Below are 72,089 nucleotides of genomic sequence, written 5' to 3'. Positions count from 1 at the left end.
GACAAGTTTATAATCCAATGGGAAATAAAAAGAGAAAAATTTAATTTTAATGTTAGGGCAATGACCTTGGTGCTAGAGTCCTATAAAGGAAGCCAATCCACAGAACTTTGTGTATGTGTGGGGGTAAGGTTGCCATAAAAAAAATCAATTTTTTTTTAAAATTTTTGAGCCATTTTACCTTGCAGTATACAAAGAAACTTCTAGCATTCCAACTTCTTTTAATGCAGACCACCATTGGGCATGGTTTTCAGTCACACAACAGAGCAATAGAGACACTTCCAGTTTAGCTGCTTCATAAGTACTAAATTCAGAATCTCTGGGCCATTCCTCCATATCAGTAATTTGACTCAATCCACCAGGATTTTCCATTTTCCCTGGTAAAATAGCTTTCCAATCCATTCTTAACATAGTCTTCTGGTTTCTACAGAAATTAAATAAATAATAATTATAAAAAATTGGATATCTTTTGTTGAGTATAGTACTTCATGCCAGTTCATACTGTAGTGTGTACTCATCCCACTGTGGTGAGTATTTGCTCTCCTGTGGCCTGTTGGTATTTAAGCCTAATTAATGGATCTAGGAACAACGAAAGGTGGTAAATGTGGGTCGTAGGGAGAGTCAGTATTCACCTAAATGCAATTAACTCATACTTCAGTGATTATGTTTTTCAACAAGGGAACACAGGGTTGCTGCTGCTGGCAAGGGAGGTTTGCATCTATGAAGACTGAGTGGAATTTAGGTAATACAAGTGAGAGAAGGAATTTTATGAGGAGCCAAGACAAAGCAAGAGATCAAGAGCATGAAAGAGCATGTTCAGTGTGAGGGTACCCACCCCCTATAAAGTTCAGTGTACAATAATACAGCAAAGCTTGAGACATGGATTGTCAGTAGTTAAAGGAAGGCCAGACCTCAAGTGTTTGTGCACACATGTAGGGTTCATATTTTGGACAGAGAGGTATCAAATACTTTTGAGTAGAAGAGACACATAGTCATATTAGAAATTTAAATGTAACAATGGCTGCAATGTGAAGGATAGATTTGAGACAGAAAAAAAAAATGTATCAGATAGCAATATTATCTCAGGTCAAAACTTAATATTTCTGAAGCTAATATTTGGAAATTAATTTTTCCCAAAAAAGAGCATATATAACTGATTTAATATAAGAAGAAGATATTCCTTGCCAGCAGAAGCTTAAAATTAAATGGCATAGTTAAAAAAAAAAAAAAAAAAAGAATCCTGAAGTAGATGTTAGAACACCTTTTGTTAGGAACTATTTTTTAACTATGTGATCTTGAACACTGACTTAAAAAAAAGAAAAAAGCAGTTATTTGGTGACTACTGTATGCCAAACTCTAGGCAAGAGAGCAGATGAAGGAAGCAAGTAAACTCATGTGAAATAAAGAAATCAGGAATATGGCTGTTTCATTTAACAAGGGAGTTTGTAGCACAGATTTTCTGATTGAACACTGATTTGCTTGAAGAAGTGGGGAAAGTTTTGTGTAACTTGTTAAAAACAATAGAGAAGGAACCCAAATGTCCATCAACAGATAAATCGAAAAATCAAATGTGGTATACATATACAATAAAGTATTAAGCAGCCGTTAAAAAGAAGAAAAAATATCCAATGCTACAACATCCCTGAAACTCAAGGACAAATGACAAATGCTGTATGATTTCACTCACAAAGTATCTAAATAGTCAAAGTCAAGAAACAAATTAGAGAAGTGGTTGCCAAGGACTGGTGGGGAGGGCCAATTATTGTTGCATGGATATAAAACATTTTATCCAATGTTTATTCAAAACAGTTTCAGTTTTGCAAGATCAAAAACTCTGGAGATCTGTTGCACAACAATGTAAATATACTTAATATTTCTGAGCTGTACACTTAAAATGGTTAAGAAGATAAATTTAATGCTGCATGTTTTTTATCACAATTTTTTTAATGGAGAACACAGTGTAGAATTTGTGCCATGCTCAGCATGACAGATTGATTTTGATACCTTTTACAGAAAGAGTTCATCCATAGGAGCTGTATTAATTATTTTCCTGAAAGATATTTGAGGCTCTGGATAAAACAAAACTCTCAAAACCATGGGGAAAATAAGGAACAGCAGCACTTGTGGAACTCGGCAACATGGTAGGGGAGGGAGAACTCACAGCGGACAAAGCTGCCTTTGCAATGGTGTATTACCTCCTACAAACAAAAACTATGAGGCCGGAGAGAAAGAAAATAAGTAGACTCTGAGATACACCTTAGGACCTCCTGGGAACACTCAGAGAGGGGAGGTAAAACCTGTGTATTTTAGGCATTACTCCTTGGAAGGAAAGTTATGATCAACCTAGACAGCATATTAAAAAGCAGAGACATTGCTTTGTCAACGAAGGTCTGTCTAGTCAAAACTATGGTTTTTCCAGTGGTCATGTATGGATGTGAGAGTTGGGCTATAAAGAAACCTGAGCACCGAAGAATTGATGCTTTTGAACTGTGGTGTTGGAGAAGACTCTTGAGAGTCCCTTGGACTGCAAGGAGATCCAACAAGTCCATCCTAAAGGAGATCAGTCCTGGGTGTTCATTGGAAGGACTGATGTTGAAGCTGAAACTCCAATACTTTGGCCACCTGATGCAGAGAGCTGACTCATTTGAAAAGACCCTGATGCTGGGAAAGATTGAGGGCAGGAGGAGAAGGGGACGACAGAGGATGAGATGGTTGGATGGCATCACTGACTCAATGGATATGGGCTTGGGTGGACTCCATGAGTTGGTGATGGACAAGGAGGCCTGGAATGCTGCAGTTCATGGGGTCTCAAGGAGTCAAACACGACTGAGTGACTGAACTGAACTGAACTGAATTGTAGTAATGGTAAAGAGCTTGGACTCTGGACCCAGACTGCCTGGGTTTGAATCTTGGCTTTCTTAAACTCCATATCTTCATCTATTAAACATGGATCATTACAGTATCTATGCCATAAAATTACTGTAAACATATATTCAAAGAGGAAATTTTGCAGAAACCAGTAACAGAAACCAAGCACCACACTTGGAGAGTTGGAGAAATCAGGTTTATTATGCCGGTAGGCCCAGAGGAGTTAACACTCCAAGCTCTGAGCCCCAGACAAAGGGGTTACAGAGTTTTTATAGACAGACTATAATGGGCAACACTAGCTGTTAATAGATTGTTTTAAACTAAAGAGTTTTGCGCAGACAGGAACAGCAGTCAAGATGGGGAAGGGGAAGCCTGACCTTTACATGGACAGGCATGACTAAGCATGTTTTCAGGGGCTGGGCAAACTGCAAAGAACAGGACAAGGGTGAGCATGATAAGCTCCAATTCCTAGTATCGTAAGTCCCCACTTTCTGAGACTACGTGACCTATGTGATCCAGACTTTGCAAGGAGCAAGTTGAGTTACAGAGGCAGAAAAAGCAGGAGGTTATGTAAAATTTTAACATTTCCTCTTCAATACCTTGTATGATGCACTTAGATAAAAGATTATCCTGGATCATATATGCATATCAGCTATTACAATTTTCATTTATCATCTTATTCAGGGAGTCTTGAATTTATATGGGTAATAGTAAGCTAAAAAGTCCATGTTTTTAGGGTACCCAGGCTAATTGAAGAGAAAGACACTTAACAATCCAGCCTAAGACAATGAGATAAAAGATATAACAAATGGTAAGTGCAATGAGAGGACATGTGACAGGATTGTATTTTAAATCTTTTTGGGATATTGCCACATCTAGGATGGGACAGATGAATAATGATTGGCAGGGGACCAGTTGTTTAGTGTTATAGTGACTTCAGATTGCATGGATACTAGGGGACGTTGTGGAGTTAAGTGTGTTGTAACTGGAGTTTAAAATGTGGGGATGAGGGGAAGGGAGGCAGAAATATCAGGATACAAGACTAAAGAGGCCAGAGGCCATAAAATGTAAAAATTGTAGTTCACAACAAACAAACTTTAGAAATTTGACCATATTAGTTGTTCCATATTAGTGTTCTCAAACTTTAACAGGGATTAGATTCACTGGCAGAAATTTCAATATATCATTTGGAAAGATCTTTCCCTCTTTATGAGGTGCTAATCTGGTGGGCTTGAAAGAAGCCCAGGAACTAAAACAGGTGTTCTGATCCCCACAAAATTTTGAGAACCAGGTCTGTAGAGGTGGTTCTCAAACTGCAGCATGTGTCAGTCTCCTGCAGAGCTTCTTAAAATACAGATTACTACACAGCCTCAGGCTTTCCAGTTCCATGCAATTGGATGGAGCATAGAGATTTGCATTTCCAATAAATCCCATCCTGTAAAGTGAGACTGATATAGGGAGCTCATTTTGAGATCTACTACTGTGGGTTATATGCAGAGTACCTCATGCAAAATGCTGAGATGGATGAACCACAAGCTGGACTCAAGATGGTGGGGAGAAATATCAACAACCTCAGATACACAGCTGATACAACTCTAATGGCAGAAAGCAAAGAGGAAGTAAAGAGCCTCTTGATTAGGGTGAAAGAGGACAGTGATAAAGCGGGCTTAAAACTCAACATTCAAAAAACGAAGATCATGACATCCAGTCACATCACTTCATGACAGATAGATGGGGAAAAAGTGGAAACAGTGGTAGATTCTATTTTCTTGGGCTCCAGAACCACTGTGGACAGTGACTGCCTCCACAAAATTAAAAGATGCTTGTTCCTTGGAAGAAAAGTTATGACAAATCTATGTATTAAAAAGCAGAGACATCATTTTGCTGACAGAAGTCCATACAGTCAAAGCTGTGGTTTTCCCAGTAGTCATGTACAGATGTGAGAATTGGATCATAAAGAAGTCTGAGCTCTGAAGAACTGATGCTTTCAAACTGTGGTGCAGGAGCAGACTCTTGAGAGTCCCTTGGATGACAAGGAGATCAAACCAGTCAATTCTAAAGGAAATGAACCTTGAATATTCATTGGAAGGAATGAGGCTGAATTTGAAGCTCCAATATTTTGGCTACCTGATGAGAAGAGCTGATTCACTGGAAAAACACTGATGCTGGGAAAAACTGAGGACAGGAGACGAGCGAGACAGAGGATGAAATGGTTGGATGGCGTCACTGACTCAATAGACATTTGAGCAAACTCTGGGAGACAGTGAAGGACAGGGAAGCCTGGTATGCTGCAGTCCTTGGGTTCACAGATTTGGACATGACTTAGTGACTGAACAATATTTTGGGTTATTGATGTAGACCTCATTCAGATATCTATTGGAGAAGGAAATGGCAACCCACTCCAGTATTCTTGTCTGGACAAAGGAGCCTGGTGGGCTACAATTCATGGGGTTGCAAAAAGTCTGACATGACAGAGCGACTGAGCACTAAGCACAAATATTTATGATAGAAGCACTGCAGCTGCTGCTGCTGCTAAGTCACTTCAGTCGTGTCAGACTCTGTGCGACCCCATAGACGGCAGCCCACCAGGCTTCCCCGTCCCTGGGATTCTCCAGGCAAGAACACTGGAGTGGGTTGCCATTTCCTTCTCCAATGCATGAAAGTGAAAAAAGAAAGTGAAGTCACTCAGTCGTGTCCGACCCTCAGCGACCCCATGGACTGCAGCCTTCCAGGCTCCTCCGTCCATGGGATTTTCCAGGCAAGAGTACTGGAGTGGGGTGCCATTGCCTTCTCTGGATAGAAGCACTAAAGAATCTTAATGAAAATATCTTCATAAAAGACCCTGTATTTCTTATACTTCCAACTTTATCCTAATCCCTTCTGCCCCTACCTCACCCTTACCTCTACCTATGATATGCCCAAGAATCGAACATGTGTTGTTTAAAGCACTTTCTAAGTTGAGTTGTTACAGAATCAAGTGTGACTTCATAACTAAAAGTACCTTGCAACTGCAAAGGTCAAGAAGTATGAAAGGGAATAATTTTGTTTCTAGCTCAGTACACCAATACTACTCAATACAATCTTATATTCAGAACAATTCCCATGTGGCCCATGTTACCAAACTGTATATTTAGAATGAGAAGGAAAATCTAGAGAGGAACAATAGAAATTTAATACATTTTAGAAACAGTTATTGAGGAGCTATTCTCATGCCCATTCCTGTAAATGTTAGTTTCTTCCTTACACTGTGGGCTAGGCAGACGACAGCAGTACTTGATAACTCTATGCCCCATATGCCTTGTTGCCTGATATTTAGAAATACTTTAGTCTAAAACATATCAGACCTCAGACCCTGAGTGTTTGTAGAGTGGGAATTGTTTTCACAGGCACTAAATAATAAAAGGTTGATAGAAAAACAGAACTAGCTCACATACTGCAATCATCATGGAGAGAGCTCAATGGAAAAAAAAGGGGGGGCAAAGACTAGCCTCATTCAAATATTACCTACTGAATAAAAGCAATCTCTCTGTGATAAACTGAAGAAGATAATTGTGGGGTAGAATAAGTTCTTTATTCAGAAAATCCCTCCCTATACAATGAGAATGCAGAGAATGCATGGCGAGCTCATAAAAGGTGTCAGCTGGAGATGGTCATAGTATAAGGTTATTGTTATAATTTCTCAAGTTCTAGTAAAAAATTAAAATAAATAAAAACAACTACTTTTAACTTACTTTGATTACACTGTAATGGGAGAGTAAAGAAATAAACCACCACCAAAACAGAACAACTTATTTAGGTCAATTTCTCATTACAATAGTTTTACCAAACAACAAATGCATTTTCCTTTAAAATGCTTTGGATAAAAAATAAATTTCTCAGTATTGCTTTTGTTTTTTATTTTGGAAATTTTCAGATCTGTCTTTAAAAGCTAAGATTGGCAGAAAAGAGTCAGGTAAGAGAGAAAAATAGGCAACTACCCAAAGAAACCAAGGAAGGCACAGGAAATAGGGAGCCTTTATATTTATTCACTGACAAATGTGCCCTCAGTGATACACACATAAATTTTGTATTTTATTTACTTTTTTTGGTTATTGTTTTAAGCCCTAGAAAGCTAAGGTTGTAATGCTCAGTCCTGTACAACTCAGTGACCTCATGTACTGTAGCCCACCAGTCTCCTCTGTTCATGGAATTCTTCAGGCAAGAATGCTAGAGTGGGTTGCCATTCCCTTCTCCAGGGGATTTTCCCAACCCAGTGATCAAACCCTCGTCTCCTATGTTACAAGCAGATTCTTTACCATCTGAGCTACCAGGGAAGCCCAGTGTTTTTTAATGAATATTTATTAAACTTCATTTGATGTCGAGCGGATATACAGACACTAGGATGATTAAAACTAGACGGTAAATGGATGTTATAATCTTACTTTCAATATTACTTCCAGTTGCAATCAGGCCCTACCAGAAGTCAACACCTTTCCAGACTTAAACTCACTTTGAGATAGATAAAATAGTATAATTAAGTGAATGGTTTGATTCCCATATCTTAGCATGGCAAAGAGCAGGTGAGCTGTCGGGAAACAAGGGAGCCGGAGCCAGCAAGAGCATAAACCATTTTAGAAGACTACAGATGTAAAAGTAAGGGTGAGTGCAACTAGATTAAATCAGTCTAGGTTAAGATGGGTAACTATTGGCAACTGTCTCTAGGAGAAATGAGTTAAACATAATCATGACAGATTAAAATGTCTGGCAAGATACATTCATTATAATCTTTCTTTAAAACTATCACTTTACTCTTTCTAAAGTGAACAGATTATTCCCATTTCTGTTATATACAAAATGACTTCATGAAAGTAACCTCTTGTTCATTTCTGTCAGAAAAAGGTAAATATATTTATCAAAAAAGTGCATCATATAGTGGAACTTTGGCCTCATTTCCAATTTCTGTTTTATAAAAAGTATGAATAAGTCTTCATTCAACAACACAGAATACAACACTTGGAAAACTCACAATATAATCTTGAATGAACTGTCCTGTTATATACTAAAGTGTATCTGAGACTGTGATCTTTAAAGAAGATATTGAAAAAGACTTCAGCAATTCAACTCAAGTTCTTCCCTTTAGGTAGAAGTAGACTAGCAGAATATTGTGTATTTAGAACAAAGTGGTTAGTTCCACACAGTATCACCTTCTCTGAGGTGCTTTCTAATGTTACGTTCTCCGCTTTAGCTAAAGGCTATTTTAAGAAATAGCCATGTGGAAATGAGTTTGTCATTCACCACAAAACTGTTGTAAGGAACATGGAGAACTAAAGTGCTTATATAAGATCGTAAAAGTGATGGCAGGTGAAAGGTTTCTTTTGGGATTTAACTCTAGCAAGAACTTTTATTTCAACTAAGTTTTCTAAAGAAAAGCCAATGTAACCTTTCCTCAAGGACAAATAACTAAATGGTTAAGAAAATAGACTGTAAAGACTAGCTCTATGAGCACATATCCTAGATATGATTTAGGTAAGTTTTTCTGTGTTTTATTTCCCATTTGCGCTTGCTTTTGAAGATGACATTCACCTTCTGTTTGTAAAGGAACGTGGCTTCTGGCAGTTTCTTGACTCCTCTTATTAATTAGTCAAGACCAATTCATATTATACTTCTCAAGTAAATTATCTTTATTTCTATATTATATCCTCTTCCTTTTTCCTCTAACCCACAATAGTATTCCTCAATTCAATTTCAGGGCTTTCTGACTAAGAAAGTTTGTTTCAGATATTGTCAAATCAATATGGCAGTGATGACAATAATTCATAGCATGATATAACATAAGACTGTGTGTTTAGAAGAAGACATAAAAGTTATTTAGATCCAATCACTTGATAGAATCCTATCCAGAATCTATATTCTATATAGATATAGAATCTATATCTATCTATCTATCTATCTATCTATATATATCTCATATAGCTGTTTACCTATGGATTTTGACATCTCCCAAGACTGCCCAATTCACTTTGTTATCTTTGTATAATCTACCCACCACTACAGTCATTTCACTTTAGAATATTTATTTAAAAGGATTAACTCTTAGCTATTAACATCTAGTTATTTTCAACCCAAGGAAGCAGATTGGTAATTTTTATATATGCATGTATATATTTTATGTACTATATATTTATAATACAAAACATTATTAAATTATATATATTTGATAAAGGCTTTTATAATTAAAAAAAGAAAAGATGATGAGTCTGACGACAAAACAAAAATAAAATACCTCAGTAGGACAGCAAGATTTTCTGACCTGGTCCCTGTTGACTTTTCTAGTAAAATCTCCCACTGCTTTCTCCACAATTGTTCTTCTTTTCAGTAATGCCTATTTGATATTTCAATGTGCACAATCCTTTCTCAAGCCTAGCTGCTTTTGTATATGTTAGGAAATATAACGGGCATATAATGAGTTTTCAATTCTTTTTTCCAGCTTCCTCTCTCTAATTATTTCCTATGGAAGTATCTAAATATAGATTTGGTCATGTTACTTCACAACTTAAAAGTCTCCATTAAACATTCACCTTAACAGGTATGTTCTAAACTTCTTAGCATGACACGAGAGATTCTTCAAAATTTGGATCCAGTACCATCTCCTCTTACTCTCAGCACATCTGACACAGTTTCTCAGACACCCTGCCTGCTATCTAAAACTCATATTTCTATCCACGCCATTTGCTTTGTCTCATTCATGTTTGTATTATGAAAGTTGCTTAGAAAACAGGGATGGTAAATAAGTATTTGCTAAAAAATAAAAATAAATGTAAGATTGAATATATTAACTTGTTTCAGACTATATATATGATAGCAATGAATAGCTATAACAATATATTTCCACATTAAAACTGACAAGTCACCACATCTACAGAATTGAAATTTTGACAACACAGGCAATTCTACCATAGAATCCTAAAGTAATGAGAGAAACAGGGATACATCATGGGCTGAGAAATGCTTCTCTCCTTTGAAACACCTGTGAGTTTTCCAGGTGATTCAGGGATACCTGGCATAGATTCAAGAGTTAAATCATCTTTTAGCCTAAAAGTAGTACTTTTTTGTCAGCGTTTTTCCTGACAGGTTATAGACTGAAGAAATGAATACATGGCTTGTTTACTGAGATAACAATGAAGCAAACTTTCGTAAGTACAAAATGTAATGTTATTTTCCTGTGTAACAGCATTAACAATAGTATTGGATCATTATTTTATTATTATGTAATGCCACATAGTTCTAAGTCATATGCCTAATACATACAAATTCACCACAGTGGACATCTGCTCTTTGCTGCCCAGAATGCATTCCCCTTCCATACTTGCCAAAACATCCCTTCTCCATTCATCATGCCCTCACTGCATGAACAAGTTCATGATTTTTTAAGGAATGAGACCATTAGATTTCCTTGGTGGCATGGGTAGCTCAGGTTTAGGCACTTTGCTTCAGACAGCATAACTGGTATTTCAGAATTTTCACTATCATACAGAGTTATTTTTTCTATGTCTTAGTGATATTTTCTAAACATGATTCCCAATTTTAATGAGCATATTTGTCAGAGATACAGTGTCAGAGAAGGAGAAGGAATATATTACCAAATGTTTTATATAATATCAGAATGTTTGTTCACATTAATATTTCAACAATCTGAAAATTGTCACTCTGAATTTGCTGATTTAAGAGGATCATCCAAATTTCAGAAAAACAAATTTGTCTACCTATAATAGATAATGAAAAACTAATGTACACACTAAAAGTTCTTTCCATAAGTGTATGGATGATGTAATAAACAAAGCACTATAAAGCTTAAAGCAGAATTAATTTAGAGTATATTTAACTGATATAGTTAAGTACACTTTAAATTAGAAATACATATCATGTTTACATATACAAGCATATCTATAGTATTCAAAGAATGAATTATAAACGTTCATGATTTTTTTTTGTTATCAGGAAAATTTAAATTTTCACGGCATGTGAACTTTTAATTTCTAAAACCACTGGTTAGAGGATTACATGCATGTGTTTTAACATATCTTTACATAGAATGCTGGATATATTAAAATATCACTAATGAAGTATAAGAATATAGTCATTTTCCTTTCACAAATCAACAGTATAGAATTTAAAATTTTCAAGGAATATCCCAACCCTTATTTCAAATATAAATGAACTCCAGTATTGTTCACATCGGAAGAACAGCCAATACTAAATTGTGGAAAGTTATTCTAATCTTATTTTTTTTATCTTGCAACTCAAACAGTTTCTATTAATCCCTTTCTTATGTTTGAATTCTGTTTCTCTTTTCTGACTCCTAACAGCTAGAATGATACCTCAATTAGGTGATTTTATGGTGAAGGATTTACTGTGTCAGTATCCTACCACACTATTGTTTCCATAATTCCTAGATCATATTTTATCCTCATTCCTTGCAGCAGGTGCTCTTTGGATATTAACTCCCAACCCTTTCCAGTGTTTGAAACTGCTGCTTGCATTTTTCTTTTTCATCAGCCCTTTCAGGGAACAATTCCAACTCTATCATCTTTTCTACCACCATATTTATTCCTAAATAATCTGATACTTGAGTATTTTATAATATAATAAGAATTTATCGTGGTATGGATGAAATATGCTTGAAGTACACTTGAAGTAAAACATGCAGTGTGAGAAGAGAAGTAAACTGAGAAATAAACACTACAAGGAATACAGAGATGAAGAGGAGTCATTAGCAAAGTCTCAGGAAAGCAGGAGTGAAAATCAGCATAAGGACATGTGAATTAAACTAGTAAAAAGTTGTAAGAGTAAAACAAATTAGACCATGTCAGTCAATTCATAAAGGTAAATAAATAAAGAGTAAATGAAAAACTTGGAAACTTGAATTTTGGGAACAAGGAGGACCTTGGCAACCTCTGAGATAATGATACCAAGAGGTAGTATAGCATGATGTTAAGTGGTAGATTCTAGAGTCAGACTGCTTGAATACTCAAGATTTACCACTCTGTGATCTTGGGCAAGTAACTTAAATTCCATGATCCCCAATTTCTGTATAATCTAAAGGAGTATCCTGCTAGTGATTTTCTCATATGATTATGGTTTTGTATGAGTTAATATATGTAAAGAATTCAGAACAATATTTGGTGCATATCTATATAAATGGGGGTGTATTTGGATATGGGTTTCCCAGATGGCACAGTGATAAGGAATATGCCTGCTAATACAGGAGACATAAGAGATGCAGGTTAGATCTTAGGTATTTGGATATGCACTACTTGGTTTCTCCTTCAAGGGAGGACTTGACACCCTAGCTTCTAGGAGAGCTGTTAAGGGGCACTTTCAGCTGTCATCTCCTCCAGAAATTGCTTCAGTAATAGAAATTCACCATACATCAAGTCATGCTCTTCCAAGGACAGCCTATGTTAGATGACTGATCAACACAAAGTATAAAATCCCAATCAGTCCAGCACAGAAGGTCTCTGACAGCTATGTTAGCTTAAAGTTTCCCATGGGGCAGGCTGAAGAGGTTGGTCTGCTCCCATTTCCTTCTTTTCTTTTCCATGGTGGTGATTCAAAGGGCCACCTCTCTGTAGTGAACATCTTGAATACTGAAATTTGCCTCCGAGTCTGCTTCTCAGTGGAACGCAAACTGTGGCATGGATGCAGTTTTTGCTTTTACAGTAAGTCCCCTATATGCAAACAAGTTCTGTTCCTAGAGCACATTCATAAGTCTGATGATATTAACCTTGGTACCCAACTAGCCAACACAACTGGCTATATAGTACTGTACTATAATAGGTTTATAATACTTTATACACAAATAATACTTTAAAAACAAACACAAAAAAGAAAACATTTTTAATCGTATAGTACAGTACCTTGAAAATTATAATAGTACAATATAACAACTGGTATAAATTGGTTGCCATTGAGTGAAATGGCAAGAAGAGTTAGAGGAGGGAGAGGAGATGGGAGATGCTAGAACTGAAGAATGGAAATGGAAGTGAAGTGAAGTGAAATTCGCTCTGTCAAATTCAACTATTTGCAATCCCATGGACTATACAGTCCATGCAATTCTCTAGGCCAGAATACTGCAGTGGGTAGCCTTTTCTCTTCTCCATGGGCGCTTCCCAACCCAGGGATAGAACCCAGGTCTCCCTCATTGCAGGTGGATTCTTTATCAGCTGAGCCACAAGGGAAGCCCATGGACATGGAAGGTAAGCTTCAATTTCACTCATGCCCGACGTTGATGGCACAGGTTCTGGTTCCTTGCTGAATTCAATTATATCTACCCTCCTGAAAAAACGATCCAGTAATGTCTGGGGAGTCTATCTTTTTTTTTTTTTTTTTTTCATGTCATAGATGACTTTGGATTGTATTCTGAATAGCTGCTGCAACCTTCGTGTACCATTCTACATTCAGGTCCTGTGGGTCAAAAACTAATAGTGCCTCCTCAAATAAAGAAAATCTCCCTGCCATTTCCTCATCATGAATCTCTTCCTAGCAGTACAAGTCTACATCACCGCTGCTTTTACACTTGCTTCCTGACATCCTGGGCTTGAAATAAAAATACTGTATTTCTGTACTCCATACAGTGCTGTGCAGTAAAGTACATAAAAACACAGCTACTTGTAGAGGATGTATGCATGGAACAAGGTACATCAGACATGTGAACTAACTTATGTAATTGGACATGTGAAAGCACATTCACATCTTTGAAAGGTTCCTATGTAGGGGGCTTATTGTATATTTTTAGTTGTAGGGACAGAGTCAGAAGATAGACGTAGCACTAGATTTCTTTTCATGCTTTTTATTTAATGAGAATGTGTTATTAAATTATATTACTCTGAACCCTAAAGTTTTGAAAATGAATTTATTTTCATAAGCATAGTACTTCCCAGAGAGTTTGCATAATAAATAAAACCTACTTATCCTGGCAAACTGAATCCTTAAAAGATAATCTATAAAAAGAAAATAGCTTAAAAAAGTCCTGTTGACTGATACGTAGAGAAAGTAATTTATACGTAATCTATCTAATCACTTTCATTAAGCAACATCCAGTATATCACCTACCCATGTGTATGATAAAAACATTATTTATTTTTGGTAAATTAATATAACAGATTAAAATGTTGGGTGTAAACTAATGTTATGCTCATTAAAAGAGGCACATCATTAAAAAAAAAAAGCAGAATCCATAGGAATAGAAACATGCTGAACAATGTGAGGTTTCTATAATGAATGCAAAAAGTGTAATTTTGGTACAAGTGGTTTCCAAAATAAAGAAAAAGCATTACAAACCCATAGAGACTGAGTTTTTATTTTTAGCTTCTGAATGATAATGCCTCTTTTATTTATAATTTTATTTTATAAAATTATACCTCTTTTATTCTAAACCCCTATCTAGGATCTCAGGTTTTATTATTATTTCCTTTTTAATTTCTAACTTCTTTTAGTAAATGCCTGAGTTCAGAGCAGGAGGAACAGGAGGAGAAGGGGACGACAGAGGATGAGAAGGTTGGATGGCATCACTGACTCGATGGACATGAGTCTGTGTAGGCTCCAGGGGTTGGTTATGGACAGGGAAGCCTGGTGTGCTGCAGTCCATGGGGTCGCAAAGAGTCCAACATGACTGAGCGACTGAACTGAACTGAACTGAGTTCAGATGGTGAGAACTTCATGCTAGTAAGTCATAAACAAAGGGAAACAAGCAACAGAAGGTGCATGAGGGATAATTTAGTGATCATCTTCTCATCAGTTCTCCTTCTGAGGAGCACTGAGGACGAAACTGTAAATGGCTCTAGATTACAGCATGAGTGATTTACGTTAACCATAAGGAAGATTTCCCTGAAGGGCAATGGCTGTTAAACACTGGAATAGGTTTCCAAAAAGAGGTTGTAGAACAGAGAAGAAAGGGCATACCTTTAAATACAACCTACATTATACTGCTAAATGTTGGATGAATAATAAATAGTTCTGCCTAATGAGAAATATGTATGCGTGTGTGTCTGAGTGTGTGTGTGTGACAGTGACAAGAGTAGGGAGACAGAGCGAGAGAGTGAGTGTCAGGGAATGCATCTCAAAACTCTTCCAATCCTTATTGTATTTATAATATGACTTCTGATATTCTGTTTCTTAAAAAAAAAATCAGCACCACAATAAACATTAAGACCACTTAATATTGGTCTTAATAATAATATTATATAAAAATATTTTAAGTATACTTAATGTATCTTATTTTAAATATTGGGGGCTAAATGTCAATTTTGCTATTAAATAAATGAAATCCAAGCTTTTTAAAATAACACTTATTTATTAAAATATTATTTTTTAAACAAATTTGGGGTGCAGTTGGTTTTTAATGTTATGTTAATTTATGATGCACAGCAAAGTGAATCTGTTGTGCACATATACCTACTTTTTATCAGATTCTTTTCCCATATAGGTCATTATAATATGCTGAGTTGAGTTCCCTGTACTACACAGCAGGTCCTTATTAGTTATCTATTTTATATATAGTCCTGTTTATATGTCAATCCCAATTTCCTGATTTATTCCTCTCACCTTTTCTCACTGGTAACCATAAGTTTGTTTTACATCTGTGACTGTCTTTCTGTTTTGTAAATAAGTTCATTTGTATAATTTCTCTTTTTTTGTTAGATTTTGTTAGATTTTGCATATAAGTTATATATGACATCTGCTGTTCTCTGTCTGATTTGCTTCATTCAGTAAGACAGTCTCTAAGTCTATTCTTTTTGATGCAAATGGAATTATTTTCTTCTTTTTTATAGCTGAGTGATATTCCATTGTACGTATGCACCACATCTTCTTTATTTATTCCTCTGTTGATGGACATTTAGGCTTCATCTATGCCCTTGCTATTGTAAACAGTGCTGCAGTCAACACTGAGGTGCATGTATCTTTTTGAATTATGGTTTTCTCTGGGTATATGTCCAGAAGTGGGATTCCTGGATCCTATAATAGCTCTATTTTAAGGTTTTTTTTAAGGAACCTCCATACTATTCTCCATAATGGTTGCATCAATTTGCATTCCCATCAATAGTATAGGATGGTTCCCTTTTCTCTGTACCCTCTCCAGCACTTGTTGTTCATAAATTTTTTTTTGGGTGGGGATGATGGCCATTCTGAGAAGCAAGGGGGATACCTCATTGCCATTTAGATTTGCATTTCTCTAATAATAAGTCCAGAGGTAAACTCATACACACCTATGGTTACCTAATTATGACAAAGGAGGCAAGAATATACAATGGGGAAAAGAAAGTTTCTTTTATAAGTGGTGCTGGGAAAACTGGACAGCTACATGTAAAAGAATGAAATTAGAACATTCCCTAACATCATACACAAAAATAAACACAAAATGGATTAAAACCTAAATGTAAGACCAGCTACTATAAAACTTTTGGAGGAAACAGGCAGACCACTCTCTGACATAAATTGCAGGAAAATCTTTTATGATCTGCCTCCCTGAGTAATGAAGATAAAAACAAAAATAAACAAATGGGACATAACTAAACTTAAAAGCTTTTGAACAGCAAGTTCAGTTCAGTTCAGTTGCTCAGTTGTGTCCAACTCTTTGCGACCCCATGAACCACAGCACGCCAGGCCACCCTGTCCATCACCAACTCCCAGAGTCCATACAAACCCATGTCCATTGAGTCGATGAGGCCATCCAACCATCTCATCTTCTGTCATCCCCTTCTCCTCATGCCCTCAATCTTTCCCAGCATCAGGGTCTTTTCAAATGAGTCAGCTCTTCATATCAGGTGGCCAAAGTATTGGAGTTTCAGCTTCAACATCAGTCCTTCAAATGAACACCCAGGATTGATCTTTAGGATGGACTGGTTGGATCTCCTTGCAGTCCAAGAGACTCTCAAGGCTCTTCTTCAACACCACAGTTCAAAAGCATCAATTCTTCAGTGCTCAGCTTTCTTTATAGTCCAACTCTCACATCCATACATGACCACTGGAAAAACCATAGCCTTGACTAGATGGGCCTTTGTTGGCAAAGTAATGTCTCTGCTTTATAATATGCTGTCTAGGTTGGTCATAATTTTCCTTCTAAGGAGTAAGTGTCTTTTAATTTCATGGCTGCAATCACCATCTGCAGTGATTTTGGAGCCCAGAAAAATAAAGTCAGCCACAGTTTCCACTGTTTCCCATAAACAAAATGAAAAGACCATCACAGAGTGGGAGAAAACTGCAAAGGAAGAAATTGACAAGGGATTAATCCTCAGAATATACAAACAGCTCCCCTACTTCAATGCCAAAAACCAAACAGCTGAACCAGGAAATGGATAGAAGATTCAAGTAGAAATTTCTCCAAAGAACACCCACAGATGATCAAGAGGCACATGAAAAGATATTAAACATAACTAAAATACTATTTTTTAATGGAGTTTTAAAAGATGTATTTTCTCCCTATATCCATATTTTGATGGATTACTGCTCTAGATATATTCTGTTTTACTTAGAGCAGTTCAGTTCAGTTCAGTCGCTCAGTCATGTCCGACTCTGCAACCCCATGAATCGCAGCACACCAGGCCTCCCTGTCCATCACCAATTCCCGGAGTTCACTCAAACTCATATCCATCGAGTCAGTGATGCCATCCAGCCATCTCATCCTCTGTCGTCCCCTTTTTCTCCTTCCCCCAATCCCTCCCAGCATCAGAGTCTTTTCGAATGAGTCAGCTCTTCACATGAGATGGCCGAAGTATTGGAGTTTCAGCTTTCGCATCATTCCTTCCAAAGAAATCCTAGAGCTGATCTTCAGAATGGACTGGTTGGATCTCCTTGCAGTCCAAGGGACTCTCAAGAGTCTTTTCCAACACCACAGTTCAAAAGCATCAATTCTTCAGTGCTCAGCTTTCTTTATAGTCCAACTCTCACATCCATACATGACCACTGGAAAAACCATAGCCTTGACTAGACAGACCTTTGTTGGCAAAGTAATGTCCCTGCTTTTCAATATGCTATCTGGGTTGGTCATAACTTTCCTTCCAAGGAGTAAGTGCCTTTTAATGTCATGGCTGCAAACACCATCTGCAGTGATTTTGGAGCCCCAAAAAATAAAGTCTGACACTGTTTCCCCATCTATTTCCCATGAAGTGATGGGACCATATGCCATAATCTTCGTTTTCTGAATGTTGATACTTAGAGCAGAAATGGCATTAAAAGTGAGCCAAAATATTAATGATAAAAATAATAAATTATATGGGTCAAATTTTCCTTTAAGACTGAGTTCTCCAGGATCCACAGAGAGAATAGTGGAAATGGTTTTTCAATCAGGCTCAAGAATGCAATCAATCCTTTTGCCTAAGAACTGATGTTCTAAGTGGTTGGGTGGAATACAATTTGAGAATATAAAATTAGTTTTCCCTCAGAAACACTAACTATGGTTTATTCTCATCAAAAAATATTTCTCTTTTTCAGGGTTCTTTAGTTTCTTATAAGCTTATCAACCTTCACATGAATGAATCCCAGCAATCACAACAACCCTGTAACATGATGTCATTATTAGCTTGCATAAGTATAAATATATTTTAAGTATATTATAATGAGAAATTTTGAAAACAACAATTGGATTTTAGATGAAAAACTTCATTTTTAATGCCAATGCAAGAAGATACAGTTGAAAAAGTTCTTTTTTTCATAATTCTCACAAGGGGAATCAAGAATGAAATGTCAGTTGAACTAATTTTCTAGGGGCGAGGAGTACACACAGAAACCATTATTATTCCTTATATACTTCTAAATCAGCTAACTGCTACTGCTAAGTCACTTCAGGCGTGTTCGACTCTGTGCGACCCCATAGACGGCAGCCCACCAGGCTCCCCTGTCCATGGGATTCTCCAGCCAAGAACACCGGAGTGGGTTGCTATTTCCTTCTCCAATGCATGAAAGTGAAAGTGAATTCACTCAGTCGTGTCTGACTCTTAGCGACCCCATGGACTGCAGCCCACCAGGCTCCCCTGTCCATGGGATTCTCCAGCCAAGAACACCGGAGTGGGTTGCTATTTCCTTCTCCAATGCATGAAAGTGAAAGTGAATTCACTCAGTCGTGTCTGACTCTTAGCGACCCCATGGACTGCAGCCCACCAGGCTCCTCTGCCCATGGGATTTTCCAGGCACGAGTACTGGAGTGGGATGCCATTGCCTTCTCCGAATAAAGAAAATATTCAAGGGTGAATATTTTCTGCTGCAATTTTCAAATGCATTGGGCAAACACAAAGTCCAGTAATCCACAGGTTAAAAAAAAAATGTTTCTTCTAAGATAAAGGAGGTAATTAAAAACAAAAACATAAAAGAGAGCTCTCTTCATTAAAAAAAAAATCATTGGAATATGGTTGATCTTTTAATTGACTTTAAGCAATAAATTCCATATTATAAAAGAGGATTTACTAAGATATTTTGTTTATGTCATTGTGAACTAACTTATCAAGATACATTTGGTTAAATACACATCATTCGTCTCTTGTTTCTCCATCTACTTTTCTCTCCCTGACCCCCATTTCATTGATCCAATTCATTTGTTTTATCAAATTTTAGACAGTGTCTATGAAGTATCAAGTAATGTGTGTTTTAGAGCTAAAACACAGTTTTCTTGTGAAAAAGAAATGATGTCTGTATGGCAGACATCAATAGACAACCACAAGGTAAGATACAAGCACAAAGGGCTAAGGAAACAATCAGGAGGAATCTGACCAAGGTCAAGTCCTAGAAAGACTCCCAGTGGAAATAAAGCCTGGTTTGAATTCTGAAGGATATAAGGAATTGTGAGCAATACAAGTCTGTTGGGTTGGAAGGGAGGTAAGCTCTATCTCTCAAGAAAGGCATGAAGATGTGCCAAAGCTAGGAGTAAACAGGAATTGGAGTTTCCTCCCACCCCCCACCCTCTGGGACCCACAGATAATTAACTACTGATGCAACACAGGGCAGAGTGCACAAAGTTGATGGATGACACTGGGAAATGGGTAAAAAAAAAAAAAAATGAACCTTGCTTCAGATGTTATGATTTAGCAATAGGTAACAATAGAAAGATTTTAGGTAGAGATATGATATGATCACATGACCTGATTAGAAGTGATTTAGAAGGGGCAAAAATGGTGAAGAGATTACCTCACTTAACAATTGTAGAAGTGTGTTAAATTGCATAACTTTTCTGAGCCTCAGCTTTCTCATTAAAAAAAATATATATATATATTGGCTATACCCTGAAGTTGTGAAGGTTAGAAAATATGTATATAAAGCAGCTAGTGTAGTGACAGAAATCTATTAGTCACTTTACTAGTAGATTCCCTTCATTAGTTCTTAGCCTCTAGTAAGTTAGTTTCCAATTTTATAAGGAAGATGATTTTTCTCTATAACATAATTCCTCTCTCTCTCATGACAATCCCTCTTTCGGTGAGCAAAGAATGAGGAGGAAGCTCTGCTGCTGGAAACTGATTAACATGTACATTTATGTGCTTAGAAAAAGAAACATGCCATCTTTAAATAGGTATCTCAAAAGAAGTTCATATATTGCATGCGTTATGCAGTTTGGACTAAAAATCCAGGCAGAAATAGGGATTAAAAAAAAAAAAAAAAACACTCTAATACTGCTATTTTGCCATGCAATCACAAAAGCGATGTGTCTGCTAGAGCCATCCTAGTGAAGAATGCTAGCTAGCACTGAGCAGCTCTAAATATATTTTTTGCAGGTGGATAGATAGTTAGTTTCCAAGTTGGCTTGTCATGGTGAATGATATTTAAGTGTGAAGATCAGCTGCGAAGTTGTTCACATTACCCCTTTCTCTTTCTTGGCTATCATTTCACAAGACAAAGTCAGTGAATCAGATAAGGGAAAACGTGGATATGTATGTTTGCATATGTTTGTCTTTTTTACCCTTTCCTTCTGTATCCTGTTCTCCAGTTGGTTTATTTCCTCTAAATCAGTGCTACTTATTACAAAGATATAAAAATGCTTCTGCACAAACACTTTCAAATTAGGCTTTGAAGGAGGAAAAAAATATTTTCTAATATTTTCAGAAAAGTAAGATTCTTATGTTGAAGCTTTAATATGTTTTTCAAAGCTATGCCTAAGGAAATTTTTGGAAAATTAGCAACTGGACTGACTGGTTGAAACTGTCTCCCTTGTGGAATACAGTGTTAATTTCAGGCAAATTTAACTGTGTGATTGAGTGGCAATTAAGCAGTGTAGAGACTGCTAGTTGTGGGTTAAAATAATTTATAAGGCTTAATTAATTGTTAGAACAACTGATAGCCCTGTCAAATTGGCAAGCAAGTTCATTGATCTTAAAATTCAGCTGAGCTCAAGAGAAAGACTGACGAAATAATTTGTAGACTATGACAGAGATTGCTAGAGAGAAGTTAACATGTGAAGGTAGAGGATATACCACCAGAAAAGATAAAATAGAGACAGTATTTTCCAAAAAATATTATGCCCAAAAATATTATTTCCAGAGGCAAGACTCCAGGAGCCCAATATCTATCTTTCTCATATATTGCACATTTTTTAAATTACTTTTAATGACTTCCTACTTTTTCGTTTGTACTGAGCACATGATAAATAGGTCAAATCCTGTGCCATGTCCACTTAATCTCAAGTCTTGAAAGAATAGCCACAAGTCCAGCTAAGTGTCTTCTTTCCTATTAACCGGCAACATTTAGGCTTTCATGTAATCCTCTCAAGGCTGAAATAATGCTACCCTGTTCCTCTTTTTTTCGGAGAAGGCAATAGCACCCCACTCCAGTACTCTTGCCTAGAAAATCCCATGGACGGAGGAGCCTGGAAGGCTGCAGTCTATGGGGTCACTGAGGGTCGGACACGACTGAGCGACTTCACTTTCACTTTTCACTTTCATGCATTGGAGAAGGAAATGGCAACCACTCCAGTGTTCTTGCCTGGAGAATCCCAGGGACAGGGGAGCCTGGTGGGCTGCTGTCTATGGGGTCGCACAGAGTTGGACATGACTAAAGTGACTTAGCAGCAGCAGCAGCAGTTCCTCTTTTTTATATTAAGGATGAATGAGTATTTTTTCCACCCAGTAGATTGGACAACTTTTAAAAACTCAAGACATCCTGAAATCTAAAATAACAGGCCACCCCTCCGTGGGGTTCACTCATCTTTAATTGATGAAATGAGAGACAAAGGAAAAAATAGGCAATATCCTTACTTCTTTCAAAGTTTTATAAACAAGAAAAGCCAATCCTTGAAAGAAGGGACTGAGCCGTGGTACAGAAGTTCTAATCAACTTCAGCTATTCCTAAAAATAGAAGTAATCTTCTAATTTGTCAGGGGACACACTACATCATCCATAGAGAGGGCTACAGTAATCACATAAGCTATGTTACATTTTATAATTTTGCAGTCATAGAGTATGTAAGTGGTAATGAACATGAAAGCAGTAATTAGAAAGAAGGAGTCGAATACTGACTATAGCAAAGCCGTTCCAGAAAAAAGAATTGGATAAAACTGAGATACTTTACATCAGATATCTCTTAAGTACCACATTAAATTATCTCAGCATCATGTGTCTCCTGTCTTGGGGACCTCTTTCACTTCCTACATCCAGTCATGACTACTGTGCTCAACTCTGAATATGTCCTTCTCCAAATTTTAATATCTGTCTAAAGGGAAAGTCATGTCTGTGGCCTTTTAGACGATGATCATGCAAGACTGAACAACCAGTCACAAATGAATTGATACCAGTACCTGGTCCTTGATTTGACATTTCTTCTTCCCTGTTTCAATCCCTTTTGCCCTAGTGTCTGCTCCATAAAATTGCCTTCCATTATGTTAGTAGCCTATAAACCTTTTCCTTGAACTTGCTTTCCAGTAATAAAACATAGTGAAACATAATTTCTTTTAAAATTAACCAAAGAAAAATAAATACAGAATAGCATGTTGTCAATAGATGTGAAAACTAAAATACTATGACTTCTCTGTATTGAAACTTACAACTCTAAGTGTTCCAAGGCAATAATGAGATATCCAGGAGTTTGACATTACTCATAGATTTAACTGGGGTAAACTATTTGGACAACAAGGATGTTCATACTATTGTGAATTTCAAAAGGAAGAGTATAAGATGTGTGAATGCCACACTCTGTCATAGCTAGGTCATTTTGTCTTTGTGTATTGATGCCTCCTTGCTTTAGGATTAAGGACTGTCAGTTCCAGTGAATATGTTCGTATCCAAAAACTATAGCTATTAACAGCCTCAATAGTTGTAGCAAAAATCATGTTTTAGAAACTAAAGGTTATACTGTCATCTCTTCTATCCACTTCTCACACTCTTAGGCAAGAGCCATCTTGCCTAAAGGGCTTCTTTCCACTGGTGTGAAACAAAATTTTTTATTTCTCATTCAAACTTACAGTATACTACTTTTAGTCATGACTATCTTTCCATTAGAGTGTTTTTAAATCTCCAAGGAGGTGTCAAACCTAGGAGAATTAATGAACTGGAGCTTTTTGAGTTTTTGTTTAAATATATATAATTTTAACAGGAAATCTAATTTTTAAAAGGCAAGATCAAGGAACTAGGGAAAATATAAGACATTGGCAAACATTGGGATGAATGATCTTTCTCAGTCCTTGACAAAGCTTTGAAGATGTAGCTTAGCTATCTCTCGATACAAACTTGGAAAAGTGAACAATCAATAAAATGTGTTGTTACATTTTCATACCACTTATTTGTTTTATTTTCTGTAAATTATTGGGTTTAACTTGTGTGTGTATAGTCATTTCAACTGGAAAAAAGGGGGAAAGGTGATACCACACATGCCATATTAATGTTTAACTTTTAAAGTTTTGTTTAACAATTTGATTATTATTTTAATTACATAAATATTTATTAGGTAATTTTGAAATGCTGGAGTCATCCTTGACATTAAGATTCTAAGAACTTCTTGAACATAGTTTGAATCCACAACAACTGAACATGTAGTATCTGGAGTCAAAAAATAAATGTTATGAATTTATTATAATTCAGGTAATGGCAGATTTATATGTGGAAGATAATTAGATTATGGGGTGGAAGCACTTGTATTAGGAACCTTGGAAATGGCAACCCACTCCAGTATTCTTGCCTGGAAAATCCCAGGGATGGAGAAGCCTGGTAGGCTACAGTTTGTAGGGTTGCAAAGAGTTGGACATGACTGAGCGACTTCACTTCCTTCCTTCCTTTGGGGATAAAAGTTTAGGGTCAAGAGATATTCCTCTGAGTAAATAAAATTTCAGTCTTTAAAGATAAATTGGAGTTGTTTGGGCACATATTGGGTATTGAGTTTGCCGAAAGACTGTATACCACATTATGCTAAGAGTCATGCTGTTGTTAAATGGTATCGGATTCATTTTGATATTTGGCAAAACTAATACAGTTATGTAAAGTTTAAAAATAAAATAAAATTAAAAAAAAAATAAAGAATCTGTAAGTTTTTGTTTATGGCTTGATCAAATGCTGAGGGGTAAGGCATGAGACAAAGCATGTGAGATGGGAGTATAAAGCTAAACTGTGGTAGTGGTTAAGTCTCCCAGTCATGTCTGACTCTTGCAATTCCACGGACTGTTGCCTGTCATGCTCCTCTGTCCATGGCGTTTTCCATACTGGAGTGGATTGCCATTTCCTTTCCAGGGGATCTTCCTGACCCAAAGATCGAACTTAGGTCTCTTATGTCTCCTGCACTGCAGGAGGATTCTTTACCAACTGAACCAGGAGGGAAGCCCAAACTAGCAGTTCTGAAATCTGTGGGAAGCACTGGAAGCCTTTTTAAAATAACTGTTTATTGTAATTAGGTTTGTGTTAGAACACATCCCTTGATTGGTGTCAGGGAGGTAGAAATTTTCCTATATGCTTAAATTAACATGAGATAGATTAATAAGAAAAATAATCAAACACAAATTTAATAACATGTAAACATGGGAGAGACCCAGGAAAACTCACCAAAATGGCTGAAATAATCACCTTAAATACCACTGATATTTAATGATGAGAAACTAGGACTCAGAGTGCTTTTTAATTAACGTAGATGTCACAGCTAATATGGGGTACACTGAGGCAGACTGTATTTTTCAGAATATCAACAGTTACAAAAATATTATTTCTTCCAAATGCTCTCCTAGTACCATGTCACCTCTCCATCAAAAGAAAGCTATGTCTCATACCTTTCAATATAGGCTTTCTTTGACATTTGCTTCCACCAAGAGCTTAAGCTGAAAGGATACAATGTGATTTTGGAGATGAGATGATCAAAATGTTATGCAATTCCTCCTTGTTCTTCTGAAATGGTCATTTTTAGTAACAGTCTGCATGGTGTGAGGAAACCCAAGCAGCAGGTATAGCGGTCCACATGAAGAATTAGAACCACAGGTCCACAGTCCAGCTTTCATTGTTAGCAGCACCAATTTGTTAGTAATTTAAGTGAAGCATGATTTCCGTTGTTTTAAGCCACTAAGTTTTGGGTTGGATTTTTATGCAACAATCAGATCAGATCAGATCAGTCACTCAGTCATGTCCAACTCTTTGCGACCCCATGAATTGCAGCAGTCAGGCCTCCCTGTCCATCACCAACTCCCGGAGCTCACTCAGACTCACATCCATCCAGTCAGTGATGCCATCCAGCCATCACATCCCTTGTTGTCCCCTTCTCCTCTTGCCCCGAATCCCTCCCAGAATCAGAGTGACTCAATTCTTCACATGAGGTGAAGAATGACTCAACTCTTCACATGAGGTGGCCAAAGTACTGGAGTTTCAGCTTCAACATCATTCCCTCCAAAGAAATCCCAGGGCTGATCTCCTTCAGAATGGACTGGTTGGATCTCCTTGCAGTCCAAGGGACTCTCAAGAGTCTTCTCCAACACCACAGTTCAAAAGCATCAATTCTTCGGTGCTCAGACTTCTTCACAGTCCAACTCTCACATCCATACATGACCACAGGAAAAACCATAGCCTTGACTAGACGAACCTTTGTTGGCAAAGTAATGTCTCTGCTTTTGAATATGCTCTCTAGGTTGGTCATAACTTTCCTTCCAAGGAGTAAGCATCTTTTAATTTCATGGCTGCAGTCACCATGGGTAGTGATTTTGGAGCCCACAAAAATAAAGTCTGACACTGTTTCCACTGTTTACCCATCTATTTCCCATGAAGTGGTGGGACCGGATGCCATGATCTTCGTTTTCTGAATGTTGAGCTTTAAGCCAGCTTTTTCACTCTCCACTTTCACTTTCATCAAGAGGCTTTTTAGTTCCTCTTCACTTTCTGCCATAAGGGTGGTGTCATCTGCATATCTGAGGTTATTGATATTTCTCCCGGCAATCTTGATTCCAGCTTGTGTTTCTTCCAGTCCAGTGTTTCTCATGATGTACTCTGCATAAAAGTTCAATAAACAGGGTAACAATATACAGCCTTGATGAAATCCTTTTCCTATTTGGAACCAGTCTGTTGTTCCATGTCCAGTTCTAACTGTTGCTTCCTGACCTGCATACAAATTTCTCAAGAGGCAGATCAGGTGGTCTGGTACTCCCACCTCTTGAAGAATTTTCCACAGTTTTGTGATCCACACAGTCAAAGGCTTTGGCATAGTCAATAAAGCAGAAATAGATGCCTTTCTGGAACTCTCTTGCTTTTTCCATGATCCAGCGGATGTTGGCAATTTGATCTCTGGTTCCTCTGCCTTTTCTAAAACCAGCTTGAACATCAGGAAGTTCACGGTTCATGTATTGCTGAAGCCTGGCTTGGAGAATTTTGAGCATTACTTTATTAGCCTGTTACATGAGTCCAATTGTGTGGTAGTTTGAGCATTCTTTGGCATTGCCTTTTTTTGGGATTGGAATGAAAACTGACCTTTTCCAGTCCTGTGGCCACTGCTGAGTTTTCCAAATTTGCTGGTATATTGAGTGCAGCACTTTCACAGAATCATCTTTCAGGATTTGAAATAGCTCAACTGGAATTCCATCACCTCCACTAGCTTTGTTCGTAGTGATGCTTTCTAAGGCCCACTTGACTTCACATTCCAGGATATCTGGCTCTAGGTCAGTGATCACACCATAGTGATTATCTGGGTCGTGAAGATCTTTTTGGTACAGTTCTTCTGTGTATTCTTGCCATCTCTTCTTAATATCTTCTGTTTCTGTTAGGTCCATACCATTTCTGTCCTTAATCAAGCCCATCTTTGCATGAAATGTTCCCTTGGTATCTCTACTTTTCTTGAAGAGATCTCTAGTCTTTCCCATTCTGTTGTTTTCCTCTATTTCTTTGCATTGATCACTGAAGAAGGCTTTCTTATCTCTTCTTGCTATTCTTTGGAACTCTGCATTCAGATGTTTATATCATTCCTTTTTTCCTTTGCTTTTCACTTCTCTTCTTTTCACAGCTATGTGTAAGGCCTCCCCAGACAGCCATTTTGGTTTTTTGCATTTCTTTTCCATGGGGATGGTCTTGATCCCTGTCTCCTGTACAATGTCATGAACCTCATTCCATAGTTCATCAGGCACTCTGTCTATCAGATCTAGTCCCTTAAATCTATTTCTCACTTCCACTGTATAATCATAAGGGATTTGATTTAGGTCATACCTGAATGGTCTAGTGTTTTTCCCTACTTTCTTCAATTTAAGTCTGAATTTGGCAATAAGGAGTTCATGGTCTGAGCCACAGTCAGCTCCTGGTCTTGTTTTTGCTGACTGTGTAGAGCTTCTCCATCTTTGGCTGCAAAGAATATAATCAATCTGATTTCGGTGTTGACCATCAGGTGATGTCCATGTATAGAGTCTTCTCTTGTGTTGTTGGAAGAGGGTGTTTGTTATGACCAGTGCATTTTCTTGGCAAAACTCTATTAGTCTTTGCCCTGCTTCATTCCATATTCCAAGGCCAAATTTGCCTGTTACTCCAGGTGTCTCTTGACTTCCTACTTTTGCATTCCAGTCCCCTATAATGAAAAGGACATTCTTTTTGGGTGTTAGTTCTAAAAGGTCTTGTAGGTCTTCATAGAACCATTCAACTTCAGCTTCTTCAGCATTACTGGTTGGGGCATGGACTTGGATTACTGTGGTATTGAATGGTTTGCCTTGGAAACAAACAGAGATCATTCTGTCATTTTTGAGATTGCATCCAAGTACTGCATTTCGGACTCTTTTGTTGACCATGATGGCCACTCCATTTCTTCTGAGGGATTCCTGCCTGCCGTAGTAGATATAATTGTCACCTGAGTTAAATTCACCCATTCCAGTCCATTTTAGTTCGCTGATTCCTAGAATGTCGACATTCACTCTTGCCATCTCTTGTTTGACAAACTATATAAATGTGTGTACCTAGAAGTAGGGAGTTGACATGACAACACTTAAGACTGTGACACTGGTGTTGAAACTGGAAAAAGAGTGGAAACTGAAAATGCCTTAAGGAGATTCTCAGAAAAAGGTCTAAAGGACCTCAAGAAGCTATGAGTGATGGCAGAAAAGTAATGAAAATATGATCAGAAGTTAGATGAAAGGAAATAATTGTTATGTACTTGTTGAGTTTTAGAGTCCTTTATACATCCAGGATACATTAAGTTCTTTGTTAGGTGATTTGCAAATATTTTCCCCTAGTCTGTGACTTTAATTTTCAATCACTGTTTGTGTTTTAGTGGAACAGTGTCTTTCAAACATAAGTTCCTAATCTTGAGGAAGTACAATTTATGGACTTTTTCTTTTAATTTTAGAATGTATATTTAGTGTTATATGCAGGAAACTGTATTTTTTTTTCAATATCACAAAATTTTCACCTATGTTTTCTTATAGACATGTTTTGCATCTATGTCTTATATGTCTATATAATACATTTTGAGTTATTTTCTGCATATGATGTAAGTTCAGGAACTGGATTAAGGTTCTTTTTGTTTTTGTTTTTGTTTTTTTTTTTTTGTATATGTGTACCCAATTGTACCACCACCACTTGTTTAAAAAAAAAAATCCTTTTTTTTTCAATTGTCTTTGCACATTTGTTAAAATCAACTGACCGTGTATAAGTGGTCCATTTCTAAACTCTATTTTGTTGCATTTATCCATTTTCTACCTTTTACCAATACTACACTCTCTTGGTGGCTATAACTTTATAATAAGCTTTGAAATAAAGTTGTGAGAGAGAGTTGTCCAACTTTATTCTTCTGTTTAAGGATTCATTTTGGCTTCTAGTTCTTTATCCCTACATATATATTTTCATATTAATTTGACTTCTAAAAAAAAATCCTGCTAGGTCTTGAATGGAATTTTGTTGAATCCGTCACTTTGATAAGAAGGTATGTCTTGACAATAAAGGGTGAGTTGTCCAACCTACAAAATATTATATCTCTGCATTTATTTTGGTCATATTTGATTTTATCAGAGTTTTATAGTTTTGAGCCTACAGACCTTGTACATATTTTGTGTCTTATATTTTTGCTATTATATAAATGTTAGTTTAAAAAACAATTTTAAATTGTTTATTGCTATTATATAAACATATATTTCTTTTACGTTGTTTGTATTCTCTAATCCTGCTAAAATCACTTATTACTTATCATACTTTCTATAGATTCTTTGAATTATTCTATAATCATGTTGATGCAGAGAGAGACAGTTTTAGTTCTTCCTTCTCCATCTGTATATCATTGCTTTCTTCTACTTGTTATATTGCTTCAGATCAGTTATAAGAGAATGGTGAAGAGCAGCAGTGAGACTGAACATCTTGCCATTTTCTTGATGATAGAAAGAAAACATTGAATCTTTCAACTTTATGTTAGCTGTAGGTATATGGTAGATGCCCTTACACACACTTGGCAAAGTTATTTTCTATTTCTTGTCGACTGAGATTTTCTATCGTTAATGGATATTGAATTTCGAATATTTTTTCTGCATCTGTTGGAATGCTTATATAGTTTTTCATCTTTATTCTGTTGATATGATACATTAATCTGATTGATTTTCAAATATGGAAGTAATCTTGCATTCCCACAATAAACCCACATTGCTATACACTGCTATCCTTTATATACATTGTTGGATTTAACGTACTAAAATTGCATCAGATATAGAAAGATAAACAGATATTTTTCTCTTTCAAAGTCTTCCTCTGGTTTTGGTATAAGGGTAATGATAACTTCACTGAAAAAGCAGGAATGTGTTTCTCTTCTAGAATTGCTGTTTTTGTTGTTGTTGTTTCCTTTATGTTTGATAGAAGCCATCAGTGAAGACATCTGTGCTTGACATTTTGTTTTGGGGAGTTTTAAACTATAAATTCAATTCCTTTAGTAGATTTAAAGTTATTCAGGTTGTTTATTTCTCATTGAGTGTCAGTATTTTTCATCTTCCATGAAAGTTTAAAATTTAATCTAAGTTTCAAATTAATTAGCATAGAGTTTTTTTTTCACTTATCTATTGCTGTGTAAGTAATTACCTCAATATTTAAAACAGCAAACATTTATTATATCTAGTTCTTCTGGTTCAGGAATTCAGAAGCAGCTTATCTGGATATTTCAGGCTCAAGATCTCTTATTTGGCTGCAGTCAGCTGAAGGCTTGATGACTCCGAGTATCCAGTTTCAAGATGAATCATTCACATGTCTGTTGGAAGAAGACCTCAGTTCCTTGATGACTCTTGGCAAATGGTCTTAGTTCTTTACCACATGGCCTCTCCATAAGCTGCTTAAGTACTTAAGCTTTTGCACAACATGAAAATTTCTCCCAGAGCAAGGAATTTAAGAGAGAGTGAGAGAGGAAGAAGTCACAGTGCCTTTAATGACCCAGCCTCCACATTTGCACAGCATAATTCTCACTTATGCTATTCGTTAGAAACAAATTATAAAATCCTGCTTACAACTGAAGGACAGGGCAATAAGACTCAACTTTTAAAAAGAGAATTAATGAGGAATAATGGATATAGTTCTAAACTACCAAAAAGTTATTCAAATTCCTTTCTTATATTTTATCTGATTTTAAGGGATATTCACTCTCTTAATAATGATATTTTTTGTTTGTTTGTTTGTTTGTTTGTTTTTGTCTTATCACTTTAGCTAGAAGTGAGTTAAATTTGCTGATCTCCACAAATAACTTGTTTTTATTTCACTGATTTGGTTTTCAAATTGTTTTTGTTTTGTATATCATTACTTGTGATTTTATCGTTACTATTTCCTTTCTCCTAGGAAAATTTTCTTTCCTCTAAAATTGGGCTTGATTCCTGTTTTTGTTATTGTTGTTGCTTGCTCTGCTAAACATAAGATTAGGTCATTAGTTTGAGACCTTTATAGGCATTTAATGCTATAAATTTCCCTCAAAGCCCTATTTTAGCTGCCTCTCATTAATTTTGATATGTTGTGTATTCATTCTATTAAAAATTTTTTTTGTTAGCTTTCTTACTTATTTGGCTTTGGTTCGCTTTGAAATATCTCATTTCATTTTCATATTTCGAAACATCTTCTGTTATTAATTTTGAATTAAATTCTATTGCAATCAGAGAACATACTTGATATGGCTTGAGTACTTTTAAATGTATGGGGAGTAGCTTTCTCAGAACATGGTGTATTTGGATGAAAGTTCTTTGTGACCTTATAAATAACATGCATTCTGCATTGTTGTATATCAATTAGATCAAATTTGTTGATAGACTGTTCAAGTCTTCTATAGTCTCACCAATTTTGTGTCATTGTTTTGTCTCAGTTATCAAAAGGACTGTGTTGAAGTCTCCAATCATAATGGTGAATTTGTCTACTTCTTTTTGCTGTTCTATCAATTTTTGCTTGCTGTATTTTTAATCTCTGTTATTGGATTCATAAATCTTTAAGGTCCATGTCTTTTTGATGAAGTTATGATGGTCTTATCCATATTAGAATCTTTTGCTCTCAAATCTAGTTCATATGATATTACTATAACTACTTCAATTTTCCCTTTTTTTTTAGCTTTTTTCCCTTTTTTTTTTCCCCCTTTTTTTTTTAGCTTGGAAAATAATATATATTTTCCAACTTTTTACTTTATACCTTTAAATTTAATTAGGCATATCATATTTAATACATAATCAGCTACATATTTTTTCCAATGTGACAATGTCTATTGGAGTATTTAGCATTTAAATCTAATGTGGTTATTGTTATGGTTGGATTTAAATCTACTAGCTTTCTACTAACTTACTACTGTTCTCTTTTCTCCAAATGTCCCTTTGCCCTCCCCTCCTCCGTTTTTCTGTCTTCTAAAGAACAAATTATTATTTATTTATTTAAATATTTATTTTATTTATTTGTTTGACTGCACTGGGTCTTCATTACAGCATACAGGATCTCTAGATGCAGTATGTGGAATCTTTTTTAGTTTCAGCAAGTGGAATCTAGTTCCCTGACCAGAGATGGAACTCAGGCCCCTACATAGGGAGTTTGGAGTCTTAGCCACTAGACCACCAGCGAAGTCCCCCTGCCACTTTCTTGTTGACTCTCCACACCCCTTCAAGTCAGTGCCCCTTTCTTTCTGATGCCTTCTGTTGTCATTGGATGCCAGGATGGTCCTCCCAACCTCCTTTTGAAAGGAGGTTGTCATCCTGGGACCTAATTGTTTTTCTTTCCCACTGTCAGGTCAAACCATGAGCAGAAATTCATTGAGAATGTAGGGCTTGAGGTCAGAATAGGGAAGATCAAGGTTGGGGGTCAGAATACAAAGACCATGGTTTTAGCAGGGTTTCCTAGGTGTTAGTGATAAAGAATCTGCCTGTCAATACAGGACATGCAAGAGACGTGGGTCTGATCCCTGGGCCAGGGAGATTCCCCTAGAGTGGGAAATGGCAACCCAGTCCAGTATTCTTGCCAGGGAAATCCCATGGACAAAGGAGCCTGGCAGGCTACAGTCCATGGGGTCTCCAAGACTTGGACATGACTAAGCACAAGAGATGGGAATACCAGACCACCTGATCTGCCTCTTGAGAAATTTGTATGCAGGTTAGAAAGCAACAGTTAGAACTGGACATGGAACAACAGACTGGTTCCAAAGAGGAAAAGGAGTTCGTCAAGGCTGTATATTGCCACCCTATTTATTTAACTTATATGCAGAGTACATCATGAGAAATGCTGGACTGGAAGAAACACAAGCTGGAATCAAGATTTCCGGGAGAAATATCAATAACCTCAGATATGCAGATGACACCACCCTTATGGCAGAAAGGGAAGAGGAACTCAAAAGCCTCTTGATGAAAGTGAAAGAGGAGAGTGAAAAAGTTGGCTTAAAGCTCAACATTCAGAAAACAAAGATCATGGCATCTGGTCCCATCACTTCATGGGAAATAGATGGGTAAACAGTGGAAACAGTGTCAGACTTTATTTTTGTGGGCTCCAAAATCACTACCCATGGTGACTGCAGCCATGAAATTAAAAGATGCTTACTCCTTGGAAGGAAAGTTATGACCAACCTAGATAGCATATTCAAAAGTAGAGACATGACTTTGCCAACAAAGGTTCGTCTAGTCAAGGCTATGGTTTTTCCTGTGGTCATGTATGGATGTGAGAGTTGGACTGTGAAGAAGGCTGAGCACCGAAGAATTGATGCTTTTGAACTGTGGTGTTGGAGAAGACTCTTAAGAGTCCCTTGGACTGCAAGGAGATCCAACCAGTCCATTCTGAAGGAGATCAGCCCTGGGATTTCTTTGGAGGGAATGATGTTGAAGCTGAAACTCCAGTACTTTGGCCACCTCATGTGAAGAGTTGACTCATTGGAAAAGACTATGATGCTAGGAGGGATTGGGGGCAGGAGGAGAAGGGGACGACAGAGGATGAGATGGCTGGATGGCATCACTGACTCGATGGACGTGAGTCTCAGTGAACTCTGGGAGTTGGTGATGGACAGGGAGGCCTGGCGTGCTGCAATTCATGGGGTTGCAAAGAGTCGGACACCACTGAGCGACTGATCTGATCTGAAAGAACAAATGAGTAATAAATGAGAAATACAGCAAAATGGCAAATGTACCTCTAAAGTGATTTGAAAATTCAAACTGAAGGTGGGTTCTCTTTCTAAGATGACTGCAAAAAAAAAAAAAAATGTTATTTAGAATCATAGGAAGAATTCAGCCAGCCCTATTATTTAGTGTGAGCAGGATGAAATAATCTTTCAACAGATATTTATGAAGCTGCTTTTAGGTAACTACCATTTAATAATGCATTTTCCTCTACTCACATACAAAAACATATAATTTTACTTTCTCAATCAAGCAGAAAACCATATATTTCTTGATATCCATTTGTCAAAGATAAAACCAAAGCAGTAAAAATTCGGAATGATGAAATTCACAAAAGTTATGAAGCCAGTCCAGGTTCGATGCATGATACTGGATGCTTGGGGCTGGTGCACTGGGACGACCCAGAGGGATGGAATGGGGAGGGAGGAGGGAGGAGGGTTCAGGATGGGGAACACATGTATACCTGTGGTGGATTCATTTTGATATTTGGCAAAACTAATACAATTATGTAAAGTTTAAAAAATAAAATAAAATTAAAAAAAAAATGAAGCACTTTTCAGACCAGTTATTATGTTTAGAGTTAATTCTATTGTCCAGTCATATATTTTCTAGTCAATATATTTTTGGAAACATTCAAGCTATAGCTCTATTTCTCAATCTTAATTATTATTATTATCATTATTATCAGTAGGTGTAATAAACAAGTTTTACAACAACACACAATATAAAAATTCTAAATCAATCTATAAATAAGCAATGCTTTAAGTTATACTTTCAGTATCACAGCAAACAAACTACTTTCTCAGCTCTTTCAACTACTATTTGGTAATTCCAAAATGGCTTGCTGTTTATTTATTTATTTATTTTTTAAATTTACTTATCTAGATCAGAAGAAGTTCTAAAATGCAATCAAGGACATGAGTTGTCTGGGCAAGGACTGTAGTTTCATTGGTACAATAATGAATATATCTGATATATCTTTTTCTTAACTCTCATTTTGGGCTATACTCAGCAAGATTAAAGGATTTCAATCTTGATTAAAGGATTAGGTATCTCATAAACTAGTGTTTAACTGTAGAAAAGAAGGAAGCATATTCATTTAGATTCTTTATGTCAAGGGATGAATGACTATTCTTTGCAAGTTTGCTTTTTTCCATTTAAGCTACGGTAACAAAATGTACATTTTTTTTTTCAGTCTTTCACTGTGTTGATCCCCTGCTCATCATTCACACTAAATGCTTTGATATGCCTTTACAGGCTACAAAAAGTACACTGCAATTAAGTTAAGTATCACTGCCTCTGATGATAATGTTCTTAGGTAATCATTGCTGTAAGTCATAAGAAATATGATAAAAACCAGAAATAAAAACTGAATAGAAGTATAAAAATACTCCCTAAATATTTGGATTCCTAGGCAAAAAAATAATAAAGCAGAATCGTTTTTCAGACACTTGTATATGGTTAAGGACTTTGCTAAAGCTTAAAACTCCAAAGACTATTTCCATAAGTGATATATCAAATAACCTCCCTTAACAGTGTTCACTCCTCCTTTTGTTCTTAATGCACAGGGCTTTGACAATGGGGATTTCCTGGTGGCTCAGACGGTAGAGAGTCTGCCTGCAATGCAGAAGACCCCAGTTTGATACCTGGGTCGGGAATATCCCCTGGAGAAGGAAATGGCAACCCACTCCAGTATTCTTGCCTGGAAAATCCTGTGGATGGAGGAGGCTGGCAGCCTACAGTCCATGGGGTCACAAATAGGCAAACACGCCTGACCGACTTCACTTTCACCTTGACAACTGGCAAGGACAACCTGGGTTAGTTAGCTACTTGATTGGACCATGGTGTTGTCAAGTATTCCTAGTCAAAGAGATCCTGCAAAGTAAATCTTGCTTGTGCCATCATATTCATATCAGAAACTCTCCAACAATTTAACAATTCCCTTGTTTGTAAAGTAAGGGACAATATCATGTTTAGAACAACAGCTGGCTTGTATTAAATGACATAGAAGTGCTAGTATTCTATTTAAAAGAAAGCAAAATATAACCATTAAGGCTTATACTCAGAGACATCATCTCCATTGAGTTATTTCTAGTTCTCAGGTAATATCTGATAGATTAAGAAGACTCCTGGTATTATAACCTTTATGAAAAACAATTTATATATACATATATAAATAGTCAATATATATGGACTTACTTGGTAGCTCAGCTGGTAAAGAATCTGCCTGCAGTGCAGGAGACCCTGGTTTGATTCCTGGGTTGGGAAGATTCTCTGGTGGAGGGCATGACAACCCACAACAGTATTTTTGTCTGGAGAATGACCATGGACAGAAGACCATGGACCAACAAAATATAGTTTTGTTCATTTCTACTGTACCACTCAGAGAAATGAGTTTGAAAATTACTGAATAATCATTTACTGTACTAGTTTCTGTTTAGATAATGTTTCCTATTTCATATATTTTGTAATATAAATAAAAATCATGAAACTTCTTGGTATTTTTCTACCATAAGCATTTTTGACCTTTAAATTTTAGACACTGCCATTTATTTAACTGCCAGATACAACTATTTACTGAATATGTATTATATGTTCAGCACTTTCCTAAATACTACAGGTCATTTTTAAAACAACACCATCAAGAAAATGTTCCTAGAAAACATGTATTACATTTTAGATCCATCAGATTAAACAGAATGTTAGAATGTAATAAAATGTATTTTCATTAAGATTGTTCCATGTCTAGTTTCATTAATCTTTGAAAAAACATGATTTGATACATTTCCAATTCTGTTAATTCAAACTATTCTCCCATCTTTTGCCCTTCACAGTTTTTGGCTGTTTATTTCCCCATTATGTTGACCAACTTGACTGATTTATGACAAAAATTACAGCAAGTTACTAATAAATATGGTGCATGTGTGTTCAGTTCAGCCGCTCAGTCGTCTCTGACTGTTTGCGACCTCATGGACTGCAGCACACCATGCTTCTCTGTTCATCACCAATCCCAGAGTTTATTGAAACTCATGTCCATGAGTTGCCAATACCATCCAACCATCTCATTTTCTGTTGTCCCCTTCTCCTGCCTTTAATCTTTCCCAGCATCAGGGTCTTTTCCAATGAGTCAGTTCTTTGCATCAGGTGGCCAAAGTATTGGAGTTTCAGCTTCAACATCAGTCCTTCCAATGAACACCCAGGACTGATCTCCTTTAGGATGGACTGGTTAGATCTCTTTGCAGTCCAAGGGACTCTCAAGAATCTTCTCCAACACCACAGTTCAAAAGCATCAATTCTTTGGCGCTCACATCCATACATGACTACTGGAAAAACCATACCTTTGATTAGATGATAAGAGATATCCTTACCTTTTCCATGCACATTGGCTCTGGATGACACATCATCCCCTTCAGCTAATACTAGCATTTCTGTCAGAGAACTGTTTCTAGGCCACCCAGATATCTGCGTATGCCAGAGAGCAGCTGGTGGCCTGTGTCTGATGACCGACAGAGTCTACATACACCAACTTACTTGCCTCCTGCTTAGACCAGCTCTGGGTCTCCTGAGCTCCCATGTGGGATTGAATTAACCAGTTGTCTGGGGCACTCTGCTTGATACAGCATCCTTGCTCCACCTTCTTCCCTTTAGATACTAAGAGTTGGAAATCTTCTACTGAAAAAATGCAGATTGACATTTAAACACCATGAGGTGACCTACTCTGTCAAGGAAATCCACTCACTCTTGAATAGAGAGGGAGAGTTAGGGCTCCCCAGCAATGTAGAAAAAACCTCCACCAAAAAAAGAGAAGAGTTCAAAACAAACAGATAAAAGTACCTAGAAAACAAACTAAAGAAGACTTCATAAAAACTAATTTATTTCAAAGATAAGCAAAATGTTGCGTGTAAACATAAAGACTGATGTGTTTTAAATACCAAATTTAGAGAAGAAGGAAGTCCTTGGAAATTAAAAAAGCAGGTTTGTTTTTTTTTTTTTCCCTAGACTTTGTCCTCCAGAATGGTGAGAAGATAAATTCAAGGAAAACTTTTCACTTGTAGGAAAAGGTTAAAACAATGGGTTAGAAAAAAACAGACACAAGTATCAATTTGGAGTATCTATTCATAATCTTCAACACCTAAAATCCTAATAGGATTTCCAAAGTGAGACAGGGAGAAAGCACAGATGAAATAGACAACAAAGGAGTAGAAAATAGCTCACCCCACAAACCAAGAATCCCAGTCTCTAGAAAGAAAGGACCCACCAAATTTCCTGTATAATGAAAGGAAAGAAGATCATATTAAGATACATTGCTTTGCAATTTAAAAAAAAATAGATAAATGATTTTAAGAGTGTCCATAAATAAGGAGAGGAAAAAAAGTCACATTAACATAAAAAGGGAAACAAAGTGACATTTTTTTTTCAAAAATGTCACTAACAGCAAACTGAATTTTATGAAATAGTGCCTTCATTATTATTCCAAGGGTGGGTGGGTGATTGATTCAAGATATTTTCTTACATACAAGCCTTCAAATAACACTTCTTACAGTCTCCTTTTTAGAAATTTACTGGAAAATAAACTTTAACAAAACAGGTGACAAACTAAAAATGAGAAGGTGGTAGGGTCCATAAAGGAATGAAATCTGTCTTCATTGAGTTTATAGTCTAATAAAAAAGAGAGGAAATAAATAAGTAGAAAATAGATTGTGATAAATGTTATATAAAAAGGAATGCAGGGTAAAGAGACATAATGGTTAAGTTACTTTGGTTAAGGTGCAAGAGAAACTTCTCTGGGGCCAGAGTGAAATGCAGAAGAGCCAATGGACACATGGATAAGAGTGCTGTAGGCAGAGGGTGCAGCATACGTCCCTGGGAAGGGGCATATTAGGCTCATGCAAGAACAGCAATAAAGATCGAGTAGCTGTAACATGATGAACTGGGCACAGATGGAGTGATAAAGAGAAAGATGTAGTAAGAGTCTAGGTCATGTGGGGCTGTTCAGACTTGGAAAGGACTTCAAATTTTATTCTAAACATGACTACCCAAGAAAATCTGCTAGTAAATTTTGATTAAGGGAATAATCAGTCCATTCTGAAGGAGATCAGCCCTGGGTTTTCTTTGGAAGGAATTGATGCCAAAGCTGAAACTCCAGTACTTTGGCCACCTCATGCGAAGAGTTGACTCATTGGAAAAGACTCTGATGCTGGAAGGGATTGGGGGCAGGAGGAGAAGGGGATGACAGAGGATGAGATGGCTGGATGGCATCACCGACTAGATGGATGTGAGTCTGAGTGAACTCCGGGAGTTGGCGATGGACAGGGAGGCCTGGCGTGCTGTGATTCATTGGGTCGGAAAGAGTCGGAGACGACTGAGCGACTGAACTGATGACTCAATTTACATTTTAAAACTTTGCTATATGGAGAATAGGTGGATAGGAAATCATGCATAAAGGCAGAAACACCGGGTAGGCTACTATACTTGTCTTTGTACCTCCTTATCTTTCAGTACTTAATATGACTCTTGTTCTCAGAATGATATTTATGCCAGTACCATTATCTTATCATTTCCACTTATATCTGGGACATTTCAGCACATACATCTGCTAGTGTAACAAGAACAATAAAACAACCAGAATTTCCAGAGATGATTTCCTTAGAAGTCTATTCTAATGCAATGTGATAATTTTCTCATTTGTAACTATCCATTACAACTTCTGTCAATCAAGAATACATGGAAACATAAAATGGACTAAAAAGTGCTTATAAATTGTTGAACCAGTTATAAAATTCCTGAATATTTTAATAGCATGTGGTCAGATATGACATTTTGAAACTCTGAAGCTAAATAATTGAGTAAGATGGAAAAGAAAAATACTGAGTGATTTGTTTGCACACTTCAGATTTTTAACTGTTGTGGGAACAAACTTGACTAATAGATTATAATCACCTTAGTATATCATCAACTTCAGCACATAAAGTTAACCTGATTGTCAAATTAAATACAAGAATAGACAATTGCCTACTTGATACACATTTCATTTTTTTTTCTTTTTTTCTTATTTTCCTGTCTGCCATTTGATTTTCTTTTCTCACTGGAGAAGACAGAATATTTTTAATTAAAAGAAGTATGTATTTCTTAAGTGGAAGAAATGTCTTTTTTAAACCATTTCATTACTATGTTAAATTTACCCTGAGACATATGTTAAAAATGGAAACTGGTGTCATAACATACCGTACCTCTTGTCCCTTGGGAAACTTTTTTTTTTTTTTTAAACTCAACAGGCTATGAAGATCATCATAAATTCTTAGGACAGTAATTCAGAAACTGCTACTGACTGCATTCTTACATGTTAAAGAACATGTGCAGGGTCAGCAAAGAACTGCTAATGACAAGCATGAAGATGGAAATCATGGCCTGCCTACACAAGGGAATCTTTACATACAGACTATGGTTTTCAAGCTTAAAAGTTGTCAAGAAGCTCCACTGCCACATATTCCAAATGATGCACTGATTAAGAAAGGTCAGTATGTCTTTTGGGAAGTTGACAGTCATGATATAGTAACTATGCAAAGCTGCAAGTCTCAGGAGTAGTATTTGTGTCTAATCTATATGGTCACAGGAAATATAACTGCCAAGGATGCCATATTCATCATCTTGAGTAGTTTTATCAGCACTACCAGATGTCACACTCTAAAGACAAATTACCAAAAATTTGCTTGGCCATTCAATCACACATTCTTTGTGAGAAGAGCTTGGGGCAAACTCTGCTTGGCTATCAGGATATAAAGATGAAAGTAAGATAATGTCCCTGTCTTCACAGTCCTAGAGAAAATAAGAGATAAAGCAACTAAGGAAAATATTTCAATATACTTTGATAATTGCTATAGTAGAATTAAAATAAAAATATTAGGGGAAATGCTAAGTTTGTTTTTGGGAAAAGTATATCCATACTTATCCATGAAAAGCATATCCATAACTTGTGAATCAAGGAGAATTTATAGAACATATAATTAAAGATGATTGTTTATGCATGAAAAAAATTGGTTTTCACACTCTCTAAATTCTTTATACTAAGCTCTAATACTTTTTTTAAATTTTAAATTTATTTATTTTAATTGGAGGTTAATTGCTTTGCAATATTGTATTGGTTTTGCCATACATCAACATGAAGCATGGGTGTATACGTGCTCCCCATGCTGAACCCCGCTCCCACCTCCCTCCCCGTACCATCCCTCCGGGTCATCCCAGTGCACCAGCCCCAAGCATCCTGTATCTTGCATTGAACCTGGACTGGCGATTCGTATCTTATATGATATTATACATGTTTCAATGCCATTCTCTCAAATCATCCCACCTGCTCCCTCTCCCACAGAGTCCAAAAGACTGTTCTATACATCTGTGTCTCTTTTGCTGTCTCGCATACAGGGTTATCGTTACCAACTTTCTAAATTCCATATATATGCGTTAGTATACAGTATTGGTGTTTTTCTTCCTGCTTACTTCACTCTGTATAATGGGCTCCAGTTTCATCCATCTCATTAGACTATCAGTTTGTTCCTTTTTTTAATAAACTACACAAGCAAACATCATTTCTTCATTAATTTAAACATCATACACATATTTATTATATATGATTACATTTTCTAGAAGCTGGCAATAACACTGCAAGCAAAAATAGACATGTTTATGATACAGTGTTTATTTTGTAAGAGGAGGCTAGAAACTTATTTTCTTAGAAATTGACAAGTTGTATGTGTATATACACACATATGTGTTATAAGTGGTATACGTGCTATGTGTATGTGTGTGTGTGTGTGTGTGTGTATGATATAGCCACCAAGGAAACTATTTCAGACAATAACAATCTGCCTGCAATGGAGGAGTCCCAGGTTTGATCCCTGGATCAAGAAGATCCCCTAGAGAAAGGAATGGGTACCCTCTACAGTGTTCTTGCCAGGAGTATTCCATATACATATATTACATACACACACACACACACACACACACATACACAAACACACACATGTGATAAGCCAGCAAACTAAGAATAACCAAAGCAATAACTGGAGGAAAAGAAAACTGTAGCACTCATACCATGTGAATTCAAGACTTATCAGGCATCTGTTTTTATTCACTACTGTTATACTTGCCTAAGTTTATACATACAGATGAATAGGGATAAAGTTTAAAAGTAGATCTGCACATACATGGATAATTCACTTTTTTTTTTTTAAGTGACAAGGCAATCAGTAGGTAAATAAAAGTCTTTTCACAAATGTTGCTGCAAGAATTTGATATTTGAAAGGACAAATAAACATCTACCCTTCCCTCAAATCAAGTATAAAATTATGGATCATGAGTCTAAAAATAAGCATATAGCATTTTTAGAAGAAAACATATAAATCTTTGACTTCGGTGTAGGCAAAGATCATTTAAATAGGACATAATGGTGTGAGCAATTTTTGAAAAACAATAAAATGGGTACTATCAAAATTGTAAAAATTACTCTGGAAAGACAGCTATAAAAAAAGGCAAGTCACAGCCTGAGAGAAAATATTTATAATACATATAGCTGACAAAGGATTTATATTCAGAATATATAAAGAACTTCTACAACCCAATTTATAAGAACATACGTCCCCCAATAAGGAATGGACATATCTGTACAGACATTTTACAAAAAAAAATCTATGCAAATGTCTAAGTGCTTGAAATGCACGCATGACACAATTTCTCATCAGGCAAAAGCAAGTTAAAACCATAGCAAGGTTATGGTTGAAATTAAGAGAATGATTAAAATTAAAAAGCTGACAAAGCTTACTATTGATTATATTGAGCAACTTGAACTCTCATATACTGCCAAAGTGATTATCAAATATTACAACATACTGGAAAACTAAAAAACATGAAAGTTTCTTAAATTGTTAAACTTTCACCTATCATTTAATCCAAAGTATTTATCCAAGATCCATGCCTTATGGGGTTGATGAAATAAAGGCAGACATAGATTAGAGATAAATAGGTGTGCAACTCTTTGAGACCCCATGGACTGTAGCCCCCAGGCTCCTCTATCAATGGAATTCCCCAGGCAAAAATAGTGGACTCTGATCCCTGACTCAGGAATCGAATCTGGATCTCCTGCATTGAATATTGTTTATCGTCTGAGCCACCAGGGAAAACCATTCACATACATGCACACATACATATATACATACTTTCATCCATTTATCCCTACATGGATATGTGACTGAGAGTTGAAAGTCTCAGATCTTATGGGTTAAAGTACTGTCTTAAAGCCACTTTTGACATAACAAGTAGGCTGAGAAACATTTCCTAAAGATCAACAAAGCGGAAGAGTGCATTTGAACTACAAAACTGCTACCATGTCATCAAAGGCAATATACTCAATAGGCAAGTAAAAAATGGAACAAGTAACTAGAAGCCACATGCTATAAAAAATAAACATTAGGTGTCAAGGAATACACAAAGTTTGCTGATTAATACTAGAGACAAGGTCAAGTACAAGGCCTGAGGTCAAAAGAGAAGCTGCTGTGACTGAGAGCAAGGAAACCTTGAAAGGAAAAATAAATCTACTTCAGATTAGGACACATATTTCTATCTGGGGAAGAAATATTCAATGTTTTCAGCCAAAGAGTAATCTACCCAGAGAAAGGACAAGTATAGACACCTGATTAGGGTAAAAAGTATGGACTGAAAGATAAAAATATGGATTGTAACAAGATGCTACTTACTCACAGACAAAAAAATTTAAAAAGAAAGGAAAAAATAATAAAGCAAAGTAGATTAAGTTTAAACAAGAGGGTGCTAAGTAAACTAGAATAATTCTAGGAGCCATAATCACAGAGGTCAGGGCCTAATAAAGCTTTTAGCCTAAAGAGAGATAACAAAAGCAAGAACCTAAAGAGTGTGCATGTGTATTTTCTTTATCCAAAGATATTTAAATCCTTATGTTTCTAACAAGCACATCAAAAACTACAAATAATCTGATGTGAAAGCCACTATATCCAGTCCCTTCTCTGGGAAACCTGCCTCCTATGGCAGTCATTGGACCTGTTTAAAAATACTGAAAATTCTTTAAGAATTTGTAGATTCTGAAATAGAGAAAAGAAAAAAATGTATGAAAAGCAGAAAGAACACATATGGAAGCTAATTCTGAGGCATAAATTCCAGAGAAGGCTTGTCCCATCTTTTGGAATCTCTGCCCAGATATATGCCTTTCTATGGTACCTGAGGGTTTATTTTTCCTTTCTACAAAGACTTTGGTTTTACAAGATGAAAATTCAAGTTGCCAGTATCATTCCCACATCATATAGGTAAACTTAATAATTAACAGATATCATGAGAATTTTTTGTAAATAATTAGTAGAGCTGTGGTTTTGATTAGGTGGAGGCAAATGATTTGGAAGAGTATTGGTAAAGAGAAATAGTGAAAAAAAATATAAGTAGAATGAAGCATAGAGAAAAAATATAGGAAAGTGACAGAAAAAAATTACAGAAAATGTCCTTATCCTTTTCCTGAATCAAAAGTATGTGGAGAGGGAATCGGGAATGGCATTTTTATTTTCCTTCTTGTATCACATGACCAATTGCTCCTGAACACCAGAAATAGGCTAGTCATGGTTCTATAATTAAAATCACATTGTAAATTAAATGGGGTTTAGTAGACTGTTTAGGGGAACCTTACTACTCATTACAGCATTCCTGTTTTATGCAATAAATATGTGTTTTATATAAAGAAATAATTTATACTTTGATAATGTGGAGAATCAATCCTAAAGGAAATCAACCCTGAATATTCATTGGAAGGACTGATGCTGAAACTGAAGGTCCAAAAATTTGGCTACCTGATTCGAAGAGCCGACTCATTGGAAAAGACCCCAATGCTAGGAAAGATTGAGGGCAGGAGAGAAGGGGGCAACAGAGGATGAGATGGTTGGATGGCATCACCAACTCAATGGACATGAGTTTTTGAGCGAACTCTAGGAGAGAGAGAAGGACAGGGAAGCCTGGCATGCTGCAGTCCATGGGGTCCCAAAGAGTCAGACATGACTCAGCGACTTAAAAACAAATGTGGAGACTGGTGACATACTTTAATTGCTAGTAGTGGCCACTCGTCCTTTAAGATTGTAGTTAATTAAGCTATGGTCTTTAACACTCTAAGTTTTCGATAAGGCTAAGAAATGTCAAATCTTAAAGCAGAAATTCTATCACAACGGTAGAAATGAAACATGTCATTGATGATCTGGGGTAACTCCAAAAGAAGTAAGATAATGACTTTTGAGAACTACTACCGTGAGCCTAAATATCACTAGTGGTCTGGCATGCTAGGGATTCTATGTCATTGGTACTAAGAAAATTTAGACAATGAGATGTAAAAGCCTAATTTTAAAGTTCAAAAAGGTATAGTCAATTTAAGCATCTGTCAGGTAATAAAATTTGATACCCAAATTTGATATTCAAAATGTTGTAACAATGGTTGAATTATGTTTATAATTTGGTGAATGCTTTTTTCAAATCTGGTGGCCATCACCTAAAATCAAATATTTTATGAGGTTTTGAAATCAAGTCCCCCTAAAGCCAAGTTCCACTGTTAAGTCTGTGACTTACCTCTGTATCTGAAACTTTATTCCCTTTACTGCCCTGCCCCATTTCCCCTCTGGATTGAGAAGTACAAAAGAAAGGGGGAAACTGAAACCATGAGGGACCTGGAGGGCCCTAGTCTCTTATGCCTTCCCTGAGTTCCAAAGAGCAGACTAAGTATTTACTAATTAGAGAGGTAAGGGAATGCAGAAACAAAGGAAAATCAGTTAACAAGAAAAGTACCAACAGTAATTCAGGAAAAAATGAGAGCTCTAGTTCCTCTTCAAAGGATATACATAACGATATAACATATATCTTTGAGTTGCTCCACAGGAACTTAAAATCCCTGCCCAAGTGGTAGGTGGTGACTATATGTTGAGCACCGGCACTAGACCTCAGACTCTTTGGAACCAGAAGATTGATGATTAAGATTCCTGAAACATTACTCTGTTACCTCACCACCAACCAATCAGGAGGAAGTCATACGTCCTGCAGGCCTTACTCCAAATGCTGCCTTTAAAAACCCTCTCTGAAAGACATCAGGGAACTTGAGTCTCTTGAGCATGAGCTACTTGTTCTCCTTGCTTGGTGCCCTGAAAATAAACACTGCACTCTCCCTCAGCACAACCAAGTCAGTAAATTGGCAGGTGAGAAGATCCAAGTTTGGTTCCATAACACTTTGAGTTTAGAAGAGTTTCCTTTCTGATCATAATCTCATTCTAACAGTCTGTCTTGTGAAATAGATCCCAATTATTTTCTAAGAGAACAACACTACTCAAAACATTTCTCTGTCTTATATTTCTGGATGTTTTACCAAGTAGTTTGACATTTTATAGAATGAGAAAAGTATTCCAAGAAACAGCATCAGGCTCTTTCCTGTTATGGGTAAAATTCACATTGGAGAGAGTAGCTAAGCTTTTTAAAAAAGTCTTCTAAAATAGGAATCTCCAGAGTAAAATCTATCAGGCTGTTCCTATGCAAAGATAGACAGAAGTCTGGGTAAAGGAAGGAAAAAGGATATGTTGGAGGAAATCAAGTTTTTCAGTTGACCAAAAATGTACAGACAGTTTCATAATAAGATTTTAGTTCCTGTATTGATACTCGATACATTTATTATCAGAATATTAAACTTCACATTTGAGTTCCTATTAACAACTGAATTATTAGCACCCAAATCTTGCATCAGGATAAAATTTCATCTTAAAACAACCTGCTGGATAAGAGTCTTGAAATTGTCAAGAGACTAGAATGTTGTTTAACACCTTTGCCAAACTGATTAATTCTTCACTAATTTATGTTTCAAATTTAGACAAGTTTTAGCGCAGTGTGTTTATATTCAAAGACTAGGGGCATGAATCACACTGTCTGTGAGCCCATGAGTTAGTGAGAGGTAGTGCAATATGCCAGTGTTAAATTGGTGAATAACAGCAGCAGGAATTATCTATGTGAGGATCGATACTGCTATTAGACTTAATGCTACAAATATTTGTAATTATAGATGCTAGCCATTCTCAGATTACTTTTATCTAATCCCAGACCCAGATCTTGAAAATCTGGTTGGGATAACTTTACCCTTTTGTTATTCACTATAGTTTTTCATGTATACTAATGAAGACTGATTATATTTACTAAACTATCATATATGTCACACATAACTACATTTTATAAGAAACTAAATCACTATTGGGACACTTGTGGCATATAAAATTATGCATTTGTGTTCACATATCAATTATTATCAAGTAAAAAAAAAATATTATTTATTTATAAGTCTATATCCATATACACATACAGACGTGTGGTCAGTCATGGACCACCGGGCTCCTCTGTCCATGGGATTTCCCAGGCAAGAATACTGGAGTGGGCTGCCATTTCCTTCTTTATGGGATCTTCCCCACCCAGGGATTGAATCCATGTCTCCTGCATTGGCAGGCAGATTCTTTATCCCTTCCCCACCTGTGAAGCCTATACATGTATAGATACATCTACAATATATATACTCAGCTTCCCTGGTGGCTCAGTGGTAAAGAATCTGCTTGTCAATGCAGGAGACATAGAAGACATGGACTTGATTCCTGGGTTGGTAAGATCCCCTGGAGAAAGGAATGGCAACCCACTGCAGTATTCTTACCTGTAAAATCCCATGGACAGAGGAACCTGGCAGGCTACAGTTCATAGGGTTACAGAAGAGTCTGACAGTACTTAGCAACTAAACAAAAGCAACAACATATACACAGCACATATATACACAAGGATATATCAAGTTGACAGTTTAACAACATGGGAATTAGGTGCACTGACCCTCTGCACAGTCAAAAGTCTTTGTATAATTTATCATTGGTTCTCAGTATCCATAGTTCCTCTGTATCTATGGGTTCAATCAACTCAGGATCATGTAGTTTTATAGCATTTGCTATGAAAAGAAACCTTCTTATAAGTGGATCCATGCAGTTCAAACCCCTGTTTTCAAGGGTCAACTGTATACACACACACACATATATGTATGTATATATATATATATATACATACATATATGTGATTAAACATATATACATAATTTTATCAGATCCTAAATCATGTCTAAATTCAGGATCATTAAAAAATAATGATAAAAGAGGAGGGGATGGTCCTAAGATGGCAGAGGAATAGGAAGGGGAGGCCACTTTCTCTCCCACAAATTCATCAAAAGGACATTTGAACGCTGAGTAAATTCCACAAAACAATTTCTGCATGCTGGCAGAGGTCATCAGGCACCCAGAAAAGCAGCCCATTGTCTTCGAAAGGAGGCAGGAAAAAATATAAAAGATAAAAAGAGAGACAAAAGAGGTAGGGACAGAGCTCCATCCTGGGAAGGGAGTCTTAAAAAAGAGAGAAATTTCCAAACACCAGGAAACACTCTCACTGCTGAGTCTGTGATGAGCCTTGGAACCACAGAGGGCAACATAACTGGGAGGAAAAATAAATAAATAATTAAAACCCATAGATTATGTGCCCAACGGTAACTCCCAGCAGAGAAGCAGTGCAGATGCCTGCATCTGCCACTAGCAAGTGGGGGCTGGGCAAGGAGGCGAGGGCTGCATTTCTTAGAGTAAGAACCGGGCCTGAATGCCCTGAGGGCAATGTGAGGGAACTAACTTGGTATAGCAAACCAGACTGTGGGATAGCTACCACTCGAAAAGAGGGTAAAGCATCTGCCTACAATGCCTGACCCTGAGCGGCTTGGACCTAAGAAGTGCATACAACCTAGAGCCGGCCTCAGACAGTTCCTGGCAGAGGAACCTAGAGGCTAAGCAGTGTAGACAGGGAATGCACACATGTCACGAGCAGGGACAAACCCAGTGTGGCCAAGACACTGCGAGCACATGCCAGTGTTATTTGTTTGCAGTTTCTCTCCCTCCCCACAGCACAACTGAACAAGTGAGCCTAAAAAAGTGTTCACCACCCCCCCTCCCTTGTGTCAGGGTAGAAATTAGACACTGAAGAGACCAGCAGACAGAAGAAGCTAAACCAGAGGGAACCTCCTTGGAAGTGACAGGAGCAATAGATTAAAACCCTGTAGTAAGTACCGGCTACAAAGGAAGGGGACTATAGTTCTTGAGAAATATAAGCCAGATCAAGGAACTATCTGAAAATGAACTGACCCCACTGCCCACAACAACACCAGAGGAAGTCCTAGATATATTTTTACTATTATTCTTTAATTTTTTAATTTTTTTCTATTTTAAGTCCTCTATTACTCATTTAATTTTCATTTTTATAACCTACTATTACTTTGCAAAAGAAAAAAGAGAGACCCTATTTTTTAAAGCCAACTTTATATATATATATATTATAATTTTTGTGACTTTTTTTTTCTTCAATATTGTGTTTTTGAAAATCCAAACTCTACTCCAGATTTTTAATCTTTGCTTTTTTGTATTTGTTATCAATTTTGTACCTTTAAGAACCCAATCTTCAGTACCCATTTTTACTTGGGAGCGAGATTACTGACTTGACTGCTTGACTCTCTCCCCCTTTGGACTCTCCTTTTTCTCCACTGGCTCACCTCTATCTCCTCCCTCCCCCTTCTCTTCTCTACCCAACTCTGTGAATCTCTTTGTGTATTCCAGATGGTGGAGAACACTTAGGAAACTGATTACTGGCTGGATCTGTCTCCTTTTGATTCCCCCCTTTATCCTCCTGGTCACCTCTGTCTCCCTCCTCCCTCTTCTCTTCTCTGTGTAACTCTGTGAAATCTCTGAGTGGTCCAGACTGTGGAGCACACATAAGGAAGCGATTACTGGCTAGCTTGCTCTCTCCTCTTTTGATTCCACCTCATCTCATCCTGGTCACCTCTGTCTTCCTCCTCCCTCTTCTCTTCTCCATGTAACTCTGTGAATCTCTCTGGGTGTCCCTCACTGTGGAGAAACTTTTCATCTTTAACCTAGATGTTTTATCAATGATGCTATATAGATGGAGAAGTCTTGAGGCTACTGTAAAAATAAGACTGAAAACCAGAAGCAGGAGGCTTAAGTCCAAATCCTGAGAACACCATAGAACTCCTGACTCCAGGGAACTTTAATCGCCAGAAGCTCATCAAACGCCTCCATACCTACACTGAAACCAAGCACCACCCAAAGGTCAACAAGTTTCAGAGCAAGACATATCACGCAAATTCTCCAGCAACACAGGAACGTAGCCCTGAGCTTCAATATACAGGCTGCCCAAAGTCACTTCAAACCCATTGACATCTCATAACTCATTACTGGACAATTTATTGCACTCCAGAGAGAATAAATCCAGCTCCACCCAACAGAACACTGACACAAGCTTCCCTAACCAGGAAAACCAAGTCCAAGAAACCCAGAGAATCCCAAACAAGATAAACCCAAGGCAAAACACCCCAAGACACATATTAATCAAATTAACAAAGATTAAACACAAAGAACAAATATTAAAAGCAGCAAGGGAAAAACAACAAATAACACACAAGAGGATTCCCATAATGATAACAGCTGAATTTTCAATAGAAACTCTTCAGGCCAGGAGGGAATGGCAGGACATACTTAAAGTGATGAAAGAAAATAGCCTGCAGCCCAGATTACTGTACCCAGCAAAAATCTCATTCAAATATGAAGGAGAAATCAAAAGCTTTACAGACAAACAAAAGCTGAGAGAATTCAGCACCACCAAACCAGCTCTCCAACAAATGCTAAAGAATCTTCTCTAGACAGGAAACACAAAAAGGGTGTATAAACTTGAACCCAAAACAATAAAGTAAATGGCAATGGGATCACACTTATCAATAATTACCTTAAACATAAATGGGTTGAATGCCTCAACCAAAAGACAAAGACTTGCTGAATGGATACAAAAACAAGACCCCTATATACGTTGTCTACAAGAGACCTACCTCAAAACAAGGGATACATATAGACTGAAAGTGAAGGGCTGTAAAAAGATATTCCATGCAAATAGAGACCAAAAGAAAGCAGGAGTAGCAATTCTCATATCAGATAAAATAGACTTTAAGACAAAGGTTATGAAAAGAGACAAAGAAGGACACTGCATAATGATCAAAGGATCAATCCAAGAAGAAGATATAACAATTCTAAATATATATGCACCCAACATAAGAGCACCACAATAACACAATAATAGTAGGAGACTTTAATACCCGACTCACACCTATGGATAGATCAACTAAACAGAAAATTAACAAGGAAACACAAACTTTAAATGATACAATAGACCAGTTAGACCTAATTGATATCTATAGGACATTTCACCCCAAAACAATGAATTTCACTTTTTTCTCAAGCACACATGGAACCTTCTCCAGGATAGATCACATCCTGAGCCATAAATCTAGCCTTGGTAAATTCAAAAAAATTGAAATCATTCCAAGCATCTTTTCTGACCACAATGCAGTAAGATTAGATCTCAATTACAGGAGAAAAACTATTAAAAATTCCAACATATTGAGGCTGAACAACACACTGCTGAATAACTAACAAATCACAGAAGAAATCAAAAAAGAAATCAAAATATGTATAGAAACAAATGAAAATGAAAACACAACAACCCAAAACCTGTGGGACACCATAAAAGGAGTGTTGAGGGGAAGGTTCATAGCAATATAGGCATACCTTAAGAAGCAAGGAAAAAGTCAAATAAATAACCTAACTCTACACCTAAAGCAACTAGAAAAGGAAGAAATAAAGAACCCCAGGTTTAGTAGAAGGAAAGAAATCTTAAAAATTAGGGCAGAAATAAATGCAAAAGAAACAAAAGAGACCATAGCAAAAATCAACAAAGCCAAAAGCTGGTTCTTTGAGAGGATAAATAAAATTGACAAACCATTAGCCAGACTCATCAAGAAACAAAAGGAGAAAAATCAAATCAATAACATTAGAAATGCACGATACTGGATGCTTGGGGCTGGTGCACTGGGACGACCCAGAGGGATGGAATGGGGAAGGAGGAGGAAGGAGGGTTCAGGATGGGGAACACATGTATACCTGTGGCGGATTCATTTTGATATTTGGCAAAACTAATACAGTTATGAAAAGTTTAAAAATAAAATAAAATTAAAAAAAAATAGAGAGATCACAACAGGCAACACAGAAATACAAAGGATCATAAGAGACTACTATCAGCAATTATATGCCAATAAAATGGACAGCTTGGAAGAAATGGACAAATTCTTAGAAAAGTACAACTTTCCAAAACTAAACCAGGAAGAAATAGAAAATCTTAACAGACCCATCACAAGCACAGAAATTGAAACAGTAATCAGAAATCCTCCAGCAGGCAAAAGCCCAGGTCCAGACAGCTTCACAGCTGAATTCTACCAAAAATTTAGGGAAGAGCTAACACCTATCCTACTCAAACTCTTTCAGAAAATTGCAAAGGAAGGTAAACTTCCAAACTCATTCTATGAGGCCACCATCATCCTAATACCAAAACCAGAAAAGGTGCCACAAAAAAAGAAAACTACAGGTCAATATCACTGATGAACATAGATGCAAAAATTCTTAACAAAATGTTAGCAGTCATAATCCAACAACACATTAAAAAGATCATACACCATGACCAAGTGGGCTTTATCCCAGGGATACAAGGATTCTTAAATATCTGCAAATCAATCAATGTAATACACCACATTAACAAATAGAAAAATAAAAGTCATATGATTATCTCAATATATGCAGAGAAAGCCTTTGACAAAATTCAACAACCATTTATGATAAAAATTCTCCAGAAAGCAGGAATAGAAGGAATATACCCCAACATAATAAAAGCTATATATGATAAACCCACAACAAACATTATCCTCAATGGTGAAAATTTGAAAGCATTTCCCCTAAAGTCAGGAACAAGACAAGGGTGCCCACTCTCACCACTAATATTTAACATAGTTTTGGAAGTTTTGGCCACAGCAATCAGAGCAGAAAAAGAAATAAAAGGAATCCAAATTGGAAAAGAAGAAGTAAAACTCTCATTGTTTGCAGATGACATCATCCTCTACATAGAAAACCCTAAAGACGCCACCAGAAAATTACTAGAGCTAATAAATGAATATAGTAAAGTTGCAGGATGTAAAATCAACACACAGAAACCCCTTGCATCCCTATACATTAAAAATGAGAAAATAGAATTAAAGAAATAATTCCATTCACCATTGCAACAAAAAGAATAAAATACTTAGGAATATATCTACCTAAAGAAACAAACCTAGATAATATATTGAAAAGCAGAGATATTACTTTGCCAACAAAGGTCCGTCTAGTCAAGGCTATGGTTTTTCCAGTGGTCATGTATGGATGTGAGAGTTGGGCTGTGAAGAAAGCTGAGCACCAAAGAATTGTTGCTTTTGAACTGTGGTGTTAGAGAAGACTCTTGAGAGTCCCTTGGACTGCAAGGAGATCCAACCAGTCCAACCTAAAGGAGATCAGTTCTGGGTCTTCACTGGAAAGACTGATGCTAAAACTGAAACTCCAATACTTGGCCACCTCATGCAAAGAGTTGACTCATTGGAAAAGACCCTGATGCTGGAAGGGATTGGGGGCAGGAAGAGAAGGGGGCTACAGAGAATAAGATGGCTGGATGGCATCACCAACTCGATGGACATGAGTTTGAGTGAACTCCGGGAGTTAGTGAGGGACAGGGAGGCCTGGCATGCTGTGATTCATGGGGTTGCAAAGAGTCGAACACGACTGAACAATTGAACTGAACTGAACTGAAAGAAACAAAAGACCTATATATAGAAAACTATAAAACACTGGTGAAAGAAATCAGAGAGGACACTAATAGATGGAGAAATATACTGTGTTCATGGATCGGAAGAATCAATATAGTGAAAATGAGTATACTTCCCAAAGCAATCTATAGATTCAATGCAATCCCTATCAAGCTACCAATGGTATTTTTCACAGTGCTAGAACTAATAATTTCACAATTTGTATGAAAACATAAAAAAAAAAAAAAACTTGAATAGCCAAAGCAATCTTGAGAAAGAAGAATGGAACTGGAGGAATCAACCTGCCTGACTTCAGCCTCTACTACAAAGCCAGTCATCAAGACAGTATGGTACTGGAACAAAGACAGAAATATAAATCAATGGAACAAAATAGAAAGCCCAGAGATAAACCCACGCACTTATGGACATCTTATCTTTGACAAAGGAGGCAAGAATATATAATGGAGAAAAGACAATCTCTTTAACAAGTGGTCCTGAGAAAACTGCTCAAACACTTGTAAAAGAATCAAACTAGAATAGTTTCTAACACCATACACAAAAATAAACTCAAAATGGATTAAAGATCTAAACCTAAGACCAGAAACTATAAAATTCCCAGAGGAGAACATAGGCAAAACACTCTCTGACATAAATCACTGCAGGATCCTTTATGACCCACCTCCCAGAATATTGGAAATAAAAGCAAAAATAAACAAATGGGACCTAATTAAAATTGAAAGCTTCTGCACAACAAAGGGAACTATAAGCAAGGTGAAAAGACAGCCTTCAGAATGGGAGAAAATAATAGCAAATGAAGCAATGGACAAAGAATTAATCTCAAAAAATACAAGCAACTCCTGCAGCTCAATTCCAGAAAAATAAATGACCCAATCAAAAAATGGGCCTAAGAACTAAATAGACATTTCTCCAAAGAAGACATACAGATGGCTAACAAACACATGAAAAGATGCTCAACATCACTCATTATCAGAGAAATGTAAATCAAAACCACAATGGAGTACCATTTCATGCCAGTCAGAATGGCTGCTATCCAAAAGTCTACAAGCAATAAATGCTGGAGAGGGTGTGGAGAAAAGGGAACCCTCTTACACTGTTGTTGGGAATGCAAACTGGTACAGCCACTATGGAGAACAGTGTGGAGATTCCTTAAAAAACTGGAAATAGACCTGCTATATGACCCAGCAATCCCACTGCTGGGCATACACACTGAGGAAACAAGAATTGAAAGAGACATGTATACCCCAATATTCATCGCAGCACTGTTTATAATAGCCAGGACATGGAAGCAACCTAGATGTCCATTGGCAGATGAATGGATGAGAAAGCAGTGGTACATATACACAATGGAGTATTACTCAGCCATTAAAAAGAATACATTTGAATCAGTTCTAATGAGGTGGATGAAACTGGAGCTGATTATACATAGTGAAATAAACCCGAAAGAAAAACACCAATACAGTATACTAATGCATATATATGGAATTTAGAAAGATGGTAATGTTAACCCTGTATACGAGACAGCAAAAGAGACACAGATGTATATAACAGTCTTTTGGACTCTGTGGGAGAGGGAGAGGGTGGGATGATTTGGGAGAATGGTATTGAAACATGTATAATATCATGTGTGAAATTAATCGCTAGTCCAGGTTCAATGTAGGATACAGGTAGCTTGGGGCTGGTGCATGGGGATGACCCAGAGGGATAGTATGGGGAGGGAAGTGGGAGCGGGGTTCAGGATGGGGAACACGTGTACACCCATGGCGGATTCATGTTGATGTATGGCAAAACCAATACAATATTGTAAAGCAATTAGCCTCCAATTTAAATAAATTTATATTAAAAATAATGATAAAATAGGAAAATGCTTTGGAAACCATTTAAACTTATACTACAATAAAAGAATTCTGTATATTTGACAAATGGTATTCATATTTAAAAATAAAATGATTATAGTTAAAACTGATGAGAAATGATGGTGGCATAAGAAAAACTGTAATATACTGTAAGAAATATAATATACTGTAAGAAATAATATACTGTAAGAAAAACAGTATATTAAAATAGACAAACAACTGACCAAAAAGTAAATTAGAAAAATAACTGACATATAAGGAATGTGAGAAAGAAATGACCAATCTAACACCAAACAATGCCTATAAGTTAAATGATACATATATAAAGGTGTGTAAAAAGATCTTCCAAATGCAGTAATAAATGCATGTGTTTTTTGCCCCCTTTGGATCATTGTCCTTTCACAAAACCACCTCATGTTCTGATTATAATGGAGGAAGACTTATATGGGTACAACACAAAGTAGCTGAAAAAAGAAAACAAAAACACACAGCACAGCTATGCACATTACAATGACATGGGAGATGTAAATATAAGCCTTTTACTGAACACAACGAGACTAGTGGGTGGAATTACAAGGAAATCTAGGTATTACAAAAGACAAAATAAAGGAGAGCTTTAAGCTTTTGTATAAACATTTAAACATTTAATCCAAATATGCATTTTGAAATGCATCTGTTGTTTTCGTTGGTTCTCCAACTCACCCAGAATTTTGCTGTTTCCTCTATTCTAATCTTTTCCAATGGACATTATGCAAAGCCCAGTTACTGGACTAGACATAGAGAATAAAAGTAACACATGAGTTCATATTATTCTGACATTCTCTTGTATTATGATACCTATGTAAAAGATCAATGCATTTAATTACTTATAGAAAATACCACTCAATGGGCTTTTTTTTTAAATTTAATCATATTCTGGAGGAATATAAGGGAAATCACAAGCTGGAAATCATAGTCAGCAGAATGAAAGTGTAGAGATCAGGAATATTAAGTTAAGGTTAGAGGGAAGAAAGGGTAAGCGTGAATCACTACTGCTTTCTTGTATTTGGGATCATTCTATATCTTAGGATAATAACTATTTGGCACATGACTCTTTTAGGAATCCTGGATCTAAGAATAAATATAGTCATACATGTATAAGCACACACATGTACACACACAAATGGAATGAGAGGCTTCTTTCATCTGATGGAATACTCACTCTAGCAGTATCCGAGTGAATACTAGCTTCCATGAGTGGTTTCACCTCCCTTAGTGCAGGTAAAATGGATGCCAGATAAAAATAGGGACTTGTGTGGTGGCTCAGTGATTAAGAGTCCACTTGCCAATGTAGGAGATATGGGTTCAATCTCCGGTCCAAAAACTAAGATCCCACATACCTTGTGGCAACTAAGCCTATGTGCCACAGCTACGGAAGCCTGCACACTCTAGAGCCTGTGCTCTGTAACTAGAGAGTACTCTCTACTTGGCACAACTAGAGAAATCTGGCATACAGCAATGAAGACCCAGCACAGCAAAAAAAAAAAAAAAAAAAAGAAAGAAAGAAGAAGCATACATAATACCTTACATGTCTCCTAAATTTCTTTGATGTACAGAATGTAAATGCTATAATGAAAAGTACCCAAATAGTATTTGTTAAGATATTAGAAAAGTAGCTCTCCAGAGGGGGTGGGAAATATTTTGTGTAGAAATATAGTAGGAAACATTTAACTAAGCAAAAGTAAAAGGCTTCTTCACCCTAAACTTCTCAGAGCAGGTGTGGGGCTAAAATCTGAGTCCCCTGCTTTCACGGTCATTATCTTTCATACCAAACACTTCTCTGTTTAGTTCACAGGGTCCAAAACCTTCAATTTGAGGCTCAAGTGATTCCAGTAATTTTGAGAAATGAGAGCCCCTTATCAGAACCAACACAAATTGAGAGGAGCTGACAAGGGAAGGGGTATAAGCAAGGAGTACATGAATAGAAAGTACAGAGATTAAGAGCATTGCCACACAAGTCAAAAATATATTTATTCCAGTGTCATCTGACCCTATCTGTGCTAACTTTAATCAATAAATTCCATAAGATAGTTTCCTCATCTTTAAAATATGACTGTTTAAAGGTTTAATATGAGTTTCTTTAATATTTCCATCACCATTCTGAAGGAGATCAGTCCTGGGATTTCTTTGGAAGGAATGATGCTAAAGCTGAAACTCCAGTACTTTGGCCATCTCATGCGAAGAGTTGACTCATTGGAAAAGACTCTGATGTTGGGAGGGATTGGGGGCATGAGGAGAAGGGGACGACAGAGGATGAGATGGCTGGATGGCATCACTGACTCGATGGATGTGACTCTGAGTGAACTCCGGGAGTTGTTGATGGACAGGGAAGCCTGGCGTGGTGCGATTCATGGGGTCGCAAAGAGTCGGACACGACTAAGTGACTGATCTGATCTGATATTGTTAATTTTTGTTAAGTATCCAACAATCTATCACTCTTTGAATGGGGTTAGCAGTTTCATTTCCAATCATAACTAATAGATCTTTCACTAGTTTCCTTAAAATGATATCAAAGAAAAACAGACAGATTTTAGAAGAAACTAAGAGGTTTATACCCAAAGACATTGTATTAAAACAAACCCAAACCCAAAGTAATTGTTATTTTAATATTTTAATTTATTTTCCCTGTTTCCTTTATTTTGTATGAAAGAACTTTTACTTGGTTCTCTAGTGGCACCATATTAATGAGTGATCTTCAGACAGTATAGATTTTAAGGATCATTTCAAGTATGGCTTTCTCTACTAAAATTTTCAATACCCTAGAGATTAACACACTGATGTAAATCTCTTTTCAGAATCTGAATCAATGAACAAAATTGTATTCTTTTGTCAGACTGATAATTTAATGTGGAATATTTTATTCCTTAAAATTTCAATACTAGTGTCTATTTCCTAGGCTTGTTTATATTCAAAACAATAATCTGAGAATAAAAAGTTATGCCCTAAGAACTCTTCAATAACTGTAGGCAAGTGAAATGTATACTTAAGACTTACTGTTCAAACATACTTTAAGACAGAAAAGCTGTGTGTTAAAAAAAATTAAATGAAAACTAAAATTAAAGTTATCCTCTCCTATGATAATAAAATAGTGATTGTAATTATTGCTATGAAACAATATTGAAATGATCTATAAGATCTCATTTAAATAAGTAGTTCTCCAGACTAATTATATATTAGAATCATTTGGGAAACTTTTCCAATAACGTACTGCATAAACCACCCAAGAATAATTAAATATGGTGGTGGAGCCTATTATCAATATTCTTAGATATCTTTCCAGATGTTATAATGTGCATAGATATTCCATCCACTGATCTTGTTAAATTAATTAAACAGAAGATCATCAGACCGAGGTGATCCTAACACCTTACCTGCCTATGTAAGCAAACCCAAACCTAAGACTGTAAATACCTCAAGGTTAAACAATGGAAGAACAACTGGATCATACATAACATATTTATTTCTAAATTAGGCAAACACTTAGGCTATAGCCAAATCAAATCATTTCTTGCTTTAATTCCACCTTTTCTCTATAAAAGTCGTTCCCCTAAGTTCTTTAGGTTGAGTGTTTTTACCACTCTGATTTTTGTGCTCCTTGATCCCAATCATTGTTTTCCTCAAACTCTTAAATTTATAATATGCCTCAATTTATCTTTTTTAAAGATCTAAACTGCTGGTCCCTATGAAACAAAGGCTTTCTTATCAACTTTTTGCATCATGAGAACTTTTGGAAATTGGACGTTAACTACCGTTCCTTCAGCCCCTTAAAAAATGAACCAAAACAAATTTCCATCTACCCACAAGTCAAGCATATAACAAACACATACCTAGATACATTCTCATTCTTACATGCACACACACATAGTTTTGCATACAATGTAAAGGCATAACAATAATTCCTGAGGCCCATGTTAAGAAATAAACCTCTAAAAACAACACTTAAGTGCACTCAAGAGGAAGAGAAGCTATTGTCCTTTCAATGGATCTAGTAGCAATTTGTTCAGTCAATCAGTCATGTCTGAATCTTTGAGATGCCATGGAATGCAGCACATCAGTCTTCCCTGTCCATCATCAACTCCTAGAGCTTGCTCAAACTCATGTCCATCAAGTTGGTGATGCCATCCAACCATCTTATCCTCTGTCATCCCCTTCTCCTCTCGCCTTCAATTTTTTCCAGCATCAGGGTCTTTTCCAAGAAGTCAGTTCTTCGCATCAGGTGGCCAAAGTATTGGAGTTTCAGCATCAGTCCTTGCAATGAATATTCAGGACTGATTTCCTTTAGGATAGATTGGTTGTGTCTCCTTGCAGTCCAAGGGACTGTCAAGAGACTTCTCCAACACCACAGTTCAAAAGCATCAATTCTTTGGCTCTCAGCTTTCTTTATAGTCCAATTCTCACATCCATACATGACTACTGGAAAAAACATAGCTTTGACTAGATGGACCTTGTTGGCAAGGTGATGTCTCGGCTTAATAATATGCTGTCTAGGTTGGTCATAGCTTTTCTTCCAAGGGGCATGCATCTTTTAATTTCATAGCTGAACCATCTGCAGTAATTTTGGAGCCCCCCCAAAATAAATTCTCTCACTATTTCCATTGTTTCCCCATCTATTTGCCATGAAGTATGAAACTAGGTGCCATGATCTTGGTTTTATCAATGTTGAGTTTTAAGCCAGCTTTTACACTCTCTTCTTTCACTTTCATCAAGAAGCTCTTTAGTTCCTCTTTACTTTCTACCATAAGGGTGGTGTTGTCTGCATATCAGAGGTTATTGTTATTTCTCCCAGCAATCTTCATTCCAGCTTGTGCTTCATCCAGCCCAGCATTTCACACAATGTACTCTGCATATAAGTTAAATAAACAGGGTGACAATAATCCTTTCCAATTTTGGAAAGCAACGGTTCAAACTGTTGATTCTTGACCTGTATATGGGTTTCTCAGGAGGCAGATAAGGTGGTCTGGTATTCCCATCTCTTGAAGAATTTTCCACAGTTTATTGTGATCCACATAGTCAAAGGCTTTGGCAGTCAATAAAGCAGAAGTAGATGTTTTTCTGGAACTCTCTTGCTTTTTCCATGATCCAGTGGATTTTGGCAATTTGATCTCTGGTTCCTCTGCCTTTTCTAAATACAGCTTGAACATCTGGAAGTTCACAATTCACATACTGTTGTAGCCTGGCTTGGAGAATTTTGAGCATTACTTTGCTAGCATGTGAGATGAGGACAATTGTGTGGTAGTTTGAACATTCTTTGGCATTGCCCTTCTTTGGGATTGGAATGAAAACTGACCTTTTCCAGTCCTGTGGCCACTGCTGAGATTTCCAAATTTGCTGGCACATTGAGTGCATCACTTTCACAGCATCATACCTTAGTATTTAAAGTAGCTCACCTGGAATTCCATCACCTCCACTAGCTTGGCTTGCAGTGATGCTTCCTAAGGCCCACTTGACTTCACATTCCAGATGTCTGGCTCTAGATGTGTGATCACACCATTGTGGTTATCTGGCTCATGAAGATCTTTTTTTGTATAGTTCTTCTGTGTATTCTTGCCACTTCTTAATATCTTCTGCTTCTGTTAGGTCTGTATCATCTGTCCTTTATGAAGATTATTTTTGCATGAAATGTTCCCTTTGTATCTCTCATTTTCTTGAAGAGATCTCTGCTGTTGCTGCTGCTGCTGTGTCACTTCAGTCATGTCTGACTCTGTGCGACCCCATACACAGCAGCCCACCAGGCTCTGCCATCCCTGGGATTCTCTAGGCAAGAATAGTGGAATGGGTTGCCATTTCCTTCTCCAATGCATGAAAGTGAAAAGTGAAAGTGAAGTCATTTAGTCGTGTCTGACTCTTCACGACCCCATGGACTGAAGCCTACCAGGCCCCTCCATCCATGGGATTTTCCAAGCAAGAGTACTGGAGTGGGTTGCCATTGCCTTCTCCATCTTTCCCATTCTATTGTTTTCCTCTGTTGCTTTGTGGATGTGACAGGTGATAGAATTAAGCTCTGATGCTGTAAAGAGCAATACTGCATAGGAACCTGGAATGTCAGGTGCATGAATCAAAGAAAACTGAAAGTGGTCAAACAGGAGATGGCAAGAGTGAACGTCAACATTCTAGGAGTCAGCGAACTAAAATAGACTGAAATGGGTGAATTGAACTCAGATGACCATTATATCTACTACTGTGGGTAGGAATCCCTTAGAAGAAATGGAGTAGCCATCATGGTCAACAAAAGAGTCGGAAATGCAGTACCTGGATACAATCTCAAAAACGACAGAATGATCTCTGTTCGTTTCCAAGGCAAACCACTCAATATCATGGTAATCCAAGCTTATGCCCCAACCAGTAAGGCTGAAGTTGAACGGTTCTATGAAGACCTACAAGACCTTTTAGAACTAACACCCCAAAAAGATGTCCTTTTCATTGTAGGGGACTGGAATGCACAAGTAGGAAGTCAAGAAACACCTGGAGTAACGGGCAAATTTGGCCTTGGAGTACAGAATGAAGCAGGACAAAGGCTAATAGAGTTTTGCCAAGAGAACACACTGGTCATAGCAAACACCCTCTTCCAACAACACAAGAGAAGACTCTACACATGGGCATCACCAGATGGTCAACACTGAAATCAGATTGATTATATTCTTTGCAGACAAAGATGGAGAAGCTCTATACAGTCAGCACAAGCAAGACTGAGAGCTGACTGAAGCTCAGATCATGAACTCCTTATTGCCAAATTCAGACTTAAATTGAAGAAAGTAGGGAAGACCACTAGACCATTAGGTATGACCTAAATCAAATCCCTTATGATTATACAGTGGAAGTGAGAAACAGATAGATAGAATGCCTGATGAACTATGGACAGAGGTTTGTGACATTGTACAGGAGACAGGGATCAAGACCATCCCCATGGAAAAGAAATGCAAAAAACCAAAATGGCTGTCTGGGGAGGCCTTACAAATAGCTGTGAAGAGAAGAGAAGCGAAAAGCAAAGGAGAAAGGGAAAGATACAAGCATCTGAATGCAGAGTTCCAAAGAATGGCAAGGAGAGATAAGATAGTCTTCCTCAGCGATCAATGCAAGGAAATAGAGGAAAACAACAGAATGGGAAAGACTACGGATCTCTTCAAGAAAATTAGAGATACCAAGGGAACATTTCATGCAAAGATGGGCTCGATAAAGGACAGAAATGGTATGGACCTAACAGAAGCAGAAGATATTAAGAAGAGATGGCAAGAATACACAGAAGAACTGTACAAAAAAGTTCTTCACGACCCAGATAATCATGATGGTGTGATCACTGACCTAGAGCCAGATATCCTGGAATGTGAAGTCAAGTGGGCCTTAGAAAGCATCACTATGAACAAAGCTAGTAGAGGTCATGGAATTCCAGTTGAGCTATTTCAAATCCTGAAATATGATGCTGTAAAAGTGCTGTACTCAATATGCCAGCAAATTTGGAAAACTCAGCAGTGGCCACAGGATTGGAAAAGGTCAGTTTTCATTCCAATCCCAAAGAAAGGCAATGCCAAAGAATGTTCAAACTACTGCACAATTGCACTCATCTCACACACTAGTAATGTAATGCTCAAAATTCTCCAAGCCAGGCTTTAGCAGTATATGAACCGTGAACTTTCAGAAGTTCAAGGTGGTTCTAAAAAAGACAGAGGAACCAGAGATCAAAATGCCAACATCCGCTGGATCACCAAAAAAGCAAGAGAGTTTCAAAATAAACATCTATTTCTGCTTTATTGACTATGCCAAAGCTCTTGACTGTGTGGACCACAGTAAACTGTGGAAAATACTGAAAGACATGGGAATACCAGACCACCTGACCTGCCTCTTGAGAAACCTGTATTCAGGTCAGGAAGCAACAGTTAGAACTGGACATGGAACAACAGACTGGTTCCAAATAGGAAAGGGAGTACGTAAAGGCTGTAAATTGTCATGCTGATTATTGAACTTATATGCAGAATACATCATGAGAAACGCTGGGTTGGAAGAAACACAAGTTGTATTTCCAGGAGAAATATCAATAACCTCAGATATGCAGATGACACCACCCTTATGGCAGAAAGTGAAGAGGAACTAAAAAGTCTCTTGATGAAAGAGAAAGAGGAGAGTGAAAAAGTTGGCTTAAAGCTCAACATTCAGAAAACAAAGATCATGGTGTCTGGTCCCATCACTTCATGGGAAATAGATGGGAAAACAGTGGAAACAAGTGTCAGACTTTATTTTTCTGGGCTCCAAAATCACTGCAGATGGTGACTGCAGCCATGAAATTAAAAGACGCTTACTCCTTGGAAGGAAAGTTATGACCAACTTAGATAACATATTGAAAAGCACAGACATTACTTTACCAACAAAGGTCCATCTAGTCAAGGCTATAGTTTTTCCAGTAGTCATGTATGGATGTGAGAGTTGGACTGTGAAGAAGGCTGAGTGCCGGAGAATTAATGCCTTTGAACTATGGTGTTGAAGAAGACTCTTGAGAGTCCCTTGGACTGCAAGGAGATCCAACCAGTCCATTCTAGTGGAGATCAGCCCTGGGTGTTCATTGGAAGGAATGATGCTGAAGGTGAAACACCAGTACTTTGGCCACCTCATGAGAAGAGTTGACTCATTGGAAAAGACTCTGATGCTGGGAGGGATTGGGGGCAGGAGGAAAAGGGGACAACAGAGGATGAGATGGCTGGATGGCATCACCGACTTGATGGATGTGAGTTTGAGTGAACTCCAGCAGATGGTGATGGACAGGGAGGCCTGGCGTGCTGCGATTCATGGGGTCGCAAAGAGTCGGACACTACTCAGAGACTGAACTGAACTGGAAATTAGTTTCATACCTTTGTAGTCTTGAAAATTTTCATTTAGTATTTTCATTTCCAGAAAATAGTCACAAATTGGAAAAAAAATCAAAATAAGCAAGTCATAAATAAACAATGTTGATTATAGCCATTGCTGTCTCATGTTTGAATAAAGAAATTTTGAATGCAGAGACAATATTGGGGCATTACTTTTATTTCATTTTAAGAATCTACCTCCTTTAAGTTATATACACTAAGATGAATACTAAAGTACAAAGTATAGCATTGTATTTTTCCTTTTGCTGGTTAGATCAGATTACTTCTATAAAACAAATAAATTTTGGTTGTTAATTAAAAATAATTTTTCATTCATATTTTCCATACTAAATATTAGTATTGTTTCCAGGTCACTTAATCAACTGTGATCATTCTGAATTTGGATATCAATATTTTGGCCCTTCTTCCATGCAGTCATTGAAATGTTACATATGTTTCTCTTTTTTTCTGTTTTGAGCCCTTTTTATTGAATTATAATTAGTATACAATTTTATATTAATTTCAGGTATTCAACATAGTAATTCAATATTTTTATACATTATGAAATTATCTACACAATAAGTCCAGCTACCATCCGTCACCATACAAAGTTATATTATTGCCTATATTCCCTCTGCCGTGTATTACATCTCCATGACTTATATTATAGCTCAAAGTTTGTGCCTCTTAATCCCAGCCTAGTTTGTCAGTCCCCCAGAAATGGTGCAGCTACTGTGGAAAACAGTATGGAGTTTCCTGAAAAAATTAAAAATAGATCTTCCAACTCTGTAGCCCACCAGGCTCCTCTGTCCAAGGATTTTCCAGGGAAGAATACTGGAGTGGTTTGCCTTGCCCTCCTGCAGGGAATCTTCCCAACCCAGGGATCAAACCTGCATCTCAGGTCTCATGCATTGGCAGATGGGTTCTTTACCAGCGGTCCCACCTGGCAAGCACCACTATAACCATATGATCTACCAATTCCACTTCTGGATATTTACTTGAAGAAAATTAAAATGCTTAATTCAAACAAACATGTGGTTACCAAAGGGGAAAGTGGAATAGAGTGATACATTGAGTGTTTGGAATTAACACATATTACTGTATATAAAATAGATAACCAGAAAGAACCTACTGTATAACACAGGGAACTAGATTCAATATTTTATAAAAACCTATAGGGGAAAGGAATCTGAAAAAGAATGGATTTATAGCCTGTATATATATAGCTGAATCACTGTGCTGTAAACCTGAAACTTCTACAACATGGTAAATAAACTATACTTCAATTAAAAAAAGAACCAATACAAATTTTTTTAAAAATAAAAGCTATATGTATTCCTATGTTCTTTTCAACACTATTTACAATAGCCAAGGTATGGAAGCAACCTAACCATTCATGGATGGACAAGTGGACATAGAAGATTAGTATCTTTTAATACCTTAACCTAGATTTTCAGTTCTTTCTGTTTCTCTTCCTCAAACCTCCAAAGGCTACATAAAACTTTTTAAACTAATTTAACACTTCCAAGATGTGAAAAACACCTTGAAACTGAAACTGACAAAGTGAATCACATTCTTCTCCCAATTAAGATCCACAGAGGCAGAGACACTCACACATATGATATATATACACAAACACAGCTGGGCCTATTTACCTACATTCTAACTTCACTTTTCAAATTTCTCTTAGTCCCAAACGTGCATGGCCTTGGTGTTCTGTGACTATCAAAAAGTACTTCTGTTACACATTCTCCTGCTAAAGAACTTAAATTCACAACACAAATTTTTATTTAATTCTAACTTAAGAAATGAAGATGATAATCCTTGAAGAAGCAAACAATAACTTAATATAACCCAAAGTTTACATGTCTAGAAAACAACTACTCTATGTCAAGCCATATATTATTTGCAGTATTGTTCATCCTCACAACCACTATATGAAGCAGATATAACTGACTTCACTTTTACAGGAGAGTGACCTGTATTTTAAAGGGGTTAAGTGCCTTGCTCTAAACCATATAACCGTCAAGTAACAGAGATAGAATTTGATTTCTCTTCTGCTGAGATTCTATATTCTAGTATTTAACTATGACATACATCCCATTTTAGTTTAAGAGAATCAAAAAGTTAGCAATTTTTGTACTTAACAATTTAAAACTGAAAATAGCAGCACTTACGTAAATCATGGTACTGCAAAGAAGACTAGCATGAGAGACTTAAAATCATCTTTTTTACTGTAAAGTAATTATAAGTGCGAGATAGTAATTAAAATACTAAATGAGAAATGCTGTTGTACTTAATTCCTATAAATGGTTCTATAACTTCTCATGTCTGTTCTCTGCATTTAGTTGAAGCTTGAAACTATCACTTAATTCTATATCTTATACATGAAACTCACATTGTAACAGAATCTTTAAAAATATCTAAAATGATTAAGAGAAAAACCCTCTACTATCAAGAAAGTTCTAGGTAGACTTTAAAAAGATTCATGAGAAATAATCTGGCAAAATAAAGACTATAGAAGAAAATTATCATTAAACACAAATTATGTACAAGGCAAAAATAAACAGGAGATAGATATTATAAACTCTCATTTTTTAGTCTCAGTTAAAGATTATGTCTAAAAATATAAATAATATCTCTAAATAATAAATTAACAAAATGATCAAATCAAAGCTGATCATTTTAGTCTAAGTCATCTGATTTGAGTATTCCCATGAAGCAAATTAATGATATTCACTGGAATTTAGAGAATATTCCCATTATTTTAAACATGTTCTCATTTGGTTTGCACACCAGTGATTCTATTAACCCACAGAAATTTCATTTTGTGATATTTAATTAAACAGGATTAAGACATGTGATTTAGATACATAAAAATATGAATTTTAGATCCTTTTTAAATGGCTTGAGATTAGTACTCTTTCCTTGCCTAAAAATTGGCAATCCAGTAAATAAATCAAGAATTCATATATTTCAGCAACTTTGCCTTTATAGTAATATTAGATAGTTTTTGAATTATGCTCCTCGCTCTTTTCCCCTTTCTTACAAGATGTTTTCATTGCCAACTACTGCCAACTACTGTTACAATAACCTGTTAAGATTAGCTTGGCTATGCTATTAGTACAAATATTTAATTTGATGTATTCTTTGCAGACTAGGCAAGGAATGGGTGTATTAAAAGACTATACTTAAAGACATATTTATATATATATATGTATATACATATATATGTATATGTCTCCTTTTAATACTTATGGAGAAATACTATAGCTCCCAGTCCTACTACTGTATTGATTTTTGTGTATTCAATTTAAAAAAAATCATGTGTGACCTAGCTGCAAAAATGCAGTCCACTTTGGTTCAGATTACTTTCCTGCATGACTCACATCCTATGGATTTGGAAGGGAATGACTACACAGAGATAAAGAGTATTGAAAATGTGCCAATTGACTATTCTCTGTGTAGTCTTAGGGGAAACTGATGGTAACAGCAGGCTGTAGAGGACATTATTTGCCTTAAACTTTATTGTATTGACTGGTGATTAGAGCTCTGGTGTCAGACTTTCTAGGTTCTGAATACTGACTGTATTGTTTCTTAGGTATGTGACTTCAAGAAAATGAATTTCCATCTCTGTGATTCAGTTTCTGCACTGGAAGAATTTACACCTACATTATAATTTGTTGTGGGGGTTTAATTATATAATAGAGGAGTTAGCATAGTCCCTTGTTCATGTTAACTGCATAAATGTGTTCATATTTTAAAAGTTATTTTGTTTCAGAAGGGTAAAGCATAGCCTACTTTTAATCATTCTTACATGAGAAACCATTTGTGGTCAGAGCCCTATTTCTAGTCTAGAAAAATACCACCACCTCCACTAACATTTAAATGTGAGCAAAGACTTCTCTTTCCTCTATTGTTTACTGCTATATCCTCAAGGGCTTAGATTAATGCCTGGACCATACATAGTATGCTGTCAGTAAATGTTTGTTGCAGAATGAATCATTGGTCAACTTTCAGTTTCTTCATGTAAAGGAAAAAAAAAAACCCTCCATAACATTTTGTAATAGACAAAATGTTTCCTTTTGATATGCAGCATGCTGCTACTGCTAAGTCACTTCAGTCGTGTCCGACTCTGTGTGACCCCATAGACAGCAGCCCACCAGGCTCCCCCGTTCCTGGGATTCTCCAGGCAAGAACACTGGAGTGGGGTGCCATTTCCTTCTCCAATACATGAAAGTGGAAAGTGAAAGTAAAGTTGTTCAGTCATGTCTGACTCTTAGCGACCCCATGGACTGCAGCCTACCAGGCTCCTCCATCCATGGGATTTTCCAGGCAAGACTACTAGAGTGGGGTGCCATTGCCTTCTCCAGACAGGCACCATGGATACACTCTAATCCGCACTAGTATTCAATCTAACCTTTACTTTTCCTTTAACCTGTTTCCTCCTGCTTCCAGCTGTCTAATGGATACACTGGGTTTAGGAAAAATTCTAAAAGTCCTTTTGATATCCCATTTGGGATTTCCCAGTATGGGCCCTTTAAAGCAAAACAATCTCTATTCAACTCTATCAAGATTCCCAGTCTTGAATAATATAAAAAATAATAAAAACGGTTGATATTTAATGGTGCTTACTGTTTATATGGCTCTAGGATAATCTCATGGGCGGAGGAGCCTGGTAGGCTGCAGTCCATGGGGTCGCGAAGAGTCAGACACGACTGAGCGACTTCACTTTCACTTTTCACTTTCATACATTGGAGAAGGAAATGGCACCCCACTCCAGTGTTCTTGCCTGGAGAATCCCAGGGAAGGGGGAGCCTGGTGGGCTGCCGTCTGTGGGGTCGCACAGAGTCGGACACGACTGAAGTGACTTAGCAGCAGCAGCAGCAGGATAACTTTTGTGTAATCTTGTTTAATCTGCTCAACAACTTTCAATTACTCTGATTGTAGAATCATTTTACAGATGACAAAACTGAGACTTGGAGAAGATAATTATTCACAATAAAGTCACAAACTATAAAGGGTAAAACATATTTTCTTTTACTAGTCTTAATATTAATATCAATGCTCTTAAGAACCAAATAATCTTGTCTTTTACTTATGTAGTTAATGTTCAGTACTAAAACTATGAGGAGGTTTGAGGTCTTCCACACACTAAGGTGTTAAAGATTGACAATATACTATTAGTTAAAAGGTTATCCTTGCTGAACATGTTTCCACTTTGAAAAACATTACCCTGAACAAAAATATACTGAACTGGATGAAATTCTAATGGTGAATTACAAATGCTTAACAAGTAAATAATTTGGGAGTTGGAGAATTTTCCGGAGTTAGCACCCTTAATATAATTTTGTTCTGAGTTTCATTTACAAATTTATTCATATAATGTCCCTTTTAACCCCATAAGGTAAGTACATATTCTCCTCTAATTAATTAATTCAGTTATTCAATTCATAAAGGATTTCAGAATGTCTACTATGTGCCAGACATTGTTTTAAATTGTAGGGAAATAACTTTAGAAAATGCACAATTTATTGCAGGGCAAAGACCATTAGATACATAACTATAGCACAATAAGATAAAAATTATAAGAAAGGCATTTAATAAAAAAGTGGAAATGAATGATACACACACCTATTTGGGTAAAGACACTGAGAAAAACAAAACCTTAACTGGAGCAATTACATTTATAGGAGAGAGAATACAGCATGGTGAAAAGAAATTCACCAGTTGAAATAGTTTGTGTAGGGAATTCTATGCAGAACAAATAACATATGCAGAGGCATGTAGGCTTGAAAGAAATCAACTTGTTGGGAGAATTATGATTAATTGGCTATGAACAGACATTATCTGATGACTTTAGTGAAAATACTATTTACTGGCTCTTCCTTTTCTGGACTACTCATCAGACTGTCCTACCCTTCCCAACTCATAGGTTTCTATGAGTTATTGTGTTTATTCCAGAGCTTTAATTAGAGTTATCTGAATGCTGGTGACAGATCTTTAGGGGTTTCCAGCATACTTTAACTCAGATGAGTCAGCCTAATTTAAAGAAGATAATATGAAAATATAGAATAAAATCAGGAAATGGAAAAAATATATATAAATCAATAGGTGGAAGAAATTTAAAACTGTCAGTAGGAAATCAACTTTAGCTCAACACTGTTACAAATGGTTACATATATACATGGATATACAGATAGATATAGATATAGATGTGTGTGTATATAGACATCAGTATACAAATATATATTTCTTTGTTCTTTCAGGTTCAGTTCAGTCGCTCAATCATGTCCAACTCTTTGCGACCTGATGAATCACAGCATGCCAGGCCTCCCTGTCCATCACCAACTCCTGCAGTTCACTCAAACTCATATCCATTGAGTCGGTGATGCCATACAGCCATCTCATCCTCTGTCATCCCCTTCTCCTTCTGCCCCCAATCCCTCCCAGCTTCAGAGTCTTTTCCAATGAGTCAACTCTTCTCATGAGGTGGCCAAAGTACTGGAGTTTCAGCTTTAGCATCATTCCTTCCAAAGAAATCCCAGGGCTGATCTCCTTCAGAATGGACTGGTTGGATCTCTTTGCAGTCCAAGGGACTCTCAAGAGTCTTCTCAAACATCACAGTTCAAAAGCATAAATTCTTTGGCACTCAGCCTTCTTCACAGTCCAACTCTCACATCCATACATGACCACAGGAAAAACCATAGCCTTGACTAGATGAACCTATGTGGGCAAAGTAATGTCTCTGCTTTTGAATATGCTATCTAGGTTGGTCATAACTTTCCTTCCAAGGAGTAAGCGTCTTTTAATTTCATGGCTGCAGTCACCATCTGCAGTGATTTTGGAGCCAAGAAAAATAAAGTCTGACACCGTTTCCACTGTTTCCCATGTATTTCCCATGAAGTGATGGGACCAGATGCCATGATCTTCGTTTTCTGAATGTTGAGCTTTAAGCCAACTTTTTCACTCTCCACCTTCACTTTCATCAAGGGGCCTTTTAGTTCCTCTTCACTTTCTGCCATAAGGGTGGCTTCATCTGCATATCTGAGGTTATTGATATTTCTCCCGGCAATCTTGGTTCCAGCTTGTGTTTAGTCCAGTCCAGCGTTTCTCATGATGTACTCTGCATATAAGTTAAAGAAGCAGGGTGACAATATACAGCCTTGATGAACTCCTTTTCCTCTTTGGAAGCAGTCTGTTGTTCCATGTCCAGTTCTAACTGTTGCTTCCTGACCTGCATATAGGTTTCTCAAGAGGCAGATCAGGTGGTCTGTTATTCCCATCTCTTTCAGAATTTTCCACAGTTTATTGTGATCCACACAGCCAAAGGCTTTGGCATAGTCAATAAAGCAGAAATAGATGTTTTTGTGGAATACTCTTGCTTTTGCCATGATCCAGAGGATGTTGGCAATTTGATCTCTGGTTCCTCTGCCTTTTCTAAAATCAGCTTGAACATCAGGAAGTTCATGGTTCACATATTGCTGAAGCCTGGCTTGGAGAATTTTGAGCATTACTTTACTAGCATGTGAGATGAGTGCAATTGTGTGGTAGTTTGAGCATTCTTTGGCATTGCCTTTCTTTGGGATTGGAATGATAACTGACCTTTTCCAGTCCTGTGGCCACTGCTGAGTTTTCCATATTTGCTGGTATATTGAGTGCAGCACTTTCACAGCATCATCTTTCAG

This window comes from Bubalus kerabau, chromosome 4, assembly GCF_029407905.1.
Source record: "Bubalus kerabau isolate K-KA32 ecotype Philippines breed swamp buffalo chromosome 4, PCC_UOA_SB_1v2, whole genome shotgun sequence".
NCBI lineage: Eukaryota > Metazoa > Chordata > Mammalia > Artiodactyla > Bovidae > Bubalus > Bubalus kerabau.
Note: the sequence above shows the minus strand (reverse complement) of the source record.